Source organism: Acanthochromis polyacanthus, chromosome 1, assembly GCF_021347895.1.
Source record: "Acanthochromis polyacanthus isolate Apoly-LR-REF ecotype Palm Island chromosome 1, KAUST_Apoly_ChrSc, whole genome shotgun sequence".
Classification (NCBI taxonomy): Eukaryota; Metazoa; Chordata; class Actinopteri; family Pomacentridae; genus Acanthochromis; species Acanthochromis polyacanthus.
Window position 1 is genome coordinate 64355551 of NC_067113.1, and position 72089 is coordinate 64427639.

At 41.0% G+C, this 72089-nt stretch overlaps 1 protein-coding gene and 1 long non-coding RNA gene across 2 annotated transcripts; one reads left to right on the forward strand and one right to left on the reverse strand.

Annotated features, from left to right (window-relative positions):
- Positions 1-953: 953 nt before the first annotated feature.
- On the reverse strand, positions 954-1774 carry LOC127535867 (uncharacterized). The gene is made up of 2 exons (XR_007944750.1): positions 1545-1774; positions 954-1463 (listed from the first exon to the last, which is right to left on the reverse strand). It is a non-coding gene; the product is annotated as an uncharacterized LOC127535867 (long non-coding RNA).
- Positions 1775-9975: 8201 nt separating this feature from the next.
- Positions 9976-49584, forward strand: LOC110968197 (plexin-C1). Its single transcript, XM_022218038.2, is given in 32 exon segments — positions 9976-10827; positions 10830-11080; positions 15489-15611; positions 17680-17814; positions 17906-18006; positions 18075-18180; positions 18261-18423; positions 21642-21744; positions 21905-21980; positions 22800-22841; positions 22944-23077; positions 24511-24690; positions 25671-25779; positions 26758-26937; positions 27034-27201; positions 27320-27416; positions 27536-27637; positions 28614-28717; positions 28814-28855; positions 28940-29064; positions 29536-29734; positions 30073-30219; positions 35526-35694; positions 36032-36132; positions 38518-38593; positions 40433-40467; positions 40587-40682; positions 42313-42476; positions 42604-42751; positions 45315-45455; positions 45552-45626; positions 48815-49584. Coding segments are annotated over 32 exon segments (4548 nt in total). The 5' UTR covers positions 9976-10076; the 3' UTR covers positions 48920-49584.
- The last annotated feature ends 22505 nt before the right edge of the window (positions 49585-72089 follow it).

The window sequence follows — 72089 nt, forward strand, 5'->3', positions numbered from 1 at the left end:
CCCGGCTGTAAAAGACACAAGCAGAAACAAAAAATCAAGCCGTTTTTTCGTTTTTTCGTTTTGAACAAAAAACAAAAAAAGAGGAAACGGTTGGTTTTTCGTTTTTTCGTTTTCACCCCCAAAATGAAAATACGACTCCATATTTCGTTTCATTGGTGGGCGGGGTTTCAGAGCCCACCGGTGCACAATAAAGCTCCTGCCCATCACAATAAAGCTCCTGCGCTGGCATTCATAGACAGACTGACTTTCATTGTATTGCCTGCCCCCACTGCACTTCCCCTAACTCTAAATCAAAGCAAGTCGTGTACACAGTAATGACAGTCATAACCAGTGGTGTAGTCTAGTTTTTTCTAGTGGGTATACTCCAACCTCATAAACCAAAGCCAGGTCAGGTTCTCATATACGTGCGCGTGCACTCACACGTCCACACACACACACACACGTCCACACACACGTCCACACACACACACACACACACACACACACACACACACACACACACACACACACACACACACACACACACACACACACACACACACACACACACACACAGCAGCTCCTTTATTTCAAACTACCAATTAGATACTTATAGACATTATAGCGTCAGCAGCTCCTCCTCCTGCCATCAGGTAGACCTGATGTTTCCTCTTCATCAGGTAGAGCTGATGTTTCCTCTTCATCAGGTAGAGCTGATGTTTCCTCTTCATCAGGTAGACCTGATGTTTCCTCTTCATCAGGCTCCCTTTCCTAAACGTTAACCTTAGCTCCAGCTGTAGTGTTCCCTAAAGCGGCAGTATTCACAGGACAAGCAACAGGCTTATTAAAACACTGAAATAGTTTCATTTAGCTTTGCTTTCTTTTTCTCCACTGACTGATGTTGGGTCATTAAAAGATGTTGTCACGTGTTAGCTCGGCAGACCCGAGCCGAGAGCCACTATACCAGAACCGGAGAAGTTGAAAAAGGGTTTTATTGTACAGGGGTGGATATGGCTGGAGTGCAGAGACCGGGATGCAGGAACAGGGATGCTGGTGGAGGGAGGATGTGGCCGGGTGGGTCTGGGGACGGGGATCGGCGGTTGTCCAAGGTCCGGGCGGGACCGGAGCGTCGCAGATGGCTGTGGGGGATCCCTGGCGGCCAGACGTCAAAGGGCTCAGAGTTCGATGGAGGAGGAGGGGTTCGGAGGGAACGAGACGTAGCACTCTGACGATCCGGGGGGCCGAGGTGTTGGACTGGCCGGGCAGAGACGGCGTCTCGCAGGTGATGTTCCGGGAGGAGCTCCGGGAGGCAGGGAGCAGCCGGTTGACTGCTGCAGCTCCAGCGGCCGGGAAGGAAATGGGTCGGGGGTTCCAGGAGGGGGTCCGGGCGGAATGGGGGATCCGAGTGGGGAGGAGACTGGTGGCGAATGGGTTGGGGGGTTCAGGTGAGGGTTTCGGGTGGGTAAGTTCCCGGGCAGCTGGGTCTGGAAGAAGGCAGGAGAGAGATAAGCTAGAAAAACGTCAAATTTTCAACAAACTTTCTGGAGGCTAGAGAGTGAACTGACAGCAGTCTATTTCAACAATCTGGCAGGGTGTGGAGTGTTGAGCCGGTACTTATTGCTTGGTGAGTAATCAGGATGATTTCTTCCAGCTGCCCGGGACTCGTGGAGGAGGTTGATTACCTGAGTGGAGACGGCTGTGAAGCCGAACTCCACTCAGGTGCAGTGCTGTGAGGGAAAGCAGAGGAAAAGGAATGGATGGGAGACAGGAGGCAAGACAGGGAGGAAAAGGATAAGGGAGGGGTTTTGTTTGGGATGCCAGGTGGGGAGGGAATGAGGAGAGGACCCTGACAGTTGTAGACTCATGTCCCTCTTCTGCTAAGCCAGGGGTATTCAGCTAAAATTCAGAGAGGTCCAGTCAGCAAAGGTCCAGAACATCATAATGTCTAACTTGAGTTACTGTGATATATGCTGATGTAACCTGGTAGTTTTATTAGAGTCTGCCTGTTATCAAAAACTGACCGTCAAATAAATTCAGTACGGTTCAAAAACATTTAGACATTTATTATTAAATAACTTATATATAACAGTATATCTTAAAATAAACTGCAGAACTTAAAAAAGCATGACTGAACAACCTGAATCAACTTCTATACATCACCAATTATGTAGGAGTTCAGGCATCCCACGTGATGCTACTCAGCCAATGACGTCGCTGAATCGCATCGCAGTTCTGCCTTCAAAAAGCAGCTGAGAGATGAACGACAAAGAGGACAGTAGTGATGCAAGTTCGGCTCTTTTTTTTAGAGAGCTTTTGGCACTGCTTCCAAAGAAAAGCCGGTTCTTTCGGCTCCCAAATGGCTCCTAATTTATTATTCTTTGTAGCCTCATGTTTTTGCTTAACCTGGCAAATATGAATCATTTGTGTTTTGACAAACTCTTTTTCATTCAGTGTTTTTATGAGAAGCCTTATAATTGACTCATTTTGTACATTTGCTCTGTTACAAAAACAGGTATTCTTGCTTCTGTTTAATATTTCAATCAAAATTTTTTGCACAAAAATAAATGAACAAAACTCTGCACATGAACCCACAGAACCAGAACCAGACTCAGTATTCAAACAGTATAAATGTCCTCAGAGCAGGCTGACATTCAGAAAAATCAGATGGCTGAGCTTGGATGGGCTGATACATTTCTTCTTTCAGTGAATATCTGCCGTGTTTTTGAGAAGATTCTCTCAGATGGAAGAAGTTGTCTCTCCTCCATCACCTTCACCAGGTGGGGCAGACTGAGGCCTTGTCCTGCTCCAGCTCAGTGGGTCGTCTGCTGGTTGGATGAGGGCTTCCTCTAGATATGATCCTCCATCACCACATCAGCTGTAGGATTTCTCCTGAATCATCTCCTGTAGCTCTTCCATCAAAGAGGCTCCACACAGCAGAAGTTTGAGGTTCCTCGTCCACTTGGTCCTCTAATGGTGGAGGTGTCAGGCTGCTGCTCATATTCTCTGAAGTGTCTCATCAACAGCTCTGTTGTCACTGAAGGCAAGCTTCTTTAATCTAGGATCCAGTAACATGTTTTCTGTGAGGACAGTGTTAAACTCCATACTCCATTAAATAAGTTGGGTGTTGGCTCTTCAGATTCACTACAAAGCATCGACTCTGAGAGTCGTATCTTTTGTGCCTTATACATCTCTAGAGGACAGACTGTGGTCACATGCTGACCATGTTTGGCTCAGCAAACAGCTGTAAGGCAGCTTTCTCAACTATGAACATAATCAAAATATGTTTTGAGAACGGCTCAAACAAGCAGCAGCTCAGTTCTCCCATTAAGCTGCAGAGATATTAGGGGAGTGATATGAGACAGACAAAAATGTAAAAGTGTTCAAATGTTTACATTTATGAGATTTAATTATTGTTAAAGATGTATAGAAGTCGATTCAGGTTGTTCAGTCATGCTTTTTTAAGTTCTGCACTTTATTCTAAGATATACAGTTACATATAAGTTATTTATTAATAAATGTCAAAATGTTTTTGAACCGTACTGAATTTATTTGACGGTCAGTTTTTGATTACAGGCAGACTCTAATAAAACTACCAGGTTACATCAGCATATATCACAGTAACTCAAGTTAGACATTATGATGTTCTGGACCTTTGCTGACTGGACCTCTCTGAATTTTAGCTGAATACCCCTGGCTTAGAAGAAGAGGGACATGAGTCTAGAACTTCTAATGACCCAACATCAGTCAGTGGAGAAAAAATAAGAAAAAGAAAGCAAAGCTAAATGAAACTATTTCAGTGTTTTAATAAGCCTGTTGCTTGTCCTGTGAATACTGCCACTTTAGGGAACACTACAGCTGGAGCTAAGGTTAACGTTTAGGAAAGGGAGCCTGATGAAGAGGAAACATCAGCTCTACCTGATGGAGAGGAAACATCAGGTCTACCTGATGAAGAGGAAACATCAGCTCTACCTGATGAAGAGGAAACATCAGCTCTACCTGATGGAGAGGAAACATCAGCTCTACCTGATGAAGAGGAAACATCAGCTCTACCTGATGAAGAGGAAACATCAGCTCTACCTGATGAAGAGGAAACATCAGCTCTACCTGATGAAGAGGAAACATCAGCTCTACCTGATGAAGAGGAAACATCAGCTCTACCTGATGAAGAGGAAACATCAGCTCTACCTGATGAAGAGGAAACATCAGCTCTACCTGATGGAGAGGAAACATCAGCTCTACCTGATGAAGAGGAAACATCAGGTCTACCTGATGAAGAGGAAACATCAGGTCTACCTGATGAAGAGGAAACATCAGCTCTACCTGATGAAGAGGAAACATCAGCTCTACCTGATGAAGAGGAAACATCAGCTCTACCTGATGAAGAGGAAACATCAGCTCTACCTGATGAAGAGGAAACATCAGCTCTACCTGATGAAGAGGAAACATCAGCTCTACCTGATGAAGAGGAAACATCAGGTCTACCTGATGGCAGGAGGAGGAGCTGCTGACGCTATAATGTCTATAAGTATCTAATTGGTAGTTTGAAATAAAGGAGCTGCTGCTGTGTGTGTGTGTGTGTGTGTGTGTGTGTGTGTGTGTGTGTGTGTGTGTGTGTGTGTGTGTGTGTGTGTGTGTGCGCACGCGCACATATATGAGAACCTGACCTGGCTTTGGTTTATGAGGTTGGAGTATACCCAGTAGAAAAAACTAGACTACACCACTGGTTATGACTGTCATTACTGTGTACACGACTTGCTTTGATTTAGAGTTAGGGGAAGTGCAGTGGGGGCAGGCAATACAATGAAAGTCAGTCTGTCTATGAATGCCAGCGCAGGAGCTTTATTGTGATGGGCAGGAGCTTTATTGTGCACTGGCAGGCTCCGAAGCCCCGCCACCAATGAAACGAAATATGGAGTCGTATTTTCATTTTGGGGGTGAAAACGAAAAAACGAAAAAACCAACCGTTTCCTCTTTTATTGTTTTTTGTTCAAAACGAAAAAACGAAAAAACGAACCGTTTCCTGCTTTTTTTGTTTTTTGCTCAAAACGAAAAAACGAAAAAAACGGCTTGATTTTTTGTTTCTGCTTGTGTCTTTTATAGCCAGGAATCAAACGGATAAAACGTACCTTGTCCTGCCCATCACAATAAATCTCCCGAAATAATAACTCTAATTTAGCTATTATTGGTACCAATTTCCCAATGTGCTTTGCTCACGCAACGCTGCTGGGGGTGCTGCGCAGCGGGAAATACGGCCGCCGTCTTGGTCCGGTCAGCCGCTCCACTCAGCGCTGTTTGACAGCGCATTTAATCCATCTTAACTCTGAATGTTAAACTGATTTTCACGCGTTTTTTATTTTTTATTTTTATTTTTGCTACAAACGTCATACATGTAGCTATGATCAGTGGTGTAGTCTACGTGATATGCAGGTATACACCCCACCACTAGAAAATTTTCCAAATTTCTGTATACCCACTTAAAAATGCGCAAAGATACGTACCCAGGGGTGTAAACACGCAGGTATACGCCTTATACCCACTAGAAAAGGTCCCGAATTTCCATATAACCACTTAAAAATGCGCAAACACATGTATTAGTATGTTTTTTGACATAACGTTCACTTTTCTCTGTGTCAGGAAGCGGTGAAGCTGTATGGGACGGGGGAAGGTGTCTGGCTGAGAACAGGGCTCACTAAAAGGCGGCCCGCGGTCCGGATCCGGACCCAGACGCCGTCTATACGGGTGTAAATTTGACAGGTCGCTTCTATTTTACCGGGGCAGCTTTCCAGTGTTTATCATTGGTCTATCAGCTTAGAAACGCACAGACCAATTATGTACGAGTTCAGGCATCACGCGTGACGCTACTCAGCCAATGACGTCGCTGAATCGCACGTCATTCAGTGTTTTTATGAGAAGCCTTATAATTGACTCATTTTGTACATTTGCTCTGTTACAAAAACAGGTATTCTTGCTTTTGTTTATTATTTCAACCAAACTTTTTTGCACAAAAAATAAATGAACAAAACTCTGCACATGAACCCACAGAACCAGAACAGAAACAGAACCAGACTCAGTATTCAAACAGTATAAATGTCCTCAGTGCAGGCTGACATTTAGAAAAATCAGATGACTGAGCTTGGATGGGCTGATACATTTCTTCTTTCAGTTAATATCTGCCGTGTTTTTGAGAAGATTCTCTCAGATGGAAGAAGTTGTCTCTCCTCCATCACCTTCACCAGGTGGGGCAGACTGAGGCCTTGTCCTGCTCCAGCTCAGTGGGTCGTCTGCTGGTTGGATGAGGGGTTCCTCTAGATACGATCCTCCATTACCACATCAGCTGTAGGATTTCTCCTGAATCATCTCCTGTAGCTCTTCCATCAAAGAGCCTCCACACAGAAGTTTGAGGTTCCTCCTCCACTTGGTCCTCTAATGGTGGAGGTGTCAGGCTTCTGCTGCTGCTCATATTCTCTGAAGTGTCTCATCAACAGCTCTGTTGTCACTGAAGGCAAGTTTCTTTAATCTAGGATCCAGTAACATGTTTTCTGCTAGGACAGTGTTAAACTCCATACTCCATTAAATACGTTAGGAGTCGGTTCTTCAGATTCACTACAAAGCATCGGCTCTGAGAGTCGTATCTTTTGTGCCTTATACATCTCTAGAGGACAGACTGTGGTCACATGCTGACCATGTTTGGCTCAGCAAACAGCTGTAAGGCAGCTTTCTCAACTATGAACATAATCAAAATATGTTTTGAGAACGGCTCAAACAAGCAGCAGTTCAGTTCTCCCATTAAGCAGCAGAGATATTAGGGGAGTGATATGAGACAGACAAAAATGTAAAAGTGTTCACATGTTTACATTTATGAGATTTATGTATTGTTAAAGATGTATAGAAGTTGATTCAGGTTGTTCAGTCATGCTTTTTTAAGTTCTGCACTTTATTCTAAGATATACAGTTACATATAAGTTATTTATTAATAAATGTCAAAATGTTTTTGAACCGTACTGAATTTATTTGACGGTCAGTTTTTGATTACAGGCAGACTCTAATAAAACTACCAGGTTACATCAGCATATATCACAGTAACTCAAGTTAGACATTATGATGTTCTGGACCTTTGCTGACTGGACCTCTCTGAATTTTAGCTGAATACCCCTGACTTAGAAGAAGAGGGACTTGAGTCTAGAACTTCTAATGACCCAACATCAGTCAGTGGAGAAAACATAAGAAAAAGAAAGCAAAGCTAAATGAAACCATTTCCGTGTTTTAATAAGCCTGTTGCTTGTCCTGTGAATACTGCCACTTTAGGGAACACTACAGCTGGAGCAAAGGTTAACATTTAGGAAAGGGAGCCTGATGAAGAGGAAATATCAGCTCTACCTGATGAAGAGGAAACATCAGCTCTACCTGATGAAGAGGAAACATCAGCTCTACCTGATGAAGAGGAAACATCAGCTCTACCTGATGAAGAGGAAACATCAGGTCTACCTGATGGCAGGAGGAGGAGCTGCTGACGCTATAATGTCTATAAGTATCTAACTGGTAGTTTGAAATAAAGGAGCTGCTGCTGCGTGTGTGTGTGTGTGCGTGTGTGTGCGTGTGTGTGCGCGCGCGCACGCGTGGACATGTGAGTGCACGCGCACATATATGAGAACCTGACCTGGCTTTGGTTTATGAGGTTGGAGTATTCCCACTAGAAAAAACTAGACTACACCACTGGTTATGACTGTCATTACTGTGTACACGACTGGCTTTGATTTAGAGTTAGGGGAAGTGCAGTGGGGGCAGGCAATACAATGAAAGTCAGTCTGTCTATGAATACCAGCGCAAGAGCTTTATTCTGATGGGCAGGAGCTTTATTGTGCACTGGCAGGCTCCGAAGCCCCGCCCACCAATGAAACGGAATATGGAGTCGTATTTTCATTTTGGGGGTGAAAACGAAAAAACGAACCGTTTCCTGTTTTTTTGTTTTTTGTTCAAAACGAAAAAACGAACCGTTTCCTGTTTTTTTGTTTTTTGCTCAAAACGAAAAAATGAAAAAACGGCTTGATTTTTTTGTTTCTGCTTGTGTCTTTTATAGCCAGGAAACAAACGGATAAAACGTACCTTGTCCCCAAGGGCCTACTCATTTATTAAACGTTTAGTATTTTACTAGTCGGTTAAATGCTGCATTAAGCATCATGCACCTTGTTCTTCGTGCCTCTGCAATTGGCTTCTTTGTTAACAGGCTGAGCAGCCAGGGAAAGAATTGCTCCTCCTCCCCTCCCCTCACACTCACACGGAGCAGGGGGCGGTCGACCTACGGATGACATGTTCATTTCTCCAAACCTACACTGCCTGTCCATTCCCCATTTTTGCATGTTGTGCTGCTAATGTGTCTAATATTGTCATTAGTTTTGATTGTATGACGACAGATCAGGAATGTGTGAAACTGTAAAACTGAGGGACATTCAGAGATGGAGCCATTTAACAAGGACTGGGTTTTATTGTGTTTTCATTTCACTTGTTGTGCTTCAGTAAAACCTAAACTGAGCGACTGTTTACATCTGTTCACTTCTCTCTTGTAATCTGTGCTGCATTTTAATAAAGCTTTTCACAGTTAAATCATTTTCTTTTTCTGTTATCCGGACAATGAAATGGAGTGTGGAGCAATGGAACATTAAAATAGTGACTAAAACACAACCTATTCAGACTCCATGTTAACCAGCAGTCACATCAGAGGTATTCCTACGCTGCAGCTAAACTACAGCTTTTATAACCAGTGTTCTCTGACAGACCTACCAAACATGAGTTAAAAACAGCAGCTGAGCTTCTGAATTCTGTCATATGTTCATGGAAAGGGATTGGTCAGAGAAAAATTAGAACTGATAGAAAGTATTGGTCTCACACTCTGAGGTCTGTACTATGAAGCATAATTTGGGGTCAGTGAGGTAACTTCAGGTTTGAATCTGGGTTTTCAGGACTGTGATGATGGTTTACTTCTTACTGGGTAAAATTATCATGGTAATTATGGAGATCATGCTGAACACCTAACCTGTTCTGAAGCAGGTTTTGTTTCAGATAACAGATCACCACTAATACTGACCAATCAGTTCTCTTGGAAAAAGGCATCACCACTCCTAAAGATCCAGTTGACCTTGGTGCTCAGACATTAAGATCTCTGAGGAGTGAAGGAATTTTAAAGCTGCAAATTCAAAACATTGTTCTATAGACCTGTGTGTATCAATACACTTTGAAAAGAGAGACTGATAAAACACTAAAGCCTCATATGTCCTGACTTTCTCTGAAAACCAGTGAGCTGCTGTTGTCCCCACCTCCTTCAGGAAGAAAACTCTGTCTGTGACTGACAGCTCAGAGGAAAGCAGTAACCCCAGAGACCTGCACCACCAAGCAACTTAATCACAGGGTATCTTTTCATTACAACAACTGCAGTCTGGATGAGCAGTGTTATGAAGCTGCTAATCTATATCCACTCATTGAATATGAATCGATGTATGAGTGAGTTCACATGAGTGAGGTTTTTGTCACAAGGAGAAGAAACTATAATCCTAAACCAATGACAAGTTTAAAACTGTAAAATAGTACAGCTGTCAGGTTATGCAGCTGCAGCCAAAACTAGGAATTAAAGCTGACAAAAAAACACCTACTCCCGATCTTAATATCTGCCATTTGTTGAGGGAAGTGGAAGTCAAATAGACAACTATCAGTGTGGCTGTTAGTTCTTGTTGGGATAGATGTAAATGTGAATTACTGACAGCGGATTACTGATCAGCATTGGACTCATTGTATTGATTTTATTAGAGAGCGCACAATATCAGCAGCTTCTGTAGTGAAACTGTGTGGACTTCGTTTAAGAACATGGCTAAAGGAGAAAAATGTAATTGAGTGGAAACACTAATGCTGCTAGATCAGTAGAAGAAAGACTAAAAACGTCTCAGTTTTAGTTTCTGTGGGTGCGCTCCGTCCCTCCCACGTTCAGCACTTCTGCTTTCAGCGGAGGCGCTCTGCGCTTTTACGCATGACTGTGGAGTCAGTGCGTCGGAGAGCGGAGCGCCATGCAGACCTCCAGTGTGTGAGTGTCCTCTTAGAGCTGCTACAAAATGATCCTGCTGCTCGGTCTGCTTTGTGTCCTCTGGGGAGAACAGGGTCTCTGCCTGCAGCACCATGGAGGCTTCCTTATTGATGAAGACATCCGTCAGTTCGCGGTGGCCACCAGCGGGGTTTATGTGGCCACAGACACGAAGCTGTACCAGATGAGCCACGACCTGATTCTGATCCGCAGTCTGACCCTGGGAGGAATCTTGAAGAGCGCGGACGACCCGAATGATGAGCGGTTTTACCGGGATTCTGAGACGGCCGATTGGAACGCAACTTTCAGCGTCAGCACGCTGCTGCCGTTCGTGAAGAACAACTCTGTGTTCATCTGTGGGATGACCGACAACCAGTGCGGCTACTGCGAGGTTCTGGATCTGCACAACATCTCCAAGCTACTGTACCGGGAACACATCCAGGTGGGACCTCTGAGGCGCAGCAGCGGCTCCGTCAGCTTTCTGGTGGATCTGAAGAAGAATCCAACTCGGAGCGAAACTTACATCCTGACTGCGATCCAACAACCTGAGAGACGCAGGTGTATCTCCGATTCCCAAACTATCAACCTTCAAGATGCAGATCACGATCAGAACGGAGGAATATTTTCTTATACAGACAGCTCGGGCACAGCTGTGATCAGAAGTACAGGCGACGTGGAGTTTGTGGACGGATTTCAGATAAGCTCAGTCATATTTCTGTTCTCCAACGTGCTGCCAGAAGGTAACAGCAACAGAGTCCGTCTCCTTTGGCTTGATGGCATAAAGAGAAGTCTGACACTCTGAAGTCAGTGAAGGGTGTCATTCTGAGTGTGTCTGATGGTGGAGGCAGCAGGCTGCTGGCCTCCTCTGTCATCCCGGGGCCGCAACCGGTGCTGTGGAGCGGAGTGTTCAGTGTGGACGAAGGAGAAAGCAACACCGAGCTGGTGGTGTTTGACATCAGCCCTGATATGAGCGGACAGACCGATAAAGATCCAGACTTCCACACCTCTAAAGACAAGCCAGAAGGGACGGTGACGGTGAGTCCATGTAGGACAGACTGAAGTTCACAAAGATTTCACTTCTGCTACTAATTATAATGTTCTGTATTTTATATTGACAGCTGCAGAGTTCTTTAAATGGACAAGCAGGGTACAGCAAGATGGAACATTTCTACATAATGTTAAACAAAATTTAAACACAGAAAAGTAATCAGTAAAAGTTATTGAAAGTACTGTCTTGGCTGCTGGGGACTGTAAATGTAATGAGGTTCTGCTGAATGATGCTTTCCTAATTTAGAGCAAAAGTTGGGTTTATGATGTTTTAACTCTTTAAAAGATAAATCAGATCATCAGTCTTTTGTGGAAATGGTGATATTTCAACTGTCAGTTATACTCTCAAATGACCTATATTAACAGTACATTATTTGTCTGATGAAACACCGTTTATTATGTTTGTTAAACATTGATAAGGTTTATTTGTCTTAAGCAATGTGAATTTATAAAATGAAGTTGGTCATGCAGTATTTACATTAGTTGTCAGAAAACTCAAAGGATCTACTGTGAAGTGGTGTCAGGTGGTGAAGTATAAACAGCACAAACAATTGATAACTCTAAATTGCCCATAGGTGTGAGAGTGATTGTTTGTCTGTATATGTAGCCCTGCGACAGACTGGTGACCTGTCTAGGGTGTCCCCTGCCTTCGCCCGAGTCAGCTGGGATAGGCTCCAGTAACCACTGCAACCCTAGTGAGGATGAAGTGGTGTATAGAGAATGGATGTGTCACGCCCCTCTGGTTCCAATGAGCTGGCTCATCAGTTCAATGATGAGCAGCTGTGCTCCCTGCACAGTCGGCATGAATTTCCAATCAGCGCGGTGTGTAAGCCCGACTCCCCTCACAACTCACCGCCGGTTCATTGTTCCATCATCCATGCTCCATGCTCCGTTTCATCCAGTACTCCGTTCACCGTCTCCTGCACGTCGCCCCCAAGGACTGTCTTCCCTGTTGGATACCTTGCCTGTCTCCCCTGCCGCCGCCACCCTCCCTCCATCGGTCCTGTCAATTCTGCCCCTCTTCCGCCTTCCAAACTGGACAATCAGTAAGCCACCTTTCCTTTTGACTTAGTTTAGTTTATGTTCTGTTTTACCTCAGCCTTCGGGTCCGCCCTTTGTTTAGTTTAGTTAGTTCTTCTCCCCGTCACTTCCCTCCTGCTTCAGCTATCAGGAGTTTTCTGTTAATATATTTTTATTTTGTATTAAATCATTATTTAATTCACCCTCCTGTCTGTGCCTGCTGCTTGGGTTCTTCTCTGTGTTTCGTGACAGAATGAACCGCCCAAAGTTGAACCCAGCAGGCTCCAGGTCAGACTCACTTTGTTTTTCACCCACCGTGTCGAGCTCTGATTTTGACTCTCGTTTCTGGGGAACCCGACTGGCGATTAAGCCGCCTCCCAAGAAACAGCATTGCCCCCGGAGGAGAGGTATTCAGCCCCACCTCGTTCCATCCCCTCTCACAACCCTCCGTTTCTGGTCCTCCAGAGCCAGACCCAATCCTCTGATCCCCAGAATCATCCACCTCAGAACCCAGCCAACAAAACATTTTTTTCTAAATGGCCCTCCGCTGTCTCTGAGACACTCGCAGTCGCCTCTGCAAAAACAGAGAGGATGGCCGAGTGTCTCGGAACAATGGGGGCCGAAGCACCCCCAGTGGCAATTGCAGCCTTTCGGGCCGCCTTCGCTGGCCTAAAGTTCCTTAGGGCAGCCTGGGCCGACTCAGATGGACCCCAGGTACTCTCCCGAGATCCTGGGGTAGCGATAGAATTTTTAAGGGGCTGGAGGCCGCCTCCTCAGCCCTGGAGAGGCTCGCCGCTCCCCACTTCATTAGCTCCCCAGATAACCAACAGGGACCAATTTCCCCACCATCTGCAGCACCCTCAGCGCAGAAGCCTGGCTGCCGTAGGCGTGGTGCCAGGAAGCGCTCCTCGAGTCCTGCTCCAGAAGAGTTTCGCACCTCCGCAACTCCTGAGCAGGTCATCGTCCCTCCGGCCTTTATGGAGCAAAATGCTCCTCCCGCCGCGGCTCTGAAGGAGCGAAAGGCTCCCGCTGCGGCTCTGAAGGAGCAAAAGGCTCCCGCTGCGGCTCTGAAGGAGTGAAAGGCTCCCTCTGCAGCATCCAGAGAACAAGCAGCTCTCCATGCTGTGTCTAAGGAGCTAAAGGCTCCTTCTGCAGTCTTAAGGAGGTGTCCCACCTCCCCCGCGGTCTTGGTGAGGCTTTCCGCATATCCCGCGACCTTAGTGGGGCTTTCCGCCTCCTCCGCCTCCTTGTCGAGACGCTCTGCCTCCTCCGCGTCCTTGATGAGGCATTCTGCCTCCTCCGCGTCCTTGATGAGGCATTCTGCCTCCTCCGCGTCCTTGTTGAGGCATTCTGCCTTCCCAGCACCTTTAGAGGAGCTTGACGCTCCCCCCGCGGTCTTAAGGAAGCCAAGAGCTTCCCCCGCGGCGCCTAAGGAGCCAAAGGCTCCGCCTGCACCCTTTAGGAGGCGTTCCGCATCCTCTGCAGTTTTAGGGAGGCATTCCACTTCCTCTGCAGTCTTTAGGAGGTGTTCAGCCCCCTCTGCTGCCCTAGGGAGATGACCCGCCTCCCTGGCAGCCTCGAGGAGGTGTCTCGCCTCCTCTGCGACCTTGGTGAGGCGCTCCACCTCCCCTGAGCCCTTGAAGAGGCGTAGCGCCTCCTCGGTAGCTTTGAGGTGGCATAGCCCCTCCTCAGCCGCCTTGAGGAGACGTAGCGTCTCCCCCCTAGCCCTGAAGAGGCATACCGCCTCCCCTGAACCCTTGAAGGGGCGTGACACCTCCTCGGCAGCCATGTGGGAGCATAGCTCCTTCCCGGCAGCCTTGAGGAGGAGTAACGCCTCCCCCAAACCCAGAAGAGTGCCGTCCCTCCTGTCATATCTGTCCCTCCAGACCTTTCAGTCCCTTCAGTCCCCCCAGTCCCCCCTGTCCCTCTTGTCCTTCCTGTCCCTCCATTCCTTTCACTCCCGTCCCAGTCCAGTCCAGCCCTGTTCCAGGAGGAGCCTTCAGTTACGTCCCTCCCCTGGGAGGAACCTCCGGCTTCAGTCCTGCCCCTGGAGGGGGCCCCGGCTCCACCCCTGGAGGGGCTGCCGGTCCCAGCTCCGCCCGCGGCATTGGTGGGGCTTTCCACCTCTCCCGCGACATTGGTGGGGCTTTCCGCCTCCTCTGCCTCCTTGTCGAGGTGCTCCGCCTCCTCCAGTCTGGCCTCTGCCCCCGGAGGGGTCCCACCGTCGCCGGTTTCCAGTTCGACCCCTGGAGGGGTCCCACCGTCGCCGGTTTCCAGCCCGGCCTCCGGAGGGTTCCCGTCGATCCCGCTGCCGGTTCCCAGCCCAGCCTCCAGAAAGTTCCCGTTGGGCCCGCTGCCGGTTCCCAGTCCAGCCGCCGGAGGACTTCCGTCGGCCTGGCTATTAGTTCCCGGTCCAGCCCCGGCCTGTCCTCCGGAGAGGTCCCTTCAGACTGTCCGGCTCCAACCTGTCCAAGGAGTGGACAGGCTCCCAGCCTGTCCACTCCTTGGACCATTCCCCGATGTTGTCCCTCCCACCCGCCCGGTCCCAGCCCACCCGTCCGGTCCCAGCCCACCCGTCCCTCAGGCCGCCCCAGGAGCGGTCCCTCCTGCCGGTCCTAGTGTCATCCGCTGGCACCCCAACCAGTCTAGTGTGCGCCAGGAGGCGCACCTTGTGGTGGTGGGGGGGTACTGTCACGCCCCTCTGGTTCCAATGAGCTGACTCATCAGTTCAATGATGAGCGGCTGTGCTCCCTGCACAGTCGGCATGAATTTCCAATCAGCGCGGCGTATAAGCCCGACTCCCCTCACAACTCACCGCCGGTTCATTGTTCCATCATCCATGCTCCATGACGCACTCCGTTTCATCCAGTACTCCATTCACCATCTCCTGCACGTCGCCCCCAAGGACTGTCTTCCCTGTTGGATACCTTGCCTGTCTCCCTTGCCGCCGCCACCCTCCCTCCATCGGTCCTGTCAATTCTGCCCCTCTTCCGCCTTCCAAACTGGACAATCAGTAAGCCACCTTTCCTTTTGACTTAGTTTAGTTTATGTTCTGTTTTACCTCGGCCTTCGGGTCCGCCCTTTGTTTAGTTTAGTTAGTTCTTCTCCCCGTCACTTCCCTCCTGCTTCAGCTATAAGGAGTTTTCTGTTAATATATTTTTATTTTGTATTAAATCATTATTTAATTCACCCTCCTGTCTGTGCCTGCTGCTTGGGTTCTTCTCTGTGTTTCGTGACTGGATGGACTTGGTACCAGCAGTTAATTGAGCTATGAGTAGTAATTGATTACATTTATGTGGAATATTCTTTTTTTAGTTTGAATTGTCAGGCATCTATAAATCCTACATTTGATGATCAGTGTGTTTCCGCTTCTCAGCCAAAGACCCTGAGACCGAAGGTGGTGCTCTTCAGGCGGAACAACATGACCTCTGTCCTGGCAGTGAGACAGAAAGCCTGGATGGTTTTCTTTATTGGGACGGCAGATGGACTGCTCATCAAGGTGTGTAAAAAGTAAAATGCATCAATGCTAGTCAAAGAAACGGTGCTTAGAAATGGTGCTTTATGCATGCTCACTCACATGATTAAGGAATTGAGCAGAAGTCTGGGAACACTCCACAGTAACTCTCTGCTAGACACAATGGGCTCTTTCATGCTGAGTTTACGTTCATGTGTTCATAAAACTCCTGACTGTATTTCATACAGTTTTAGAGCAGCCACACAGAAGAAGGCTTTTCTATTGATTCACTGACAAATGCAGCCTGTGGTGGATGACAGTCCACCACAGAGAAAAAATATTGCGAGGCGGCCCAACTATGTGTTGGATTTTCTTGCTAAAGATGATGGTAAGATGCTGCAGCTGTGGCTACAGTGCAAGCTAATGACTGATTGACCCACACATAGGTTTGGAGCATTTGAATTGGTCAAAAATTAGACTTGTTTTAAAGCTAATGTGGTGCCAGAGATTCTCTCACACTGAAAAACAGCATTAAATAAGAAAATGGACAGCTCAGAGTTTGCCATGAGCATGATCTATGAAATAGTGCTTTCTGTCACCTACTTGTTAAATCACATGTCTGTTTTCATGAGATCACATCTGATGTGAATCATCACATGGTGGGAGAGTCTGAATTCATTCTCAGAGCAGTTTGCAGAGTTGATCTGTGGAAGCAGACTGAACTGATTTAAACCAAGTTGTGAGCATGATAGGCAACTAAAAGCAGAAGCTCAGTGCAGACACTCAGAGTAATAAGGGTCAAGTAACACCCGTGTTTTAGTCTCTGTGTTGGCACAGATTGAGAAAGTGAGCTTCAGGTGACAGGTGAGTGATCAGGTGATTCCTAGAGGAGGAAACTCAGGCAGAAAAGGAGAAAAGGAGCTGCGACAGACTCTGAAAAACTCCACAAGCTGGTGACTTTTCAGCTCAAGAGGGACACAGTGCAGGGCATCACCATGACGTTTCTGCTTCTCCATTTACACTGAGCAGCACACACATAGTTACATCACATCCTGCATGTTGGTAAATGGTAAAGTGAGGCAACACAGTGGACGTGACAAAAAGCATGTGGTGATTTTGACACAGTGTTTTTCCTATGCTGCTGTGAGCTTAAAGTGGTGTCTGAAGACAAAATAACATCTTCATTAGAAGTGAAAGGCATCAGTGGATCAGTCTTTCCTCAGCAGTCTTAACGGTTGCAGTCATTAGCTAGTAGTCAGACCTAAGAAATAAAGCTCTACTACTATTTTTTTAACCACAGTCATTGATTGCAGCAAAAAAATTTAACCCTAATATTATAGATCATGTAGTGCTGCTCCTAAAAGTCTCATGAAATGTGTATTACTCTAATATGCATCAAATTCCCCGTTTACTCCTAATAAAAACACCAGTGCCAGGTGTTTCATATATTATTAAGCCACTGAATAATATTGCTGAACAAGTTCTCAATTTTAAATCCAAATTTCAGTTTTAGGAGATGCTATTAAATGTGTCTAACTCAGGGTTTAATCAGGATTTTTTTCTGCAGTGAAGTGGTTTTACAAATTCATGTTGTTCTCCATGTGTTACAGTCATTCTTTTAATGGCATCTCATGTGGTAGTGCTTTATCATATGGTTTAAATCTATTACATAGTCAGGATTGAACTGAAGCAGAACTTTGAACAGTTTTATCACAAATCAAATGGCATTGTGCATGCATAACTGCATGTGGTCACTGGCACAGGCAGCTCAGGGAAAGTTAGAAGAGACAACACATGATTATTTTTAGTCTATCACAGGATCTGATGACAATAAACATTTAGAAACCTTTTCAGCAATATTATGAAGCCTAACATAAAGTCAGTGAAAGTGTCTCGGTTACCCAGTTAGTGGAGTCAACCATGTTCAACACATCCTGGTCAGCCTGAGGTCCCAACTTGGTCAAATTATGGTCTGCTGACTGTCAGTCAAACATAAATACTTTTTAAAAATGTAATTACACAGAATTCACAACTTTCTATTCAACATTTAGTGTTTAATACCACAGTAGCACAGTTTGTCAGAAAGTTAACAGAGCTCCATTGTTGTTGTCAGCTTGCTGTGGACAGGAACTTTCACCCCGCCTGTCCCACGTTGCTCTACAGCGTGGATGACGACCGGAAAGTGTTTCCCAGAATCCTTCTGGATCCAGTGGATCAGAAACACGTGTATGTGCCATTTAGAAACCAGGTATTTCTACTCATCTCGCTGACTTCATATTGTCTCAGTGTCACTGGTAGTGGTGCTGCATTTGAAAGTGTTTCTGAATGTTCTGCTGTAGATGGAGCGTGTAGCTGTGGCAAAGTGCAGCACGTTCAGCAACACTGAAGAGTGTTTGTCTGCTCAGGATCCACACTGTGTCTGGTGTGCCTCGAACAAAAGGTTGGTAAAACAACGTCTGCATCTTGAAAGAATTCTAAACTTGATCTTAACGTGTTTTCTTTTCCCAGTTGCACCTTTGAAGATGACTGCAAAGATTCAGACTGGTTGTCCATTCCTGATGATTCCCAGCAGAAAATGGTTTCCCACAAAGTTGTGAAGGACTCCAGTGGACAGGTGCAGCTCACACACACACTTATGACGGGAATCACTTCTTATTATCAGGTATTGATCACTCGTGTCTCTTTCTTCCTAAGATCGCAGTAATAGTCCTGACACACCTGACTGTGGGTCAGAACCCGTCCAACTTCGCCTGTCAGTTCTCTGCAACTTCCAGTGAGCTTTGTAGTCGGAATAACCCTCCTCCACAGTTCCCACAATGCACCTGCAACCTGTCTAATGGCATGCTTCCTGCTGACGGTCAGTGACGTGATAATTAATCCATGCATTAATATACTTCACAATTAAAGACCTTAAAGGCATTATGGAGAATGTTTTTGTTGTTTAATTTGTCTGATTCACATAAAATGAATATACTGACTTTTAGTGGACTTGTATGTATGGTTTCTAAAATAATAATAAAAAAATAAAAAAAACTGTGGACATGGCAGGACCTGAAAAACATCAGCCAATCAACGCGCTCGGACCGAGGCGTTTGCTTTGCTCCCTTTCTTGTCAATCAAAAATCTTCCGGCTCAGGCCTAGTTACGTAGATTACGTACGCCTTGGACTTACATGTTTTCTGTATGTGTTGCTTTGGTATACACACGTGGACAAAATTGTTGGTACCCCTCAGTTAAAGAAGGAAAAACCCACAATTCTCACTGAAATCACTTGAAACTCACAAAAGTAACAATAAATAAAAATTTATTGAAGATTAAAAAATCAAAAACAGCCATTACTTTTGAATTGTTGATTAACATAATTATTTAAAAAAACAAACTAATGAAACAGGCCTGGACAAAAATGATGGTACCTCTATAAAAGATTGAAAACTATTTGACCAGAGTGACATGATTAACTCAGGTGTGTCATTTAATTGACATCACAGGTGTTTCCAAACTCATAATCAGTCAGTCTGCCTATTTAAAGGGAGACAAGTAGTCACCCTGCTGTTTGGTGAAACGGTGTGTACCGCACTGAACATGGACAACAGAAAGCGAAGGAGAGAATTGTCCCAGGACATCCGAAAAAAAATTATAGACAAACATCTTAAAGGTAAAGGCTATAAGACCATCTCTAAACAGCTTGAAGTTCCTGTGACAACAGTGGCTCATATTATTCAGAAGTTCAAGACCCACGGGACAGTAGCCAACCTCCCTGGACGTGGCCGCAAGAGGAAAATTGATGACAAATTGAAGAGACGGATCGTTGGAATTGTATCCAAAGAGCCCAGAGCAACCTCCAAAGAAATTAAAGGTGAACTCCAAGGCCAAGGTACATCAGTGTCAGATCGCACCATTCGTCGTTGTTTGAGCCAAAGTGGACTTCATGGGAGACGACCGAGGAGGACACCACTGCTGAAAAAAACTCATAAAAAAGCGAGACTGGAATTTGCAAAAATGCATGTTGACAAGCCACAAAGCTTCTGGGAGAATGTCCTTTGGACAGATGAGACCAAACTGGAGCTTTTTGGTAAGGCACATCAACTCTATGTTCATAGACTCAAAAACCAAGCATACGAAGAAAAGAACACTGTCCCTACGGTGAAACATGGAGGAGGCTCAGTAATGTTTTGGGGCTGCTTTGCTGCATCTGGCACAGGGTGTCTTGAAAGTATGCAAGGTACGATGAAATCTGAAGACTATCAAGGCATTCTGGAGAGAAATGTGCTGCCTAGTGTCAGAAAGCTTGGTCTCAGTCGCAGGTCATGGGTCTTCCAACAGGACAACGATCCAAAACACACAGCCAAAAACACCCAAGAATGACTGAGAGAAAAGCGTTGGACTATTCTAAAGTGGCCTTCTATGAGCCCAGATCTGAATCCCATTGAACATATGTGGAAGGAGCTGAAACATGCCATTTGGAGAAGACACCCATCAAACCTGGGACAACTGGAGCTGTTTGCTCATGAGGAGTGGGCCAAAATACCTGTTGACAGCTGCAGAACGCTCATTGACAAATACAGAAATCGTTTAATTGCAGTGATTGCCTCAAAAGGTTGTGCAACAAAATATTAAGTTATGGGTACCATCATTTTTGTCCAGCCCTATTTCATTAGTTTGTTTTTTTAAATAATTATGTTAGTCAACAATTCAAAAGTGATGGCTGATTTTGATTATTTAATTTTCAATAAATTTTTATTTATTGTTACTTTTGTGAGTTTCAAGTGATTTCAGTGAGAATTGTGGGTTTTTCCTTCTTTAACTGAGGGGTACCAACAATTTTGTCCACGTGTGTAGCTTCGTAGTTAGCTGGCGACTTGTTTTGCTCATCTTTTTTTACATAATGGCAGATAAAGATCCAGGGGGACCCAGCCGTAAAAGAAAGGCTTTTTTTTTTTTTTGAGGTCAGAGAAAATAAAAGACAACTGGATCGCGAGAATGCAAAAGCAAAAGTGATTATTGATGAGTCATTTGGGCGATGGCATCAGCTCAAGCAACAAATGTACCTAACGACAGATGCCTTGGTTGCTAAATTCCTTCTGGACAGGTAAAATGTATTATTGTATTATACTGCGGCTGCAGGCAGCTTCACGAGTCCTACGCAAGTTTCTGGAGGGGGGCGTTTCTTCGTAAATGTTAAGAGGGGGGAGGCTAGAGGGGCGTGAGGGAGAGGTTGTATGTGCGCATTCGCATGCTACGTTCAAAGTCGTAGGAAATTAAATCTCCTCTAATGCCTTTAAACTATCCCAAGAATCTTAAACACAATATATATGTTATACAGTTCCCCCAGATTCTTTCTCACTGATCAGACTTTTACCTTCAGTGTTGACTTTGTGGTTACAGTGTCCATAGGATCCATCATTTCAACATTTTCCATTTGGTGTCTGTGTCAGCAGGTTAGGATAAATATGAGCTTCAGGCTTTTGCAAATCAGGTTCATCTAGATGTCATTCAAGGCTTCTGGAAACTCTGGAAAAGCTTTAAAACTAACTGTTTTTCTAAAGTGAAGATATATTCAGCAACTCCATGTCTTATTTCTCACCTCAAGAGTTTTCAGAAACAAGTTTTGGTGAAGTGGTGTTGTAATTTACGTTTTAGAGCTGCCAAAAACAAGCTGCTATGTTGGTCCAGTGGAAAGTCCAGAGTCAGGGTTTCAGACTCCAGTCAAAATGGTTTTCAGTAGGGTTTTCTTGAGTGTGTTTTTAAAATTTTCACATGGTTGCATATGTGTGAGTGTAAGATGATTATCAGATTAATTTGGAGACAGTCCAGCAGCTACTGTGTTGTCTGCTGAAAGTATGACTTGTTCTTCTACATTGACTCAGTTTGGCTCTCCCAGCCTCATGTGTGAAACGATCCATTTTGCTGTTCAATGATCTAAAGTGGATCATTTTAAAAAAATCAAACCTAAACATATCTGTTGATCAGAATGCAGGAACAGGCAGAGAAATCTCAACTAAGTCAATTAAACAGAAAAAATAGCTCATTGCAACATGCAGGACTCTGACGTTCTTCATTTATTGCTCCTTACAGGTCTGAGTGTCACAGTAAAGATCAGACTTGGGATGGAGCAACTGTCAGAACAACTAAAAGTAACCAACTGCTCTGGCATCAGTGGACCACCAAGTTCTGTTCTGTAAGTCCTTTAATAACACTGAGACTGTTAACCACCTAAAAGGATAAATTACTGTTTGGTGGTGTCTTTGTTGTCTGCTGTACTTGAAGACATTGATATCTGTATGACAGGTTTCTTTATGGTCCTGGTCACCTCCAGTTTGTGCTTGTTGTCTCCTCAGGTGTCTGCAGTGCATCAAGGCTGGATGTGGATGGGGCAGAAGTGGCTGTTCCTGGGCTAATGAAGGAGTGGGAAATGTAATAATGCATGTCTTATATGTCCATTAAATGCAGACTTTCTACTCTTCATACATGTTGTGCATGTACAGCATCAAGCTCGCTATCAAATGAATTCTGAGACATTTGAATAATGTGAAAGATATTCTAAAATTCAGATATTATCTGCTATAAACTACTGCTTTGTGTTCAATAAAATACAAGTAGTACATGTGTTAGCAAAAAAGTTATGAAATATCAGACAATTTGATTGCAGAGAGAATTACAAGATTATTTCATCAGGATTATTTTCATTTCAAGTCATTCCGTTCTTAAACGTGTTGTTCAGGGTAAGGTTTCCTTTGTTTAGATTTATTGTAAAATTAATATTTTTTAATCTTATGCGTAGAATTTACTTATCCGCTCAGCCTTTCCTCAGGGATCTTAGAGTTTTATCTAGCTAGGAAATAAGAAACAGCTTCCAAAAAAATTTAAAATCAAGAAATTGCTTCCAGCAACACAAAGACTTTACAGATTAGTAAATTTCACCGTCCCACTTGTTATCTCCTTGAGTATCTCTAATAGTTCCTTTACAGTCACTGAATTTATTCCCTTATTTCCTTCCATTTTTTATGACTAACTCTGCAATGCAACTTTTAAGATGCCCTTGCTTTCTGACTTCTGTTTTTGATATTTTTACTGTTCTGACCTTTTTTTTTAATGATTTTATAAATGTTTTCATTTGCTTTGCTTTTAATAATTGTGTTGTTATCGTCTGTCTTAATGTCTTTGTAAAGCACTTTGAATCACCTCGTTGTTGAAATGTGCGATATAAATAAATTTGTCTTGCCTTGCCTGCAGGACAGCATTTGCCAGAAGATGGATTCTGGGAGGAACTTTTCTGTGAGTCTGAATCCCACCTTATCCACATTCACTGGAGGTTATAACACCAGCATATGGTATTATTGTATTAAAGCTGATTATTTCTGTGTGCTTTGCTGTCAGAGGCCAGAGATCTCCTCCATCACTCCCAGCACCGTGTCGTTCTATGGCAGAAACCATGCCATGCTGTCAGGTCGTAACCTCAGAGAAGTGACCAGAGTGAGGATCCAGGGTGACCTGGACTGTACTCCACAAGAGTGAGGCATTTTACAGACAGCCAGTATAACTGTACCTGCTTCACTATAAAACCTCTTTCAGATATGTACTCATTTCCATTGATGTGGCCTCTGAACATTCTAGCATCATGTCTAAACAGACTTCTGCTCACTTCCATGTAAAAGTGGTGACAGCAGCTGTAATTGGTTGGACCTCATACAGAGCACTTTGAACTAAAGTCTAAACAGCATGTTGTCACATTAACAGATTGGGACATACAAGCAACATACCTGAGAGTTTCATGAAGCGATGTGGAGAACGTGTTTCCATGTTTTAGGACCAAAATTTGCCCAAAAACATCAGAGGGCCAAAGACAGCGTTAGTGTGCTGTACTCACAAAACACCTTTCACATTTACATTTTCACTTTTTAACCCTATAATTACGTCTATTAAATCTGAAATGAACAAAAATAAATTGTACTGAGCTAACCAGATCAGAATAATTAGACTAACTAATAATGAAGGAAATTCAGGTTCTGACTAAATGTAAACAGGACCTGAAGTTTAGTTTGTTGCTTCTGGTTGTTTGTGAGAGTTTTTACTCTGAATTTATTAAATATCCACAGCATCAGACAGCAGCAGCAGCTGATTTCTCTGCTGCCTTGTTTTTAGTTTCAAGAAATCCTAAAATGTTTAGTGTATGGTATTTCCCTTTAAAGTAAACATGGCACATTTGTTTCTCAGAATTGTAAATTTAAAACTTAAGCTGAGGTTCTTCTGCTTTTGTGTTTGAGAAATTTAAAGTTAAATATATTTTGAATGATTGGACTAAATAGTCTTTCTTTTGAGTTATTGACCATTATCCCAACTCTTCTGACATGAACGCTTTGCTGTTTTTCTTAAAGCCTTTTTTTTTTTTATCTGTTCTGCTGTTTAGAAATGTTGTAACAGGAATCATCTTTTAGATGTGTAAACTCTTTCTTACAACAATGAAACATTGTGTTGAGAAGGAGTTTATGGTTTATGTGACTTATTACCTCCACCAGGAGGTTATCTAATCATTGGAGTTTGTCTGTCTGTCTGTCTGTTTGTCTGTTAACAGCATAACTCAAAAAGTCATGGATGGATTTTCACCAAATTTTTACAGGATGTCTGGAAGAGCAAAAGTAAGAATCGATTCGATTTTGGAGGTGATCCGGATCACTGTCTGGATCCAGGATTTTTTTGAAGGACTCTGTAAAATTGAGAGATGGCCTGGCGGTCTGTAAAAATTTGGTGAAAATCCGTCCATGACTTTTTGAGTTATGCTGTTAACAGACAGACAGACAGATGGCCTGGTGGAGGTCTGCGCTCTCCGAGTGCTTTTCTAGTTTATGCTTTTTATGTTTTAGGTTTTCTGAATATTATTACTGATATGATGTTGTAGAGTCTTGATCTCAGAGTTTCTCTGTGTCATCCTGTGTGCTCTGCTCAGATCTCCTGTATGGAACAACACCGGCGTGAATCTGACTTTCCACATTCCGAGGACAGACGGTAAAGGTGTGGTCAAAGTCTGTGTTGTCCTCCCAGATGGTAGTTGCCATGGCAACAGTACAATCACTTACCGATCATCACCAGCCTGCACCAATATTGCACCAAACAGCAGCTGGATCAGGTATGTTTGGATTTGGTGATATTTATTTTGTGCTTTAGTACCAGCCGGCACGGCTCAGTGGGTAGAGTGGCCATCTTGTAACTAGAAGGTTGCCAGTTCGATCCTCGGCCCGTCGTGCTCATGTCGAGGTGTCCCTGAACAAGACACCGAACCCCTCATTGCTCCTGGTGGGTCATGGTTAGCGCCTTGCATGGCAGCTTCCACCATCAGTGTGTGAATGTGACGTATCATGTAAAGCGCTATATAAATGCGACCATTTACCAAAATACTGAGAGGAAGAACTTTAAAATATTAAAACTAAGCTCAGTTTGAGCTGCAACAATCTGAAATGACACATGTAGGATACTGCCATCAATTAATTATCACCATATCAGTATCATTGTGTCATTTATTGATGAAATTGTAACAACTCTCTGTACAACTTAGTTGACAATTTAGTACTTTGACGTTACAGATGGCCGTTACAGTACATTCAAAGCTGACGACAACTAAAAAGAGGAGTGAAAACTTCAGACTCTGTTTGGATCAAGCAGCAATGTTTCTGTAGAATTCACTGAAACTTATTCTAGAAAACAATGTCAGTAACTGATGAACATTTACAGGTTGAGGGTCATCTGGTGGGGAAATAAGAACCACTTCCCCAAAGTAGTTTTTTCAACATAAGACCACTTCCCTTTTTAGATGCAGCATCTAAAAGGACAATTTTGTACTGCCCTGTTTTTGCATCTCAGAATCAGCAGTTTTAAAAGACATGACACTTTAGTTTAGAGTTTTACTGTAATTTATGTCCTTGAGGTACAACAGTTAGCGTGTTATCTCTGCTCAGCTCCCTGAAAGATTATTGTTGTTTCACATTCCATCAGAACATTTGTTGTAGATATTTGTGATCCTATTAGGGAGTCATCATAAGAAAATTCTTTCAAATCAAATCTGTGTTAAATTTCATTTTCTTTGTTTGACTGCTGCTTCCTGCCCAACAGTGGAAAGAGGAACATCACACTCATGGGGTCCCACCTGGAGTTTGTGGAAGAGGTGGTCCACAGCCACGCCCTGCAGGAAGGCAGACTTCCATTAAACAGCAGCTATCAGGTGAATCTGTAGTCACACTCAGGGTCCCATTGAACTGTTATATCACATTAATTATGCCATGTTACATCACACCATGCTGCAACACAGTACATTGTCACTTTATATAGAAACCCTTTAAACTGCATTTTAGACATCAAGTCATGGTTGGCAGTGAACTTCCTACAGCTCAACCAGGACAAACTGAGGTTTTAGTTATAGGTCCTGAAGGCCAGAGAGAGAAACTTTTATCAAACCTCAAGATTTTAAATGCACAATCTGTAAAAAAAAAAAAAAAAAAAACTTTTCGTGGTTTTTGACTCTGAGCTGAATTTCATCATAACTATCAAAAATATAACAGTTGGTTTTTACCAGGGTGTCCCCTGCCTTCGCCCGAGTCAGCTGGTATAGGCTCCAGCACCCCCCACGACCCTCGTGAGGATAATGCAGTGTATAGAGAATGGACGGATGGATGGTTTTTAAGAATACATCCAGAGTCCACTCGTTTCTTTCTCAGGCCAGCACAGAGATGCTAATACATGCTTTTATCTCCTGTTGTTTAGATTATTATAATGCCCTGCTCTCTGGTCTTCCCAAAAAGAGTATTTTGAATCTTCATTTATTGCAAAACTCAACTGCATGCGTGCTGACGAGGACCACATTACACCAGGAAAATATAGACAAGAAATTCCTCAAATGAACCTTGACACCTGTGGAGTGAAAACCATTTCAGGTTCTACCTCATGAAGCTCATCCAGAGAAGGCCACGAAAAGGGTGGCTTCTTTGAAGAATCTAAAATATAAAACATGTTTTGACTTATTTCACACTTTTTTGTTTACTACATAATTCCAGATGTGTTCATTTATAGTTTTGATGCCTTCAGTGACAATCTACAATGTAAACTGACATGAAAATACAGAAAAACCATTAAATGAAAATGTGTGTCCAAACTTTTGACTGATAGTGTATATATAACACAAAATATATTTAAATCATTGCAGAAACTCACCTATGGCTCACCTGCTGCTGAAAACAATCCAGGGATTTCCAACAGCACTGTGTTTTTGAAAGTAGCCAATCAAAGCTTGGCCTGCTCCACAAACATAACCTACTATCCAGACCCCGAGTTTACCAAATTCAAATCTACAAGGACGGGGGATGATGTCCAAATCATTATACAGGTAATGGACTTTTTTTTTTTTTTTTTAATCACACATGCACAAAGTAGTAGCATCGGTTCATAAAAAGTCAACATTTGGTTTGTGTGTTGATTTCAGAAAAAGGCAGACAAACTGGAGGTGACAGAGGCAGAGCTGTCAGTGTGGGGTGTTCAAGATGGAGTTAAATACCCCTGCAATGTGATAATCAAAGACACCAGTGATGGGACAGACTTTTTCACCTGTGAGATAACGGGCACCTCCAATGATAAATTTCAGCAGTTACTGGTAAATCTTGCAGTCATGCTCAACCACAATACACTGTATAGAGATGTACAAAATATTTTGCTAATAGATACAACATAACCATGTAGCACCAGATGAGAGTTATTATTGCATTTTACAGATAAAATATGGAGACAAAACAGTGACACTGACGTCTGCATCTCCATCATTGTACTTTCTGCTGCTTGTTCTTCTCCTCATACCCTGCATTATTGTTGGTAAGTATACAAAGTCAGTTTGAGTGAATCCATTTTAGTGCACTACCAGTCTAAAATTACATACATGTCAAACTTTTAGCAGACCATTTCACATTTTATGTGCAAAATTTATCTTCCAGTGGTGGTGATCGTCTACCGAAGCCAACAGAAGAAACTCACTGCAAAGATGAACAAGGTTATAAATGACCTGGAGCTTAACATCAGGAATGACATCAGACAGGGTCAGTCCTAAATTCTCACCGTTGTGTCATTCTGTAGGAGAACAGTGAAATAAAAGCTTAGCATGAGCTCCCCGTAGATCTCAGTGTCATTTCAGGACAACAGTGGCTGTGGATAATGGTGACGTAAAAGATGAGTCTTTCTTCAAATGTTAAACCTCACAAGAATTATGATGAATACTTGTCAGCTGCAGAAGGTTTTAGCTGACATAAGAGTGATGGTGAACTGTTCTGCTGTTGTGTAATATAGAAGAGCAAACAAGATCTACAGAAAGAGTCATCAGAAGCAGAAACATTGCTTCTGATGACTCTTTCTGTAGATCTTGTTTGCTTTTCAATTTGTTCATGTCGGAGGCATTTATTGAACACTGGTCCTTTTTCAGTGACTTTACAGATGTATTGTTCCAAACAAAAAATTGGTGCTATGAATAATTTTGCATTGTTAGTTTTGGTCTTATACACAGATTTCCCACATTAAATACCATCTACTGTGATCTGTTGAACATCAGTGTTTCCTCTGCTTAGTTTTCTGCAACATGCTACCACTCTGCTACTAGGAATTGTGGAAACAGAATGTGAACATGTTTGATAAACACATTGGCACCTGGTTAACCACTTCATCGTCTGTACTGTCTCACACACATGCACTTCCTGTTTTTGATACGTAATGTCCAGAACTTGTTCCTTTTTTACATATTAAACTAGTTACACAAATAACAGTTGATGGTTAACAGAAAAGTGCTGCAAATACATACTCTCCTCACATGTTGCATTTGTTCTAATCTGAATTAGGCCCGCTGAGTGGCAAGAATGCAGTGAGTTGCAGAACAAGTGCATATATTCAGACATTTTCACTACCTCTTTTTGTTTGTGAACTGCAAACTGATGCTTGCTTTTCACCCAATTCTAAATGTGTAATCTGCTTGGTACATGCAGTCTATAGTTGGTAAAAGCAGCTTCATTAAATTGTCCTCCACAGGTTTTGTGGATCTGCAGACAGAGAAAGCTGATCTAATGGAAAACGTTGGGACAATCCCTTTCCTGGACTACAAGCACTTTGCTTCCAGAATCTTTTTCCCTGAGGTAACATGAAACTGGAAGAAAGCTGAAGTTTAGATCTAGAAAGCTCATGCTATGCCATCACTGACAGATTAACTGAGCTCTCTTTTTGGTTTGTAGAGTGAATCTTTGATGACCTCGTGTATTACAGACATCGGTCAGGTAAGGTTTTACCCCACCTATCGATGATGTTTGTTCGGTTTTGTGACTGTGAGTGATGTATATTTGTGTCTGACCTGGAATCAGGATGTGGTGAAGGTCCAGCTGGACGAGTGTTGCCAGAATTTGTCCAGCCTGATCCAGGACCAGCTCTTCCTCACCTCCATGGTGCACTGTCTGGAGGAGCAGAAGAGTTTCACCATTAAAGACAAGTCAGTTTGTGATCATGTGACTGTCTCTTAGATGCACCATAATAAAAAAAAGATAGATAACGTGCTGGTAACAGTGCAGCTGGAACTGGGATCAATTTTGTGTTTGCTCCTGCTGATCTTCTGCCTGTTTGTGCCTGTCTCCAGTTTTAGCAGTAATAGTCTTTAGTAGCAATATTTTATTAGTACTTTAATTAATAGTCATTCTTTTCCTTCCATTTTTTTCTTGCATGTTGTGGTCTTTATTGTTTTTTAAATTATTTTTTTATTTTTTTATCTTTTTCACTTTGATTCTTTGGTGCTACTTACCTACCTATCATGTCACTTCTGTTCCCCTTTTCACCTGTTTTGTCTGCTAAACTTCTTTACTTTTTTGTTACCATATTTGTGCATCCATGTGCTTAGTATTGTGCTTCCATTTATGCATTATATCCTGTTTGTAAACAGTCTTTCATTTCATCTATTCTCTTCTAGGTGTTCATTGGCATCTCTCCTCACTGTAGCCCTTCACAGCAACTTGTCGTACTTAACAGAGGTGATGGAGGTTCTCCTGAAGGATCTGATGCAGCAGAAGAGTAACGCTCAGCCCAAACTGCTGCTACGACGCACTGAGTCCATCGTGGAGAAGCTGCTGACCAACTGGATGTCAATCTGTCTCTACGGCTTCCTCCGGGTCTGTTGTCAGGCTGATACATGCCACTTCATCATATTTGTTCACAGCTCATTATTGCTACTTAACTCTGTCACAATGTGTGCGTGCTGTGTAGACATCCACTCTCACTTATAAATGTGTGTGTGACAGCACTAATTCTAGCAGCGTCTGCACAGCCCATATGATGTTGTTTAAAAGTTTCACCTTGTTTGTCACAGGCCAGTATAAACCAGAATAAACCCTGAGGAAAAACAGGCTCGAGCTAAACTTTCCTGCTCTGATCAACCACTGAAATATTTTGCACAAAGTTACCACAGTCTCTGTGCCTCTTCTGAGTTCCTGTTTCTGATTTTGTGCAGGAGACTGTTGGCCAGCATCTCTTCCTGATGGTGAGCGTTCTCACACAGCAGATCGCCAAAGGGCCGGTGGACTGTGTGACAGAGAAAGCTTTGTACACACTGAGTGAGGACTGGCTGCTGTGGCAGGCTCAGGACTTCAGCTCCCTGGTATACACACACACACACACACACACACACACACACACACACACACACACACACACACACACACACACACACACACACGTCTGGTTCTGATATCCCCGTGGGGACTTACCATTGACTCCCATTCATACCTAACCCCTAACCCTTACCCTAACCTTAACCAACACCAAAACAATGCCTAACCCTAAAGAAACGTTTTTGCACTTTTACTTTTTTCAGTAACAACAACATGGCCAAGAAAACACTGTTTCCCCCATGGAGACCTCATTTTTGGTCCCCACCGTGACACGAGTCCCAACCGAGATAGCGTGGGGACTCTTGGTGGTCAAAGTCCCCACCGGTATAGATAAACACACACACAAACACACACACACACACACACACACACACACACACACACACACACACACACACACACACACACACACACACACACACACACACACACACATGTTTGTACTTCTATCTTAGTGAGGACATCCATAAGCGTAATGCATTTCCTAGAGCCTTACCCTAACCTTAACCATCACAACTGATTGCCTAAACTTAATCCTTACCCTAACCCTAACCAAACCTCAATTCATACCTGTTCTCTAAAAGCAAGTGTTCACCCTCAAACAATGGTTGTTTCAAAGTGAGGACCGGCCAAAATGTCCTCACTTTGTAAAAATGTCCTCACTTTGATATTTAAAAGCAGAAAATGGTACTCACCATGTAGCAAGTACAAGAACACACACACACACACACACACACACACACACACACACACACACACACACACACACACACACACACACACACACACACACACATGTTTGTACTTCTATCTTAGTGAGGACATCCATAGGCGTAATGCATTTCCTAGAGCCTTACCCTAACCTTAACCATCACAACTGATTGCCTAAACTTAATCCTTACCCTAACCAAACCTCAATTCATACCTGTTCTCTAAAAGCAAGTCTTCACCCTCAAACATGGCTGTTTCAAAGTGAGGACCGGCCAAAATGTCCTCACTTTGTAAAAATGTCCTCACTTTGATAGTTAAATGCAGAAAATGGTACTCACCATGTAGCAAGTACAAGAACACACACACACACACACACACACACACACTTTTACATCTCAGAGCATTTGCACTTTTAAGCGGATTACTTGAGCCTAAACAAAAGGTCTTTCTGTGTTTGAAGGTTTACTTACTTCATACATGTGGAATAACTACCACACAATGCGTGGTACATTTATGTGCTGCTCTGTCACTACATGAAGAGTTTAGTCAGTTGTGCTTATACGTGTAGAAACAATCATCACCACTTCCTAGTTTGTAGTTCTGTTTTTAGTCAGCTGGTTTGAGAAGTACAAAACTGTGCTTACCTAGTGCTCAGTCACACACACACACACACACACACACACACACACACACACACACACACACACACACACACACACACACACACGTACATACAATCCTAAATCACTGGAATTTTTGTGTCAACACTTGTTTTTGTCACATTGAGAATATGGAGAAAAGCGGTAGCGAACAAGAAATTTATGATGTACCTGCACTGTCCTGTACCTGGGCAAAAGGTAAATAAATGATTGTCGTCGACACTGGAAAAAGAAGGAACTTTTACCTTGCAATAAGTGAAAACAATCTGCCAGTAGAACGAGGGAAAAATGTCTTGGTAAGATTTCTTGAAATAAGATGTGATATTTAGAATATTGAGATCTTAAAATTAGCTGGGGAAACTTATTTTAAGCTATATTTCATCAGGATTGTCAAGCTTAGGTGTCTTAAAATAAGCCAGACATGCTAAAAAAATAGTATTTTTTTCACTCAAAAATAGATTTTTGCTTTCATGTAACCTCCTAATTTGAGATGTATTAACCCTCCATAACCCTCCGTCTTCATTTACAGGCACCAAAAAATATTGTTTATTTGTCTGAAAAAAAATCCAAAAAAACAGCAAAAAAATTCCCCAAATTTCTGAAAATTTGCAAAACCTTTAGGAAGAAAATTCCAGTAATTCCTTAAAAGTTTCCCTTCAAAGTTTTATTTAAAAAAAATCCCCAAAATTTAGCAAGAAAATTCTTGTAAATATTTTTTAAAAATGAGTAAAAAATCTTCCAAAAAACTCAAAACAATATCTAAAGTGATTCCATATATATCAGTAAAACTTATTTTGAGTTTTCTTGTAAAATTCAACTCAAAACAAGATAATTTCAAGATTGTTTGACTTAACAAAATATTTAAGATTCATTGTCTTAAATCAAGTCCCTCCATCTTGCTGAAATGTCACTTGTTAAGTGAATTTATCTTAAATCAAGTGGGATGAGACATTTTGACTAAAAGTAAGACAAATAAACTTGGTACAATTTAGAGTTTTTGCAGTGTGAAGTTATTGCTCTGTTAAACTAAATGAGATGTATTCTGCCTTATTCTATGTAGAAAACAGTTTCATGGAAATTGGTGAATCAAGTGAAACTGAAAATATTAAACGGCTGAAAATAAGACTGAAAGGTTTCTTAACAGCTGAGAGTCTACTCTGAGGATAGGAAATGACTACAGACTTGAGGTGGTGAACAGCCTATGACTGTTAGGATAATTAGATGTTGTAATTGTGGAACCACGCCTTGCATTAAATGCTTGCTCAACTACAGCAGCTGTTCAGTTGATTTCCGTAAGAAACTAAATTGGACCAAAAACTCTTGTTCTCCAGATTTGAAAGCAAATGGGCAAAGTTTACACACTGCCAAAACTCAAAATCTTACCAAGTCTGTCTTATTTTTAGCCAAAATTCTCTTAACAAGTGACATTTCAACAAAATGGAGGGACTTGTTTTAAGACAATGCATCTTAAATATCTTGTTAAGTCAAACAATCTTGAAATTATCTTGTTTTGAGTTGTATTTTACAATTCAGTCACAGTGAAAACTTCTGATGTCCACATTATCAACATTTTTGGGAAATATTTGAACATTTTTGGTGGAAAAAAGAAATGTTGAAAATGTTTCTTAAGAACATTAAAAAAATATTTTTTGTGATTGTTCTTAAAGAAGTTTTAGAGGTTTTACTGATACATATTTAGTCATTTTAGATACTTTTAGGATTTTTTTGGAAGATTTTTACTCCTTTTTTAAAAAAATTTTTTTTTACAAGTTTTCTTGCCAAATTTGGAGGATTTTTTAAAAATACAACCTTTAATGGAAACTTTTAAGGAATTGTTGGAGTTTTCTCCAATGAATTTTTATTTTCGCCTGTAAGTAGGAGGGTTAATACGTCTCAAATTAGGAGGTCACATATGAAAGCGAAAATCTATTTTTGAGTGAAAACCTTAAAGCTCAAAATAAGTTTCCCAGCTAATTTTAAGATCTCAGTATTCTAATTACCACATCTTATTTCAAGAAATCTTACCAAGCCATTTTTCACTTGTTCTATTAGCAGATTGTTTCACTTATTTCAAGGTAAAAGTTCCTTGAAATAAGTTTTTTTTTTCTTGTTTTGAGAGGGGCATTTTTTTCCAGTGCAACTATGAAGAAATGCAGGTAGTGTGTTGTACCAAGTCTTAAAACGGCACATTTGAGTTCAGAAAACCTGTTAAAGGAAGCAGCTACTCACACTTCTGACAAAAACTTGCAATTCAAGGAAGTTTAACCTTTGAACATTTCTCAGATTAAATATAGCAATGAACCTGCTTACTGTCACATCCTTTTATAGTCACATATGTTTGAAGAAGACATGAGCTTTGGGCTTGGCCTGAAATAAAGTGTCATTTTGGTTAATTTAGCATTAAAATGAAGTGGAAATGATACCTTTAAAAAAATCACATGTACTTTCTCTGGATGGGATTAGCAACAATGTTAAAACCACTGAAAACAAGAACACAAGGGGCACCTACATACTTGGACATGGACATAAAATTAATATTTCAAAAACACTGGAAGCTGGATTATTTATAAGGGTCTGGTTATGAGTCGATGCAGAGCAACCTGAAAATGAAACAGAGCTTCATCTTGTTGGCAAGTTCTTTTTGGTTCTGTGGGCATGGCAGTTCAAATGTGGGTTAAAGGTGCTTTCAGTGATGTGTGTCAAGTTTTGTTACCTTCTTACTGTGAGTGTTCATGTGCTGCATTCTCTACAACACCTTCTTTTACTCATGTATCAAATTTCCTGTTTGTGCTGTTCAGTTTGAAGCAAGGTTTTTCACTGGGTTTTTCCTGACAGATATTGCGATCACGATTTGAAATCAATGAATTGTTCATCCCATGTCCTACATTTCTGTACTCTTATCAGAATAAAAATGAAACATCACACTACTGATGCAAATTAGAAGATTTTTTTTTCTGTTAACAGACAATAAACTTTGATTGTTGCTCATTAAGTCATAAATATTTAAGTTTAAAAGAAATGCTATTTCAATTCACATTTTCAGGTGTTTTAATATTTTAGGAATCACAGTACGTACATAAGAAGTCCTGCCAGTTACTTGTTTTTCCTGTTCACAATCATGTTTGACAGTAACAGGCTGTAGCTGCATGCATTTTTAATTTGACAGGACTAATGCACAACCTTGTATTTATGAGATGAATACACTTAAAATACACATTTGCAATATTGTGACACAAACTGCAAATGCAGATCAACAAGATGCATAAACTGAATAATCTTCTGTTATATCTCCTAACCTTACCTCAACCCTTATCTGGTACATTTCCTTCTCACTGCTACTACACTGACTCCACCATGAGCATATAATCTAATCTAATAAACCACTATCTCACATCAGTGCTCATTTCCATCCATTAGGTAGCGTGTACATTAGCCACCAAAGTGTGGAAGGAAATCGGATGGAGATTGATGGCACTAGCTTTCATTAACCACACCTCCCTGCAAAGATCCCTGCAGCTGCATCTTCACTGTCAGCACAGAATGACAGATAATGCCACTAATATGTGAAAGCATGAAAGCTGCTTTTGTTTCACTGAGGCTTTTTTTCCAGTTGCTGTGTGTGTAATGACAATATTGAGGTTAACGCTGTGGTTATTTCAGTAGGTTTTGAGGATCGTGAAAGCATGCAGCTGCAGGTGCACATGCATTCACACGGGCATTCGTGCAGAGAAAGAGTTCATAGTTTGTGTGTTTGTATTTTCTGAGTCTTGGGGAAGCTCATGAATGAAAGAATGACGACATATGGACACAAACTCCAGGGTGGTTTCAATTCTCACTGATGTCTTGCATGCATCACTAAAGCTGGTAGATTAGAACTGCAGTGGCATATTAACAGTGTGCACGTGGCTCTATGCTGTTGACAGAAGCTGAAGGTGCAGTTTGCAGTGGGCAGTGATGGGGGGGTCAGCGATCCTCTGGAGGTCAATGCCCTCAGCTGTGACACGGTGGAGCAGGTCAAAGAGAAAATCCTGTCCACCTTCAAGGCCAAGTTTGGATTCCCCTTCAGCACTGCCCTTGGGGACGTTAGTATTCGTAAGTAACAGACAAGTTTTTTTTAATCTATTCTGTCTGACCTGTTCCAATACCGAATTCTACTTTTTTTTTTAGATTGGTTTCATGTGATACACAGTGATGAGAAGTTGGAAAATCCAATGACTGTTTCTTTTTAACACTTTCTGGCTCTGATAAACGGTGTCATTTATTTAAAAGAAAACAGATTTTTCACTCCTGCCGACAGTTTTTTCTCATTTTACTGAGCATGTAAATGTACTAATAGTGGGCTCATTTGATGCTCATAAATTCCTCTTTAACGTCCAAGAAAGCTGTTTCAAGTTGTTTAACAGCTAACTTTTTTTCCTTTTCCTATTAGAGTATGAAAGGCATGGAACATTTATTCCTCTGGAGGAAGTGGATTCAAGCTCTGAGGTTATTGGGGAAGTGACAATGCTCAACACACTGAAGCACTACAAGGTAATAAACTTTAGTATTAAAAAAAGCTGTATAAAACTTGTGTAGACACATTCATGCTCTGAAGGTGTTGTGCTGACTTGTGCATGTATAACTTAACAGAAACCAAGATACACCCACTACAGCTGCACATTTTGCTAACGGCACTATTCACAGTCTTAGTCAACATGAGGGTGGAGATGTAGAGTTCAATCTGTGTCAGTTGGCAAAGATCAGACAGCCAACAAATATCCTCCCCTCACTTTCACTGTCTTTGTTGCTGTTTCTTTCTGTGGGTCTACAAGCATGCGTGTGTTTTTGTAGTGGAAGACTTTTCATTGTCAGCTTGAAAAAATGTTCATTCGAAATGTATTCATCCTTACTTTGAATATCGACAAGAGTTCATCTCACAGGAAAAGGCTGCAAGGATGCACATCTTAGAGGACCCAAATAGAAGTGACAAGTAGCTTTGTAAAAGCATGTACAAGTTTTCACATCATGCACGCCTCTGCTGTCTGTTACAGCAAAAAATATGTGTGAAGGCTTTCAGCACAGAAATAGCTGGACTGACATTTAGACCCTCCAGAAAAATGCGTGCAAAAATCCTTGATTCCACGGGCTAAAATCCTTGATTATGCGAATAAATATGCGGGGTTTTAATGCCATTTTATGCGGGGGAAATTGCGGAAAGTTGCAAAGTATGTGAATAGTTGTGAAATATGGAAAAAGATACGAAATATGTAAGAACTGGGGAAAAAAAGGTGATTCTTCTCCTACATCCTGTTACTAGGCTATCCTTTTCCCTTCCATTTTTCCTCGCTTCTGAAGTGCTGCAACACGGTTGATTTTCTTCGGTGCTCCAGAACGATGTTGCACAGGGTGCAAAAAAGTCGCTAAATGACGTCATCGCCGAATTTGCATATTTCCCAGTTTGCATGTAATTGTAATCAACGTTGTGGAAAAGACCAAAAAGTGAGTATAAAACACCCAAAATATGTTTTTGTACTAGAGGCTAAATGCTGTGGTTTATTTTAGTATGACAGTGAAGAAACATTTTCATTTATATCCCGCCCCGTAAGTCTGGATGAGATCTGTAGTGACTTTGCGCATGTGCGATTCACCTGCCGTCTGGCCGCGGAGTGATGTGTCCTCTAATCAGACACTGGGACTGCTGCGGGGTTACTGGACTGACAGCCTGTGCTTTGGGAGGGGGAGAAGCTCACAGCAGCACCTGCTGCTCGTTGAAAACAGTAACTGCAGAATGATCCGAGTTTTCCTGTCAGTCTCCAAAACGGCAGAAAAAGTCGCTAGATTTGTCGCTGGTCGCTTTTGACAAAAACAGTCACTAGGACGCTTTGGAAAGTTGCTAGATTTAGCGAGAAAGTCGCTAAGTTGGCAACACTGGCCGTGCTCCGCATCAGCTCATGCTTCTAGTGTGTGTGAAATCGCAAACTGATGATGTCAGGCCGGGCGTCACATAAAAACTCACTCACAACTCCATTTATATTGGTTATAGTTTTCTCATTTTATGCGGAAATTGTGAAATCAAGCAGGCCCCGCATATTTTTTTTTCGTGGAAATGCGAGATTCTTGCTGGAATTATGCGCTGTTTTGCGGGGATTATGCGGCCTTTTGGGAAATAATTGACCCCCGCATAATCAGCGGCATTTTGGTGATTAATGCGGGAATTCATGCGATCGCATAATTGCGTTTTTCTGGAGGGTCTAGACATTCATCACACTGTTGTTTGTTTCCTCAGATATTTACTTTCACTTTAAGATTTTCTGTTGAGTTTGAACTTGCCTGTAGACATCAGCAGAATTACATTTTGAACTTGCTGTGACGGTCTACAGTGTGTCAGTGAGAGGAAATGGAAAGCTTTTGTCTCACTTTGTCATTACATCTAATAGGAGCAGAGGATTTTTACACTAAGACAAAAAACTCATGCTGGAAAAGTGGTTTGTAATGGCTTCATAATGTAATCATACCCTTTCTGTACAACGTCTATCATCCATCAGTACCATCACCAGCTTGAAAAAACACTCCTATATGAACTGTGTCATAGCCTGGTGACCTGGACTTTATTACCTAATTACAAAACCATATCACAACTTAAATGACTCTGCTTTAATTCTGGGGAGATTTTATGTGTTTTAGCTAAAGTAGAACTAAGCAACTTAAGTTGACTGTTTCTGTGTTATTGCAACAGCAACAAAAAGGTCACCAGTTTAATCTTACTAATCAGATTTCACACTTGATTGTGGTTTCTTTTCACATACACAGAAGCAAAAATAAAAGTCCCGAAAGCCTGCATGATCTAAATTGTAGATTTTATTTTGTGATCTTTGCATAGGAATGTTTGAAATGTAAGGCTTTAAATTAATCCTTGTCCTGTTTGTTCTCCTTTAGGTTAATGATGGCGCGACAATCAAGATGCTTTCTAGGAAATGTCAGCCTCCTCTGAGCCCACAGGGAAGTCTGAAGGGTGAGAGCTGGGAAGCAAAACACCGTTTACTGAACACAGAATGAAAAGCTTTGAGAAATCTTAGTATATACACTGCCCTGCCAAAAGAAGATGCACATTCTAATATTTTGTTGGACCACCTTTAGCTTTGAGTATGACACTTATTTTCTGTGGCATCGTTTCTATAAGCTTCTGCACTGTCACAGCATTTATTTCTGTCCAGAGATGCATATGTTTTTCACCAAGATCTTATAGTGGTGATGGGAGAGTTGGACAAAGTCTTCTCCAGAACATCCCAGAGATTCTCAGTGGGGCTGAGGTCTGGACTCTGTGGAGGTCAATTCATCTCATGCTCCCTGATCAACTCATTCTCAATGTGACCCCATGAATCCTATCATCGTCATCTTGGAACATGCCCATACCATCAGGGAAGAAAAACTCCACTTATGAAGACCTGGTCATTCAGTAGGATCAGGTAGTCAGCTGACCTCCTTCTTTGGGAACATAACGTTGCTGAACCTGACCAACCCCAGATCATAACCCTAACCCCCACGGTAGACACTAGACATGATGAGTTCATCACTTCATCTGCTTTTCTTCTGACCCTGATGCCCCCATCACTTTGAAACAGGGTAAATCTTGACTCATCAGACCACATTTGTTCCTCAAAGGTGATGGTTCTTCACTATCCTTCAGGTTTTGATTTTAGTAGTTTCATCTCCTTAGTTATTTTCTTTGCTTGATGCAGACCAATAATTTGACTCTTCTGAGGCAGATTAACATCCTTTCCATGACCACAGGACATGTCTTCCAACATGGTTGTTTAAGAAATGAGAAGCTCCTCACTGCATCAGCTAGGGTTAAATAAGTTGTTGCAGCTGAAACGTATTCATCACTGCAGTAATTATCCAATGGAAGGCTCTTACCTATTTGTTTAGTTAAATCCAAGCGGTGACTTTTTTTGGTCAGGCAGTGCAGTTTCACTTCATAAAGAGAGTCATAACACTACGTTGTCTTTGCACTAATTATTGGTATGGAACTGTGTAATGCTGGAAGACTGAAAATGGGGAAAAACGTTACTCCAGAGGTCCTGTTCATACCAAACATTAGCATGTGTCTTGGATGATCTAATCACAAGTAGACAGCACTCAGTACATCAGCTCACATCTAACTTTAGAATGTGTTTCTACGTGCATCTCAGGTGATCACTTGTGATTAGATCTTTGTTCTCCACCAGTGGAAGGGCCTGGTAAGTATCAGCTAAGACTACTGTAGACATGTAGAGCCTTGAGATGGATATGTGACAAAAGTAGCTCCAGTTTAGAACCATATTTCACAGTATTCATCAGCAAATGGAACCAGCTCAGTGGAGAAAGTGGCATTAGTGTGGAACAATTATGTCTGACACCCACATAACAACCATCTTTGTTCAGAAACGGGGTTCTTGATCCTCTCCTCGCTGTGCTCCATCATGTTATCATGTTCTCTACAGAAGTCACATGATGGCATGTGGGCCTGTTCCATCTGAGGAGTAAGAAGAGACTGAGCTTGATGTATTGATTGTACTGGTTGCAATATGACTGAGTGCTCAGTGTGAGGATCACTTGTGGGTTTGCCATATTTTGTGCCACACCCATTTGATAAACTGACAAATATCCCAGCTGTAAAGTGCAAAGCAAGTAGATCTCCACTTTTAGTCACATAAACAGCTTTTTTTTTCTCTTCCTGCTCTGATAAAAGGATGTTGCACTACTCTGTCTTTTTTTGCTTATTGTGGGTGTTGATTACAACCATCAAGGGAATAACAGAAGCCAAACATTTCTATGTATTCTGCTAATTCCTCTCCATTTTTGCCTCTAGATGATGAGAACTTTTCTGGAAAGTACTTTCATTTGGTAAGAGAGCTTGTGTTCTATGCTTGCAATCATCAAATCACTTTGAGTCAAGACACTCCCTTACACAGATGACTGAGTATTAAAGTACTGTGACTGATTTGACTGGTGTCCTGATGTAGATTGATCCTGACGTAGAGGAGGACCTAACAAAGAACCCGGAGAGGAAGAAGTTAAAACTGAAGGAAGTGCACCTCACCAAGCTGCTCTCCACCAAGGCAAGAGGAAGCTGTCACCCTCCTCGTTTTGCTTAAACCACCGCCAGCGCTAGCAGAACTGATACCAGAGTCTGTCATTTGAGTATTTTTGTCAGCAGCAGCAGTGTTTTAATGACGTAAAGGGAAGTGGTCCGTTTTCAGCTTTACAAAATTTGAATTACTTTCTGTTTTCAGTAGAGAAAAAAAGAACAGACGGCACTTTGATCTTCCCTTTCTCAGGCAGGAAATGAATTACTGACAGTACGGAGTTCTGGTGAGAGGAGGGATGTACATTATTATTATTATTATTATTATTATTATTACATGAGGAGGAAATTCAGATTTTAAATTTAAAGGTCTCAGATGATGAAAATCCACCAATTCAACAAATGTGTGGTTGTTATAAATTTGAAGGTATGCAGTAAAAGCTGTTAAGATAAGAAGATGCTTACTTCTACAACACACAACTTTACACTATGCTACAGAGCTCCAGCTGAGGAGCCAGCAGATGTTGTGCTCCTACTTTGTATAATCCTTCTCCTCTCTGCCCTCAGTGAGCAGTTCAGGAAGGGCAGCTGCCTCACAGTCTGCCGGGTTTATTTACTTTCTAGAGCTGCTCTAAAGTGTTTCAGTCATGAGCCAATCTCACCAAATGTTCTGCTGTTGGCTGCAGAAGTGAAGACAAGAGTCTGCATGCACTTCCAGCATCTGAGGAACTGATGACCTTGTGGATTACTTTCTCTTATTTAAAGTTTTTTGGCCTTTTAGACCTTTTTAATCTAGGACAGTGGAGAGAGAAAGACAGGAAACATGAGGAGAAGAACGGGGGAAGGATTCAAATCCATGACCACTGTGTCGGAGACTTTAGCCCTGATTATGGGTTGCCGGCTCAACCAGATGAGCTGGCGGGGCGCCTCTAGTGGACTACTTTTTTATCATTGATGGCAATGTTCTCACAACTATAGGAAAATCCTTAGTGTTTGTACATCATGTGCTAATGTGGTTAGCATTACCATTAGCTTTGATCATGTGCCCACAGATCAGAGCTCTGTGGAAACTGTAATGTTGAGGGACATTCAGAGATGACGGAAATTTTGGAGACATTTGAAACCAACAAACACTTCGTTCCTGCTCACAGGGCTCATATATACTGCATTTGAATCCAGTTGAATTTCCATCAAAGATGTTCTCATTTACGTATTTTTCAGTTTCTTTTTTCAGAGAACAGAACAAGTATGAATTAGTGGCAGAAACAGCCCATCAGCACTACATGTTGACCAGCAGTCCATTCAAAGTCATTTCTAAGATTCGACTCTGCATCACTAAACCACTGATTTTATAACTGCATCACTGCCTGACAAACTCACCGTACACATACGTTAAGAATAACAAATGTGCAACTTTTTTAGTGATATTTTCATGTAAAATAATCACTCAGACACAAAGTTAAAAGTGATAGAAAGTCCTGGCGTCATGAACAGTCGATAGTTTTTCTCTGTGCTGCCCTTTAGAGCTGAGAAGTTGAAAAACACATCCTGGGGATATGTGAGGCTTTGACTAATTTTCTGCAAAGGGAGACAATATGAAACCTTTAAATAATTTTTTGCAGCTCTTTGCAGAAATTAACTCCCTTGTTTTTTCTCTCTTTTAGGTGGCAGTGCATTCGTTTGTGGAGATCCTTTTCAAGTCTATCTGGGGGATGCCACAAAACAAAGCTCCACATGCTGTCAAATACTTCTTTGACTTCTTGGACACTCAAGCAGAGAACATGAAGATCACCGACCCAGATGTCCTGCACATTTGGAAGACCAACAGGTACGTCTGAGTAATCCAAAGCTGTGTGGACAGTGTGGAAAAACCTTTACTGTAAAAGCTGATATACAAGCAAGAGCAGTGGTGGACCTTAACCTGTTCTTCTCGGTGACTGTCCTCTCGTTACCAGTTTGCCGTTGCGCTTCTGGGTGAACATTCTGAAAAACCCTCAGTTTGTTTTTGACATGGAGAAGACTCCGCATTTGGACGGCTGCCTGTCTGTCATCGCTCAGGCCTTCATGGACTCCTTCTCTCTGAGTGAGACCCAGCTGGGGAAGGTAAAGTGTCTTACTGTTACAGGAAGAAGTTGAGGAAGTGCGATTTTCCTTTATAATTGAGGCAGGAGGCAGAAATTTAATCAGTGCCGGATTCCCCTCTGAACCCCAAAGCCCACTGTTTCAAAAACATGTTTGATAAATGGTATAATTTATTAGGACCCTGTCACACTCTAGCGTATAGAGCCAGCGTCTGAGGAACGTATCGAATATTTCGAAAAATTGTTTATACGCACAACTTTTCAGCATATGCAGTCGATTTTCGGTTAATGACCGTTAAAGTAACGTGAGCCGAGCGTACCGTCAGCGTATGAGAAGCGTATGCATAGCGTATGTCAATGTATGTCAGCGTATCTGATGTGATGTGTATTTGAGTTGGACGTATACCGACGTATGAGTAACGTATGCGGAACGTCAGCCACACGTATGATGAGCGTACACAGCTGGTGATGTTGGGACCAACCCTGTCCAGCAGTTTATCATACATTTCTGGAGGCATGCGTAGGAAGTTCCTGAAGGCTCTCTGATCTTCATTTCTCAATTCAACCATAAGCTGGTCATAATGGCCAAATTGACGCCGCCTTCCAATCCAAGGTTTCACCCAGATTGCACATCTCATTCTACGCCTTCTTCTTCTGTGTCTAGCATACTCAACTGCCAACTGTAACAAATCTTGGTGATGTTGCAGCACAGCAACCTCCATCTCTGAACTGCTGGTACAAACTGATACAGATTTGGAAATGTGAGACTTTATACGTATTTCCATACGCTGGAAATGCGCATGTAATACGCATGGGATAAGTTGGCTGTACGCTCAGAACACGTTAGGCATAAGTTGAGTACGTTAGACTGTCGTTAGAACTACCATCATAACGTTAGCCATTCGTCAGACACACGTTCATTATACGCTCTTCTAACGCTAGGTTTCCTGACCCACTGAATTTCAATGTATGAGAAGCATACTCGACGTATGTGTAACGTACCTTCAGCGTACCTCTAGCGTGTTCAGCGTATGAGAAACGTATGAGAAGCGTAAAATTCATACGCTGAAAATTTTTGTGCATGTTCAAAAGATTTTTTGGCCATCAGCGTACACCGACGTACCCCGGCGTACTAGAAACGTATTCCAGCGTACCCCTAGCGTGTTTCAGCGTATGTCAGCGTATTCCCAAAAAGTCCATACGTTCCTCAGATGCTGGCTCTATACGCTAGAGTGTGACAGGGCCTTTAAAGCTGCTGTCCGGAGTTTCCGTTTGTTTTCAATTTATGTATCATTTTTTAACAAAGCTTAAATGTGTTAGTCTAGTTCGATACTATAATATAAAGTTAGTATAACGCGATATGAAAATTTATTCCTGAGCTCCGCCTTCCTCTCATAGACCCCCATGTTATTCCAAAAAGCGCCGGTCGCTGCCGACCAATCAAGTTCGAGCTTCAGCTTTGTCATGCTGTCAATCAACGGTTACGCGCACAGCAAGCAAGCCCATGCAGAGGTGGGCGAGCTACGCACTACACAACCGCGCGCACATTTGTTTTGCTTGTGGAGGAGAGAGCATGAGGGCTCAGCAACTTCTAGAAAAGTTACCAATCCCACGGCTTGTCAGGCCAAGAGACTGCAGGACGTTTTTTGGCTCGGGGTGCTCGCGTCGCTCCCCGACCACGGCCTCCATAGCCCGCCTGACGGCTTCGTTTAGATGCCCGACCTCTGGAGGAAGATGTTGGGGCGTCTGAGACATACTCTTCGTCAGAGGAGTCATGCAATTCTGAACTCTAGATAGAAATAAATAAACAATGTAACACATATACACGCGTAAATGCACTAAGTTTGATAAACAACGTCATCGAGAGGGATACACGAGTGTAATCACATATTGAAACTTTACCCGTTTGTCCTAGCAGATTCATGTTATTTTGGTATTAGGACAAGTTAGACTCAATACAGCATTCTAACGTAATTCCCTTATTATTTACTAAATGTACTAAATGTAGAAGAGTGGAAAACAGCAAAACAGGCGAGATGCTGCAGCACTCCGGGCACTCCTGTCAGGTACTGCGCGCGTGCACAAATAAAGGGACGAAATCAGACGGAGGGAGGGTGGGACCAACAGCGTTTTGGGAAACGCTGCGATTCAAACTCCGGACAGCAGCTTTAAGGGTCAGACTGGGTTGTTAACTTTCAACAGTCCTTGAACTAATCATGTGTGATGTGCAGTTCCATTAGAGCGATTATGATCTAAAATCTAAGCTAAAGAGGATATTCATTCAAAATTCAAAAATGTGCCCTGCTGTTTGTAACTACCACATTCTTTAACCATTTGATGCACAACATGGGTCAAAAGTGATCCAAATCCAATGGAAAATGTGTCTCCTGACCCACACTGCACATCAAAGAGTTAAAAAAACAAAAAAAATATGTGAGCCCACAGTAAATAAAAATTTGCCTGGAGCAAAAAAAAAAAAACACCAATAAACAATAAAAAAATCATGCATCTGCACACAGAAGATATGCAACTTACAATGCACAGGAGCTCATAATATGGCTTATAATATTGTTCCTGTGTTCCAGCATGCACCAACCAACAAGCTCCTCTATGCCAAAGACATTCCTCAGTTTAAACTTGAAGTGAAGGCTTACTACAAACAGATCAGAGAGCAGTCACCAATCACAGGCAGAGAATTCAAGGCGTTCCTACAGGAAGAGTCAAAGGTAAGTTCATTTTAGCTAAAATCTAAAAAAAAAAAAAAAAAAAGATAAATGCCGCTGGGAAATCCAGCAGTGAATGGATGTTTGTTTTTATTCCAGAAACATGAAAATGAGTTCAATGAAGCTGCAGCCCTCAGAGAACTCTACAAATTTATACAGCGATACTTCACAGAGGTCAGTTCTTTTTATGAAGTCTCCTAAAGGCTTTCTTTGTTTTCATGGTGCTGCTTGGCCTGGGTTTCCTGTTTAGTTCTCAATGACACTGGATGTTCTAAGTGGATGTTTCACGTTGACTGAAACTCTAAGATGATACAAACACCTCAAACAAGTGATGTTGGAGATAGCTCTGTTTAAATGCATGCTTGTTGCAGCTTATATGAGGGGCCGTACAAGACTTCATTCATTCTCGTCCTCTCACACACATATATTTTCTCTCATACTCACATACATTCTCCTGTGACACACATACATTCTCCTTTCACATACATACATTCTCCTTTCACACACATATATTTTCACTCTCTTACACGCATACATTCTCCTCTCACACACATACATTCTCCTTTCACACACATATATTTTCCTTGCACACACATACATTCTTCTTTCACATACATATATTTTAATATTCACGTACACACACATTCTGCTTTCACATACATACATTTTCACTCATGCACACACATACATTCTCCTCTCACATGCATATATTGTCACACTTGCACGTACATACATTCTCCTAAATAAATAGACATATATGTATATGTACAAAGAAAATATATGCATGAAAGAGAAGAATGTATGTATGTAAGAGGAGAATGTAGGTGTGTGAGAGGAGAATGTATGTATGTGCGAGAGAGAATAGTGGAAAAGGAAGTAAGTATAGTGGAAAAGGAAGTCCATCTTTTTTTGCGCTGTGATTGGCTGAAAAGCTCAAGTGGGCGGTGATGTTCAGGTAACGGTTACCATGGCAGGTGGAGAGGAGTCCCGAGCGCTTCAGCAAGCCATTGGGGTTTTAAGAAACATTTTGTCATCCCCAGAAACGGTCACATATTATCGTCATCGCTTGAGCAGCAGGCGACAGGTTTATCTGCACCAAACTTTACTCACAGCACTGTGGAAAGTGAGATGAGACAACTTTTCAGACCTGCAAACTTCCAAGTCGCTGCAGCGGGACAAGCAGCTAACGCTAACGCTACACAAGGCCGAACTGGAGGATTACATGTAGCAATGGCTTGCTGAAGCGCTCGGGACTCCTCTCCACCTGCCATGGTAACCATTACCTGAACATCACCGCCCACTTGAGCTTTTCAGCCAATCACAGCGCAAAAAAAGATGGACTTCCTTTTCCACTATACTTACTTCCTTTTCCACTATTCTCTCTCGCACATACATACATTCTCCTCTCACACACCTACATTCTCCTCTTACATACATACATTCTTCTCTTTCATGCATATATTTTCTTTGTACATATACATATATGTCTATTTATTTAGGAGAATGTATGTACGTGCAAGTGTGACAATATATGCATGTGAGAGGAGAATGTATGTGTGTGCATGAGTGAAAATGTATGTATGTGAAAGCAGAATGTGTGTGTGCATGAATATTAAAATATATGTATGTGAAAGAAGAATGTATGTGTGTGCAAGGAAAATATATGTGTGTGAAAGGAGAATGTATGTATGTGAAAGGAGAATGTATGTGTGTCACAGGAGAATGTATGTGAGTATGAGAGAAAATATGTGTGTGAGAGGACGAGAATGAATTAAGTCTTGTACGGCCCCTCATAAGCTTACACAGTCAGCTTTGTGTCATTGTTGATGCTCTTCAGTGAAGTCAGCTGAAGGTGACAAACTGATGACAGCTTCAGATTGACAAATGTCAGGTTTTACGGGATTTTATCATCCATGATCCACACTGCAATCTGGGGAAGAAGCAACCCAGAGTTTTTTCTCTGGTCCTCACTTATCCACATCTTATTAGATTGAGCTGAATCTTAGATAGTTACAGCAGCAGTGACTTCAGTTGTCAAACGGCGGTCACATGAGGCACCGCATGCAGAGGAAATGTGTTTTAACCTCTCAGTTCCCTCTGCTGATATTTGCGCTGCTGTTTCCTGTTTGTGTATGCAGTGTGACATTTTTTCATAACTCAGTTTCGCATTTGGACTTGCTGCCTCCCTAACATAAAATATGCTACAAACACACAGTGTGATCCAACAAGGTATTAGAATGAACTGAAACATTTCACAGTGCATTACTATGCAGCCTCCTACTGTCCTCCTTTTGTGTTCCCTCATAATATTTTTTTCTTACCCTCTGAACCATGTGTGACAGCTGGTGTTATAGTCCAGTCGTAATACACTGCCAGTGCAGAGAAGCACACTATATGCTATGGAAAGTGGCACACTGCATGTATTTGTTGCTCATTATTCATTTTTAAAGGTCAGTCCAGTTACAGCTGCTCTGCCTGGTAAGGCTGTGGTTGTTGTTTGGACTTGAGCTGCTGCTGTGGTTTAGATTATAGTGCTATGGATGTGTTCAGCTACGCTTCTATGACAAGTGTTTATTCATTTCAAAGTTAAGGATTATAGTAACTTCAATGCAACAACCCTCTGCCAGCAAAACTAGAACTGCACAAGCACAACCTCTGCACGTAGTCAACATTAAGAGCATCACGGCCATTAAAAGCAAAAGTGCACTGACTCTCTCTGTGACCACAGCTGTACAAGATGCACTGTAGTACAGAATAAGCTGGTTGTGACCACAGGGAGTCAATGCACCATCAGCTGTGGTTGCTGAGATACAAATCTGCACTTCTGCATCGAGAAAGAACAGTAGATGATCTGGTTTACTGCAGCTGAGACACAGCATCTGACAGCTGTCACTGTAGGGATTAAGATTGAAAACAATCACATCATCACATCCACATACTGTAGCTAGATGTTGTTTGAGATGAGCCATATAAAATGAGAAATGAACAATAAATACATCAAGTATCGCATCATCTCTCCTTTATATAGTTTCTGCAGAGTGTTTTCCCTAAACTGGACCAACACCCCGACTGTTTGCTGGCAATATACTGTGTATTCCTTGTGATCCATGCAAACACAAATCTAAATTCTCTTACTACAGAGCCCCCCTCAAGGGTCACACAAAAGGCTTATTAAGCTGCCTGCCCGAGTCTGTTGTTTAGCCTTAAATGAGCCTTTTCATGACACATCAAATGGAAAAAGTGTGGTGAAATATGTTCAAGACACTAACACAATCTTGAGTAGATTCCAGAAAGCTTTGGTTTTCAAAATTACCGTACCTGAAATTTTGTTACAGTTGCTTCTTTTGGATACTTTTCTCCAGATCAAAGAGAAGCTGGACCAGAACGGAGTCCCTGCTGAGCTGACGGAGCAACTACAGCATGTTAAAGACTCGTTTGACGGACTCAAAAGCTGCTCCTGGAACTGAGCCACCTGAACTTTAACTGAGACAAACGGCACGATGAGAGGAAACCTCTAAGAAAACTGTCATGAGGAGGACTGATGAGACTTCTGGCCAGTGTCTGTCATCCTGTTGTTACCATGGAGACGAGGTACTGACTTAAACTGAGTTGGAGGAGCTCCACCGAGCTGCTAACCATGTTGCTAATTTCATTAGTCAGTGGGGAGTTTTGCATCTAAAATAAAATGCCCTCTCTGGGTTTTCCGGCCTGACGTAACAAGAAGTCTGCTCAAAACTTAAACTCCATTTCAATTCCAAAACTTCACAGGAGTCAAATATGCTAAATGAGATGCACTTCAGCTGGCTGTGGCTTATATAACTTTCTTTCTTTGAAAGCAGCTTTGTGTCTGATGGACTTCGCAGTTGCACTCTGAAAAACAACTCCATTACCGTAATGAGTTTCGCTGTCAAATGAGAATGTTATGAACTCAACCTCTCAAATGCACAAAGTCAAAACGACAAATGTGTCTGAAGAAAAGCTAATCTGTAAACTGTTTCAACAGACTTTCATCACTTTACAATTTACAGTCTGTAGTGGCTTTTTATTGACTCCATATAAATCCTTTGTTTTTTTACAGAATGGCTTAAGAGCAAATGTAAACAAGTGTCTCAATACAAAAATCAAACCCTGAGGTTGTCACAATTCATTTTTAAAAAAGGTGCCAAGGCATCACAACATTAAGACACATGTAAACTGTGGGGAAAGAACAATCCATTCTCATCTGTCCATTTTTGTGGAAATATGCTAATAAATAATATTTCTAGTTTTCTAAAAACACTGTTGATGTCCATGATTTGGAAACGGGACACCGTCTCATTCTGTAGTTGCATTGGAAGTCCAGTGGGATGTAGGATGGGGGTCAGAGGTCAGGCTGAGGTGTGGCCTCCCGATCCCTTTGAACCAGAGATCCCAGTTCCTCCAGCTGCTGCTGCTGGGCACTTTCCAGATTCTCCAGCCTCCGACGCAGCAGAGAGAACTCTCCCTGATGCTGCTCCTCCTGCAGCAGAGGAATAAAGTAAGGAAATGTTAAAGAGTCGTTAATCAGCCCTCTGCTGCTGCACATACAGTCACAAAAGAGATGATGAATTTACACTTCATACATGCAAACCGTTTCCTGTGTTCAGTCACACTTGGCTAAAAAAATCAAACGGATGCTTTGACTGGTGATTTCTTATGATTTTCCATCACTATATGATCTTCATTTTCATTTCAATGTTCAGACAGTTGTTTTTCCCGTCAAATGCTCTGCACAGTGGCTAACACATCCTATTCTGCTGCATGTGAGTTGCAGCATGTGAGTAAAAGGCATGTGAGTTGGTCGCTTCCTGGTGGCTGGAGCGTACAATCAAATAGATCTTCACATAGAGTATGACAATAGAGAGCAGTATCAGGCTGAAAATGGTGACAACAAAGAGGAGGTATTTCTTTGAGTAGGTGATCATTTTAATGACTTTAAGTGCAATAATCACATCGTAAGTATGTTGCTTTATATCCTGCTGATAATGTTCTTGTTTACATTTGAATCACATCTTTAAGTTGAACTTATCTCTTCATATTCGTTTGATTGATTGGTACAGCCTCTACTGATTGTCCGACCTTCATCTCCTTTAAATACAGTCTGTATTAATGGTACCTAGGTGCACGTCAGTATATGCTGAACAAAATTATTTATAAGTGTTTCATAGCTCATTGACATGACTATTATTTTTAATGTATTTCTAAAAGCACTACTGTATCCTGGTACCCCCTCCCCAAGCAGCTGTTTTACTATACAGATATACAAAACAACTCAGTATTCATCTAATTTATATTCTAGTCACAGATTAATTGTGTGTTGTGCTTCAGTATATTCCAGCATGTCTTTATTTGTTTTTTTGTTTCTGAACAGTCCAAATACTGACATAAGATATGAGAACATCTTAGCACTTCACTGATTACCAATGATAATCCACTGATGACTGTTTGAGGTAAACGACCAGCGGATGTCATTTAGGTCACAAATATCTATGTCAGCTCATGTCAGAACTGTCCTCATTTTACTGTTTTGCCATCACTTAAGTTGCCTCAGTCTTATGATGCTAATGTCAAAACAACATATGTTTCCACGTTCAACAATGCTCCTTAATTGTGTTAATTGATCAGTTTCTACTGAGGAAATGCTAAATGGGGCGTCTGGTTGATCTCACCACTGGTACCAAAATTAACTTTAAGTGTCAAATAGAGGCCTAGGGTCACACATACATGTGCTTGTGCAGTAGCATAGTCACTAAATGATGGTTAGGTTTACATTTTTACTAGTTGGCCTCGGTTGCCTTGGTTGGTGATTTGACATTTTAAGGATTGCCTTTTAACATCCCACAGAAAACATGTGTGAACTTTCTGTTTTCAGCTGTGGGTTTTGAGTGTTCAACCTGCACTGCCATGTGGCCCATTTACTGCTGTGTGCAAACTTTTCTGTGTGCTTTGACTAAGAGTTTCTTCCTGCATGATTGCAGTACTTTTCACTCTGATGAATGTTCACTGCAACACTCACTCAGGGACAGTTTCCCAATAACCCAATTGGGAAACTGTCCCTCAGACCCGAGGAAGAGGAAGGGGGCGGGTGAGGAAGTCAGGAATGCAGGACCAGCACTGAAGGAACCCTGACCAGGAGGCGTCGAAACTCGTTGTGTCGTCGCTGCAGTCTGTTGAGTTGAGCTTGCTCCTCTGAGAAAGATGAACGCCTGGGCAAAGGAAACAAGGTGTTTAACGTTTTAAATTTGTTGGCTTCAAGGAACTTGAAAGAGTTAGGAGTCATATGTCTGTCAGAAAGAAGTAGCTCTGACCAGTGCCACTCATTCTGGACTATTTCACTTATAAGACATGACAGGTGACTTTTACTTTTTGGCTGCAGCAGCTTCCAGTTCCAGCTCTTCAATTCTGGCCTCCAGCAACTGGATCTTATCCTGCAGTCTCATCTCTTTGTCCTCCGTCAGCGATTTTCTCTAAAACAACAAACACATTCTCTGCAGATCCCACAACCGATCAAGCCTCTGATTACTAGTTGGGAGTTATCATGTTAAAGTTGCATGAATGCATGAGAAAGAATTGTTGAAATGAGCAGAAATGGGTTATAGTTTTCTTGTAAACATAGCCACGAAAACCTTTAATTTAAGAATGAATACTATATCTACTCTATACTACATATGAATATTCACTAGGAGCATGTAGCACAAACAAATCTGAGTACCTCTGAAGATCTAACACATGTGGAAATGAAAGCATGTGAAAGAGGAGCAGTACCTTCTTCTGGGCTGCTGCTGCCCTCTGCAGCTTCTCTGACCTGAGAGTATTTCTGCTGCAGCTCAGCCTCTCGCTCCTGCAGCTTGTGTTTCTCCTCCAACCACTCGACCCGACGTTCCTCCACCAACCTGAAACAGGAACAACAATGCAAAAACTCCAAATCTTACTAAGTCTATTTGTCTTATTTTTAGTCAAAATGTCTCATCTCACTTGATTTAAGATAAATTCACTGAACAAGTGACATTTCAGCAAGATGGAGGGACTTGTTTTAAGACAATGCACCGTAAATATCTTAAGTCATACAATCTTGAAATGATCTTGTTTTAACCCTCCTGTTGTTAAGTTTGAAAATGTGGAAAATAATATATATTTTCACAGTGAAAACTTCCAATTTTTGCGGAATTTTTATTTTTATTTTTTTTGGCTGAAAAAAAGAAATGTAAAAAAAAAGTTTCTTTAAGAACATTCAGACAAAAAATTCAACCCAAGTCCAGTGAATTTCGCTGGATTTTGGTTCATTTCTTTTACCAATTCTGGTAAAAGACCTTTCATGTGAGTTGAAGTTGCGGGGTCCTCTCAACTTATAACATGATGCTGAAAATGTCTTTTGCCAGAAGCGGGATTCAAACCCAAGCCTCCACGTTTTACACATGGAGGCTTGGGTTTGAATCCCGTGGTGTAATGGTTAGCACTCTGGACTTTGAATCTAGTGATCTGAGTTCAACTCTCGGTGGGACCTGATTTTAGGCAAAACTATGTGTACTAACACTGATGTTGTCAGAATCAGTCATTTGTGTGCAGAAACCAAGTGACGTGCACCGATCAGTACCCACAAACATGAGGAATCCCATTGCAAACAGGTCCTGTGCTTTAAGGATGGGAACATTCTCATGCTGGTATTCTTTGATATTTTTAGACAAACCGCACAGCAGGGAGAAATATCCAGGTGTGAACTAACTGTGACGTCACCCGTTGGTTTCAACGCCGAGAAAATGAAGCCTGGATTTTGCTACTTCCTGGTCGCCATTTTGGATTTTTGGGGGCCAGTGACGTAAAAAGCATCATCAAACAGGCTGGACCGGAGAGCACTAGGGGCAGGACCAGTCTTTGGGGGGGCCAGACTGAGAGCTGAAGAGTCTCTTCCCCCGCCCACATTTTACCGCAGAGGCTTCTGTTTCTGTCAATCATTCCAGACAAGACTGTCCATCAAGTATAGCCACGCTCCCTGGCTCCGCCAGGTCGGCCACCTGATCTCTCATTTTGACCATGAAAACTAACGGGAAAATAATCCTGAGCTGTAGAAAATCAGTCTATCAAATTTTATTTTTTCCTGTGATGAATTGGGGTCTATGGAGCAAAAGCTTTTTGGAGCCAACCCTAGCGGACGGCGTGATATTGCAAGTTTTTGACACTTCCGGGTGGGCTTCATTTTTGGAGCCAGATGCTACGTCCATCTTTATATACAGTCTATGGAAATATCTTGGCTAATCTAAGTGTGTTATTGCTATAAACAGTTGATGTTCAATCCTTCAGCTGTAACGAGACTGATCTTGAGGTTATAGTAAGGATGACCGAGTGATCCAAGTTTAATTCCAATCCCACTTCTGACAAACATTTTCTCTGACTGGTGACTGATAACATGTACTGGCATCTGTCAGACAACCAAAGGCAGGAGTTTGAATCCAACTTGTGAATCTCTACAGGTTGTTTTTTCGTTCCAGCTTGTATCACTATCATATTAAGAGATCTAAGTGAGTTTTCCCTTGTTTTGAACTACAAATTATGACCTCACAATCAGGATGGCCAAGCAGTCACCGAGATTAGACATCCATCTCTGGACAATTTTTCTCATGTGGCATTATTTCCACCTGCATGTCCAGCAGATTTTTCATAAACATTGCATGGTGTTAAAAGCAACAAAGGTATTGAACTTGGATTGCTGGATTGCAGCGATCCAAAGATTGATACTTTTGGTGGCGTCTGGATTGCAGACGTGACTAAAATAAAATGTCAAACTGCTTTGACTACTCCAAAAAACCACATCAAAACAGTTTGCTGCTCATAAATTCAAAGTATGACAAAGGTAACAACATTTTAGCTCAATACATCCATATTTAATAGCAAGTTATTCATATCAGATAGTATGACCAATTACCCAACTTGCCATTTTAAAGTAAAGTCTTCGAAAAGCCTGTTCTTATTGAACTCAATGATTTTATTACGACAAACAATGTCCTGGAGAAATTTCAGTCTGGTTTTAGGGTAAACCACAACACCGAGATGGCCCTTTTAAAGATTTTAAATGATTTTAGGCTAAATTATGATTTTCAGAAATTGACAGTGTTGGTTCTACTAGATCTGAGCGCTCCCTTCGATACAGTAGACCACACTATGCTTTTAGCTTGCTTAAAACACATCGGCCTCTCTGGTGCTGTTCATAAATGGTTTACATCCCACCTCACAGACAGGACTTTTATGGTAAGTTTGGACACTTGTTCCTCTAGGGTCCATAAGGTCACATGTGATGTGACCTTATGGACCTTCTAAATTCACAACAATGAATTTAGAAGTGTGCATAATGATTATTATGTGCATTAAACATACTGTATGTTACATGCACTGTATATAAAATCTAACATGATGCTGAAAATGTCTTTTGCCAGAAGCGGGATTCAAACCCAAGCCTCCAACCATGACTTACGTGATGGTTCCATGGTGTAATGGTTAGCGCTCTGTACTCTGAATCCAGCAATCTGAGTACAAATCTTGTTGGGACCTGACTTTAGGAGAAAGTATGTGTTGGAATTACTCTTGCCAGAATTGAATTTGAACCCATCAAAACTCATCACATAATAAAAATGACCGGAAAATTATGCTGACTTGCAAATTGTAAAATCAGCCGAGCTCCTATTTTATATTAATGTGCATCCACCGTCTGACCACCAGACGGTGGATAGATCTATTGTTACAAGTGGAATTCAAACCCACCTCTTCAGAGGTGGACTGTGTGGTGGTTCCATGAAGAAGAGGAGCAGCCCAGCAACTCTAATATTGAAAGTGCAGAATGGAAATCCAAATCACTCCTCTAAATATCTATATGGATTCATCTGAGCGTGAATGTGATGCATTTGTGTGTGTGTGGTTTCTCTCAACATGTATGTACTCGTTTGCTAACATATACAGTGTATTCCTGGAGTCAATTTGAGTTTAAGTGTGGGTTTGTTTGCGGATGCTCTGGCTCCGTGTTGCTGCTAATGGTTAGCACTCTGGACTCTTAATCTGACGATTTGAGTTCAAATCTTGGTGGGACCTGGTTTTGAGAGTAAGTACTTGAAAGAGTACTTACTCTCAAGTTACTTGAGAGTAACTTGAAAGAGAGAATATAAGGAATCATATGTCACATTTGTTAATCACAAACTCAATCAGCCAAATGTAAATAAGTGAAAGACCATGTTCAACAACGTTGTGTAGATTCCAGGTCATAGTAATGCCAGGATCTTCAGTAAAAAGCGACTGAACTTCTGTTCTAGGTTCTTCTTGAAAATGTACCATCTTCAGCCAAGAGACCTCTTCAGTTCTAAGGAACTGAAGGACAGTTTCAGATGTAACACCTCTCACACCCACACTTCTCTCCCCCAAAGGCAGCATCTCAGAGGAAACTAAACAAAGGCTTAAGAACGTCATCCTGTCGTCTCAGGATCCATTAAAGAACCAGGACTCAAGGTGTGAAAGGTTGTGATACCAGGCAGTCCAACAGTAATTATCATTATGGAACTGCCAATTTCACCAGTAGGTAAGGTTTTTGCTAGAAGTTTAATTCGAACCCATTGAAATTCATGATAATAATAATAATGTCAAATCAGAAAGGGCAGAACATGATGCTGACTTGCAAATTTTTCTCAGTTGAATTAATGAATTTAATTAACAAATATACCAATACTTATCGATACTAAGGATCTGTTGATATTTGGCACAGCAACGCAATATCGGCATTGAGACAAATCTGGTGTGTCTCAAAATATGAGAAAAATATCTGCATCGACCAGAGAATCCTCCTTTCATGTCTTTCTGCTCCACATGAAGCTACAGCAGAAAGATTATTATCATAAAGGCTGCAAACTGTGAGAAATCTCATCTTTCTTAACGTAGAATATCATTTTCAAACAACTCTAAAGCTCACAAATTGACATTTTATTTAATTAACTGAAGTTGTACCAGACAAATGGTAATTAAAGCTGCAAGCAGCGTTGGTTGGGTCCTCGCATGTCCACCAGGTGCTGCTAAAACTGAGAGTGAAAAGTTTCGGCCAGACTGGACTACGTACAGGCTAGGTACACAGCACTTCCCAATGACGTATATATATAGCTAGACCGCTCACTGCTTGGCGGACAACAGTGGCGCCACGGCAAATCGGCGCTGACTTCCGGTAGTGGCAAGAAGCTATGGCGCGCTGTTTGATCCTATGTGAATACACCAACTTCAAGCCCTGCTTGTCATCACTGATGGGACAATATGTTATGGCTTTTACTGTTAGCAGACAATAAAATCTCTGTCCGAGGCACATTTTCATGGCAATCACAGCGTTGTTTAGCCCTCACAGACAAGAAAAAACAAAGCACAAGGCATGTTTCTACAGCAATCACACTCATATAATAGCACAACACAGAGCCTCCATTCCAATATCCTTCATATTTAGCCTCTTCACACGTTCTGCCTACAACAAACAGAGACCACCACACAATGATAATGATTGCTGAATGCTGATACAGTGATTGTGTCAATAAAAAATGTGTCATACTTTCTGCAGCATTAGTGTTTCACTTGCATGGGCTCTAGAAAGTATTCGAACCAATGCCAAATAAGAAAATTAGTGTTTTAAACTATTTTTCTCCAATTCAAATTATTCAGTTGGACTTTGAAAAGCAGCACATGCAGTAGTCAAAAATTCCAAATTATGTTTTAGTGTAAAGAAGGATGGAAAATTCACAGGCCAGACAGCCTTGAGTTCTGCAAACAGAGGTTGAAGTTACAGTCAATCTGGAGATTTTTAAGTAGTTTGAGCCCAGCCATGACTTTCTAGACCAAATACTTCCAGAGATACAGCAAAACACTGTTACAAACAGGCACTATATAACGAAGGAAATCATTGAAAGTATTTATTTATTTTTACAATGGAATACTGCTCCAACTTGTTACCAAAAAATATAAAATACACCACCTAGACAAAAGTTTGTGTTGCTAAATTGCATTACAATAGCTACACCACTTGTAGGTTCAGTTGCAAAAATCAAGTGCACTTGACAGATAGAAATATGACAATATAAAAGTCTTCTCTGAGAAAATATAGGAGTATTGTAGGAAATATATATTTCACAATAAATTTCCATGAACAATTTGCTATAAAACGTCAGCTTTAGGGCAAAAACAAAATGTTTCAGTTTGAAACTTATGAAGTAGCCTATTTTTCTAGAAATAGCGAGCCAAAATTGTTTCGAGAAAAGCAATTTGATGATATGAAATGCATGGCTTTTAAAAAATCTCACCAAAAGTGTACTTTTCTACATAATTTTCACAAAGTGAACAAATTACTAATTTTCAGTGCGTCAAAAGGCTTCAAAATTTACAGGAGTTTTTGCACAAAATACAGGAATTTATAGGCATTGCTGGAAATAATAAGGATATTGGGAAGTCACTGATTTGAAAATAGAACTGTTTTAGTAAAGGACTCTATGTCGATGTGCTGGTCGAATGCCACTGCTTCCTGGCTGGTTTGGGTTGTCCTCACTGCGATCTAAAACATTTGATAAAAGAATTAACATGGCAAAATCCCAAAAGATTTGTTTCTGTTTCACCAATACCTGAAAGAAAACATTATCACAATGAATGGCTGCAAATCACTATGAAAGCCAAAAACCGATCTTGAATCATTTTCAGAGCCACACAAATTGACAAGAAAAGAAAAGTACTAAATTGAAATAATGAGCAACCATTAACAATTAAGGAACATAACCTTTTTCTCTGGTTTCCCCAAATTGAGGGATGGTACAGCCCCTGGCCTGAGAAGCTTGTGTTGCGCATGTTTTGAGAGGATGAAGTCCTCCTCCCTGAAATGGTTGCTGCATACATAATTATGATCCATCTCCTCTTGGTCCCCACCGTTTCTCTACTGATGGCCTGTATCCATTGATCTCTCAGTGTGCTGTCCTTGGACTGCTTGGGAAACCTGAAATTTGTTCAGGTTTCATCCATAGACATTGATGCATCATTGTCATCCATAGACAATGATGCACTGTGACTGTCATTGAATACTGATAGTCACACCAGCTTACACTGTACAGTTAGTGATTCAGCTAAACTGGCTGAGTGCGGCACTCAAGCCAAGGTCAGAAGGAGTTTCTGCTTGCAAACAAAGAAGCAGAGCAAATTTGAGGCAGGATGTCCCAAATAAAAGAGCCACTTACTTATGAAAGGAAATATTACAGCCACGCACAAATCAATTGGTGCAGGAGATGACAGCACACGATTTCACCATGGTCAGATATTAGCCACATCCACCTGAAACCAATAACAACAGAGACACTTAAATTAACAGGTTCATGATGTGATGATTGCAAGGTGAGTGTCAGCACATTTCCTTTCACTTACATTCCAGAGAAGGAATCACAAAACTGGTGGCATTGAAGGAGCTATCAGAAGTGGTAACTGGTAAGTGCTATGCAGTGACGTATGCACTTGTCAGTGTCAGATATGATCATGCCGTGCTGTTCACCTTCTCAAACAGATTTCTAGCTCATTAACACATATTTTCTAATGACAAAAATAGCCTTGTCACCTGTCACCAGGTCAGAGTGAGACCACAGGCACAGGGGGAATGGCGAGCCATGAGCATGGCAGCGAACTGGGCGCTCTCCTGAGGAGAGTCTGCTCAGCTGCAGTCACTGAAAAACCCTGCCAGTGCTGTTCTAGGGCCTCCTGGCCTGGTGTTCTCAACATATTTCAAGCATTGTGACTTGATTCCAACACAGAAGTTTACTGTACCTTGGTAAATCACGAAACACAAAGTCACATTCCGTGCTGACGTTCCAATCTGTAATCCCCGTCTTGCCACTTCCGGAAGTCAGCTCCTATTTGCCGTCTCTCAGCAGCCAGTGAGCGGTCTAGCTATATATATATATATATATATATATATATATATATATATACGCCATTGGCACTTCCTGTTTCATGGCGATAATTCCAAAATGGCCACCAGGTGTCACATGGATGTGATTAGGGTCGAAAAAGAAAAAAGCCCGTGGGGTGGAGGTGAGCCCTTCTCTTTTGAATGAACTGTATGAACAATTTGCAGCTGTTAAAGCGCTGATAAACAACAGATGTGACTCTCTTGAAAATAAAATAACTACACTTGAAGATAAAATTGCACATATTTCCACTGAACTTAATGCAGCCAACACAAAAGTGACTCGCTTGGAACAGAAGGTTTTGCAGGTGGAGCAACCAGTTAAACAAGTTCAAAGGAAAATTGAGGAGTTGGAATCATACTCAAGAAGAATGAGACTTTATGGCTTACCTGAGACGGTGCAGGAGGACGTTCATGCCCAAGCGATGAAGATCTGTCAAATAGTACTACCGGATGCGAATAAGGATAAATTAGCTGACAAAATTGATATTGTTCATCGCTTGGGAAGGAGGAGGCCATCGGCGTAGGGTTCTGGACCGATTTGTGACACGCACCTGGAGAGGTGCGGTGTGGAAGGCTGTGTGGAAGGTTAGGGTTATGCTGTCCATGCAATTCCTTCAAACCTTCACCTTCACCTTAAACATCATTTGACCGAATATTCATCAAATTTCAAGTCATTCTGAAGAAGAAATTTGTGTGTCAACATTATGTTCACGTTAATGCAGCCTTCATGATTTTTCTGCTCTTAAAATGCTAGTCCAGAGCTTAAATGCAGAATTTGGTGAAATATGCTGTCCATGCAATTCCTTCAAACCAGAACACCTTAAACATCATTGACCTTCATATTCATCACATTTCAAGTCATTCTGAAGAAGAAATTTGTGTGTGAACATGAGCTTCACGCTAATGCAGCCGTCATGATTCTTGTGCTCTTAAAATGCTGGTCCTGAGCTGAAATGCACAGGTCGGTCAAATATGCTGTCCATGCAATCCCTTCAAACCAAACCAACTCAAACATCACTTGTTTCACTTCTCAAATCATGTTGAAGAAGAAATGTGTTTGAAAACATAAAGTGTAGAATCCTGCAGGCTTAATGATTTCTATACGCTTCAAATGCTGTTCCTGAGCTGAAATGCACAGTTTGGTCACATATGCTGTCCATGCAATTCCTTCAATCCAGAACACCTTAAACATCATTAGCCTTCATATTTATCACTTCTCAAATCATTCTGAAGAAGAAATTTGTGTGTCAACATTATGTTCATGTCAATACAGCTGTCATGATTTTTTGGCTCTTAAAATGCTGGTCTGGAGCTGAAATGCACAATTTGGTCAAATATGCTGTCCATGAAATCCCTTCAAACCAAACCAACTCAAACATCATTTGTTTTCATATTGATCACTTCTCAAATCAATTTGAAGAAGAAATTTGTTTGAAAACATAAAGTGTAAAATCATGCAGCCTTAATGATTTCTATACGCCTCAAATGCTGTTCCTGAGCTGAAATGCACAGTTTGGTCAAATATGTTGTCCGTGCAATTCCTTCAATCCAGAACACCTTAAACATCATTGGCCTTCATATTTATCACTTCTCAAATCATTCTGAGGAAGACATTTGTGTGTCAACATTGTGTTCATGTTAATACAGCTGTCATGATTTTTCTGCTCTGAAAATGCTGTTCCTGAGCTGAAATGCACAGTTTGGTAAAATATGCTGTCCATGCAATTCCTTCAAACCAAACCAACTCAAACATCACTTGTTTCACTTCTTAAATCGTTTTGAAGAAGAAATGTGTATGAAAACATAAAGTGTAGAATTGCGCAGCCTTAATGATTTCTATACGCCTCAAATGCTGTTCCTGAGCTGAAATGCACAGTTTGGTCAAATATGCTGTCCGTGCAATTCCTTCAATCCAGAAGGAATTGAAGTGGTCAACAAAGTGGTCAACAAATTATGTTGACCACATAATTTGTGGTCAACATTATGTTCATGTTAATACAGCTGCCATGATTTTTCTGCTCTTAAAATGCTCTTCCTTAGCTGAAATGCAGAGTTTGGTAAAATATGCTGTTCATGCTATTCCTTCAACACAGAACACCTTAAACATCATTGGCCTACATATTTATCACTTCTCAAATCATTCTGAAGAAGAAATTTGTGGTCAACATTATGTTCATGTTAATACAGCTGTCATGATTTTTCTGCTCTTAAAATGCTGTTCCTGAGCTGAAATGCACAATTTGGTCAAATATGTTGTCCATTCAAACCAAACCAACTCAAACATAATTTGTTTTCATATTTATCACTTCTCAAATCAATTTGAAGAAGAAATGTGTTTGAAAACATAAACTGTAGAATCGTGCAGCCTTCAGGATTTCTATACGCTTCAAATGCTCTTCCTTAGCTGAAATGCAGAGTTTGGTAAAATATGCTGTTCATGCTATTCCTTCAACACAGAACACCTTAAACATCATTGGTCTTCATATTTATCACTTCTCAAATCATTCTGAAGAAGAAATGTGATTAAAATCATAAAGTGTAGAATCGTGCAGCCTTAATGATTTCTATAGGCTTCAAATGCTGGTCCTGAGCTGAAATGCACAGTTCGGTCAAACATGCTGTCTATGCAATCCCTTCAAACCAATCCAACTCAAACATCACTTGTTTCACTGCTCAAATCATTTTGAAGAAGAAATTTGTTAAAAATCATAAAGTGTAGAATCGTGCAGCTTCAATGATTTCTATACGCTTCAAAAGCTCTTCCTGAGCTGAAATGCAGAGTTTGGTGAAATATGCTGTCCATGCAATTCCTTCAAACCAGAACACCTTAAACATCATTGGCCTTCATATTCATCACATTTCAAGTCATTCTGAAGAAGAAACTTGTGTGTGAACATGAGCTTCACGCTAATGCAGCCGTCATGATTCTTGTGCTCTTAAAATGCTGGTCCTGAGCTGAAATGCACAGTTTGGTCAAATATGCTGTCCGTGCAATTCCTTCAATCCAGAACACCTGAAATATCATTGGCCTTCATGTTTATCACTTCTCAAATCATTCTGAAGAAGAAATGTGTTTGAAAACATAAAGTGTAGAATCTTGCAGCCTTAATGATTTCTATACGCCTCAAATGCTGTTCCTGAGCTGAAATGCACAGTTTGGTCAAATATGCTGTCCATGCAATCCTTTCAAACCAAACCAACTCAAACATCATTTGTTTTCATATTCATCACTTCTCAAATCATTTTGACGAAGAAATTTGTTTGAAAACATAAAATGTAGAATCTTGCAGCCTTAATGATTTCTATACGCCTCAAATGCTGTTGTAGCGGTACTACGTTATGATTTATAGCTCTCGTTATTAATAATTGGGGCACCACCCTAGATCTCTAGGGAAAAAATTAATTTTAATAAAAAAAATTAATATTCATAAAAATTTTGATCAATCTCATATCAAAAAGTCTTGAATCCTCGGTTAAATTGACCACATTCTACACAAAGAAACACAAGACTGTAATTTGGTCTATAATGAGGTATTTATTAACTATTCTATGAAAATAATGACAAGTGAACTATGTACAATGTAGATATGGTGTGTGTGTGTGCGTGCAGGACTACATGTGTGTGTGGAATGTGGGAGTGTGTGTGTGATGTGTGCATGTGTGAGGGATGTGGAAGTAGGTGTGAGAGAGAAGGAAATATGGTGAGGATTAGCCAGAGCTAACCTGACGAGGTAACCGGTAATTTGGATTAAGAATTCTAATGATTTGTAAAAGAATCAATTGATTAAATGAATTAATTGACCAAGCGGTTAATACATCACCCATAGAATGGAATCAGAGCAAACTCAGCTGGAGTTAAAGTGAACCGTCATGGGGCTGGGACTTGCGAGGCCTTCAGATTATGCACACGGTCTGGACCTGCAGGTTCGGAGCGGTGCGTCGTCGTTGTGGCCGCGCCGAGATGTCCTGCCGCGGGTTGATCGGTTCTATGCAAAGACCTGATCCAGCAGGTCTCCGGAGTTCTCAGCTGAGTGCTTAAAAATGACGGTTCTCAGGCTTTAGCCAAGAAAAATGGGTGTTGATGAAAAACGGTCAAAATTAAGAAAAATAAATGCTGGTTCTGAATCTGTTCTTCAGATTAAACAAATAAAATTCGGCTTAACGTGAGCAAAATGTCTCCTTAAGTTACAAAAATATTAAAAGATAAATAGTTAACAAACTTAGATGGTGAGGGAATTTCAAAGATAGGAAAAACGCGCTTTAGGTAAGAAAATAATGGGAATCTCTGTCATTGATTCCTCAGGTAATAGAGAGTAAGAGCGAAGAAGAGAATAGAGATGATGTGGGCTACGGCTGACTTTATCTGTGGGTCCAGCTAAGGGGAGGACCTGGGCGGAGAGAGAGAACTTTTAGGCGCGAGTCTGGTGGAATTTGGAATCTCTTTGTTCTCACAGAGTAGAGAAGAAAGAGGAATCCAGAATGGATTAAAATATGATATTACACGCGCAAAACACGATCTGTCTATCCCACCATATTCAGTTGTGTGAAAGTGAAATGTGTAGATTAATACATATGTTCATATGATGTGAATCATTTCATTCATAACTATATGTTTATGACATTAAAAATATGTATCACAGTGAGAATATAACAACAAGTCAGAGATTTGGTAACAGGTAAATACAATGGTCATCATTCAACCTAAATGGAGAGGAAATTCAGAGGTTAATTCTGGAATTCATTCCAAAATCATAGTATCCTGGGGAAGAAATGATTAAACATCACAAATTAATAAATCGACTTCTATCAGACATGCAAATATGATCTTCAAATATGACATAGATGAAACACTGTGAGTAACTGTGGTAAATCTGGAAAAACCAAATGCATATAGAAATATTAATTTGGCAAGTGTTTTTGTTTAAGTTCAGTTCCAGTCTCTTTGTTTCAGTCAAAGAGAGTGAGAGGGTGACTCCAGCCTTCAGCCATAAAGTTTTACGACTTGTTATCTGATCTGTGGAATACAGAGACGTCTCCGGCTGAGGGTCTCCTGAAGCTGAAAAGGGATTTTAGCATGAAAGTTCATTAAACAAACATCAATAGCATATAATTGAAAGTCATTGTCTTTTAAAAAGACGAAGTTATTCCAGGGGTTTAAATGTTCACAGGAGTTCCATCCTTCTGTGAATGAAAACCTACAGAAATACAAATGTCTCAATCCTCCTATAGAGATGGGTGTTGGTCAGTGCTGGAGAGGGTCAGCTTATCTGAGTTTTGATCAGCTCAGTAATTCCAGGGCCTTTGCAGTCTTGCTACACTGTTCCTGAGCTGAAATGCACAGTTCGGACAAATATGCAGTCCTTGCAATTCCGTCAAGCCGTAGCACGTTAAACATCATTAGCCTTCATATTTATCACTTCTCAAATCATTCTGAAGAAGAAATTTGTGTGTCAACATTATGTTCATGTTAATACAGCTCTCATGATTTTACTGCTCTGAAAATGCTGGTCCGGAGCTGAAATCCACAGTTTGGTAAAATATGCTTTCCATGCAATTCCTTCTAACCAGAACACCTGAAATATCATTGGCCTTCATGTTTATCACTTCTAAAATCATTTTGAAGAAGAAATGTGTTTGAAAACATAAAGTGTAGAATCGTGCAGCCTTAATGATTTCTATACGCTTCAAATGCTGTTCCTGAGCTGAAATGCACAGTTTGGTCACATATGCTGTCCGTGCACTTCCTTCAATCCAGAACACCTTAAACATCATTGGCCTTCATATTTATCCCTTCTCAAATCATTCTGAAGAAGAAATTTGTGTGTCAACATTATGTTCATGTTAATACAGCTGTCATGATTTTTCTGCTCTGAAAATGCTGTTCCTGAGCTGAAATGCACAGGTCGGTCAAATATGCTGTCCATGCAATCCTGTCAAGCCAAACCAACTCAAACATCATTTGTTTTCATTTTTATCACTTCTTAAATCATTTTGAAGAATAAATTTGTTTGAAAACATAAAGTGTAGAATCATGCAGGCTCAATGATCTCTATACGCTTCAAATTCCCCTCCTGAGCTGAAATGCACAGATTGGTCAAATATGCTGTCCATGCAATTCCTTCAAGCCGCAGCACGTTAAACATCATTAGCCTTCATGTTTATCACTTCTCAAATCATTCTGAAGAAGAAATTTGTGTGTCAACATTATGTTCATGTTAATACAGCTCTCATGATTTTTCTGCTCTGAAAATGCTGGTCCGGAGCTGAAATCCACAGTTTGGTCACATATGCTGTCCATGCTATTCCTTCAAACCAGAACACCTTAAACATCATTGGCCTTCATATTTATCACTTCTCAAATCATTCTGAAGAAGAAATTTGTGTGTCAACATGATGTTCATGTTAATACAGCTGTCATGATTTTTCTGGTCTAAAAATGCTGGTCTGGAGCTGAAATGTACAATTTGGTCAAAAATGCGGTCCATGCAATTCTGTCAAACCAGAACAAGTTAAATATCATTGGTCGTCATGTTTATCAGTTCTCAAATCATTTTGAAGAAAAAATGTGTTTAAAATCATAAAGTGTAGAATCGTGCAGCCTTAATGATTTCTGTAGGCTTCAAAAGCTGGTCCAGAGCTGAAATGCACAGATCGGTCAAATATGCTGTCCGTGCAATTCCTTCAATCCAGAACACCTTAAAAATCATTGGCCTTCATATTTATCATTTCTCAAATCATTCTGAAGAAATTTGTGTGTCAACATTATGTTCATGTTAATACAGCTGTCATGATATTTCTGCTTTGAAAATGCTGGTCCGGAGCTGAAATGCAGAGTTTGGTCAAATATGCTGTCCATTCAAACCAAACCAACTCAAACATCATTTGTTTTCATATTTATCAGTTCTCAAGTTATTCTGAAGAAGAAATGTGTTTAAAATCCTAAAATGTAGAATCGTGCAGCCTTAATGATTTCCATACGCTTCAAATGCTGGTCCTGAGCTGAAATGCACACTTCGGTCAAATATGCTGTCCATGCAATCCCTTCAAACCAATCCAACTCAAACATCATTTGTTTTCATATTTTTCACTTCTCAAATCATTTTGAAGAAGAAATGTGTTTGAAAACATAAAGTGTAGAATCGTGCAGCTTTAATGATTTCGATAAGCTTCAAATGCCGGTCCTGACCTGAAATGCAGAGTTTGGAAAAATATGCTGTCCATGCTATTCCTTCAACACAGAACACAGAACACAGAACAATATGAAGGCATCATTTGCCTTCATATTCATCACATTTCAAGTCGTTCTGAAGAAGAAATTTGTGTGTGAACATGAGCTTCACGCTAATGCAGCTGTCATGATTCTTGTGCTCTTAAAATGCTGTTCCTGATCTGAAATGCACAGTTTGGTCACATATGCTGTCAGTGCAATTCCTTCATCCCAGAACACCTTAAACATCATTGGCCTTCATATTCATCACATTTCAAGTCATTCTGAAGAAGAAATTTGTGTGTGAACATGAGCTTCACGCTAATGCAGCTGTCATGATTCTTGTGCTCTTAAAATGCTGTTCCTGATCTGAAATGCACAGTTTGGTCACATATGCTTGTCAGTGCAATTCCTTCATCCCAGAACACCTTAAACATCATTGGCCTTCATATTTATCATTTCTCAAATCATTCTGAAGAAGAAATTTGTGTGTCAACATTATGTTCATGTTAATACAGCTGTCATGATATTTCTGCTTTGAAAATGCTGGTCGGGAGCTGAAATGCACAGTTTGGTCAAATATGCTGTCCATTCAAACCAAACCAACTCAAACATCATTTGTTTTCATATTTATCAGTTCTCAAGTTATTCTGAAGAAGAAATGTGTTTAAAATCCTAAAGTGTAGAATCGTGCAGCCTTAATGATTTCCATACGCTTCAAATGCTGGTCCTGACCTGAAATGCACACTTCGGTCAAATATGCTGTCCACGCAATCCCTTCAAACCAATCCAACTCAAACATCATTTGTTTTCATATTTTTCACTTTTCAAATCATTTTGAAGAAGAAATGTGTTTGAAAACATAAACTGTAGAATCGTGCAGCTTTAATGATTTCTATAAGCTTCAAATGCCGGTCCTGATCTGAAATGCACAGTTTGGAAAAATATGCTGTCCATGCTATTCCTTCAACACAGAACACCTTAAACATCATTTGCCTTCATATTCATCACATTTCAAGTCATTCTGAAGAAGAAATTTGTGTGTGAACATGAGCTTCACGCTAATGCAGCTGTCATGATTCTTGTGCTCTTAAAATGCTGTTCCTGATCTGAAATGCTCAGTTTGGTCACATATGCTGTCAGTGCAATTCCTTCATCCCAGAACACCTTAAACATCATTGGCCTTCATATTCATCACATTTCAAGTCATTCTGAAGAAGAAATTTGTTTGTGAACATGAGCTTCACGCTAATGCAGCTGTCATGATTCTTGTGCTCTTAAAATGCTGTTCCTGATCTGAAATGCACAATTTGGTCACATATGCTTGTAAGTGCAATTCCTTCATCCCAGAACACCTTAAACATCATTGGCCTTCATATTTATCATTTCTCAAATCATTCTGAAGAAGAAATTTGTGTGTCAACATTATGTTCATGTTAATACAGCTGTCATGATATTTCTGCTTTGAAAATGCTGGTCCGGAGCTGAAATGCAGAGTTTGGTCAAATATGCTGTCCATTCAAACCAAACCAACTCAAACATCATTTGTTTTCATATTTATCAGATCTCAAGTTATTCTGAAGAAGAAATGTGTTTAAAATCCTAAAGTGTAGAATCGTGCAGCCTTAATGATTTCCATACGCTTCAAATGCTGGTCCTGACCTGAAATGCACACTTCGGTCAAATATGCTGTCCATGCAATCCTTTCAAACTAAACCAACTCAAACATCATTTGTTTTCATATTTTTCACTTCTCAAATCATTCTGAAGAAGAAATGTGTTTGAAAACATAAAGTGTAGAATCGTGCAGCTTTAATGATTTCTATAAGCTTCAAATGCCGGTCCTGACCTGAAATGCAGAGTTTGGAAAAATATGCTGTCCATGCTATTCCTTCAACACAGAACACCTTAAACATCATTTGCCTTCATATTCATCACATTTCAAGTCATTCTGAAGAAGAAATTTGTTTGTGAACATGAGCTTCACGCTAATGCAGCTGTCATGATTCTTGTGCTCTTAAAATGCTGTTCCTGATCTGAAATGCACAGTTTGGTCACATATGCTGTCAGTGCAATTCCTTCATCCCAGAACACCTTAAACATCATTGGCCTTCATATTCATCACATTTCAAGTCATTCTGAAGAAGAAATTTGTGTGTGAACATGAGCTTCACGCTAATGCAGCTGTCATGATTCTTGTGCTCTTAAAATGCTGTTCCTGATCTGAAATGCACAGTTTGGTCACATATGCTGTCAGTGCAATTCCTTCATCCCAGAACACCTTAAACATCATTGGCCTTCATATTCATCACATTTCAAGTCATTCTGAAGAAGAAATTTGTGTGTGAACATGAGCTTCACGCTAATGCAGCTGTCATGATTCTTGTGCTCTTAAAATGCTGTTCCTGATCTGAAATGCACAGTTTGGTCACATATGCTTGTCAGTGCAATTCCTTCATCCCAGAACACCTTAAACATCATTGGCCTTCATATTTATCATTTCTCAAATCATTCTGAAGAAGAAATTTGTGTGTCAACATTATGTTCATGTTAATACAGCTGTCATGATATTTCTGCTTTGAAAATGCTGGTCCGGAGCTGAAATGCAGAGTTTGGTCAAATATGCTGTCCATTCAAACCAAACCAACTCAAACATCATTTGTTTTCATATTTATCAGTTCTCAAGTTATTCTGAAGAAGAAATGTGTTTAAAATCCTAAAGTGTAGAATCGTGCAGCCTTAATGATTTCCATACGCTTCAAATGCTGGTCCTGACCTGAAATGCACACTTCGGTCAAATATGCTGTCCATGCAATCCCTTCAAACCAATCCAACTCAAACATCATTTGTTTTCATATTTTTCACTTCTCAAATCATTTTGAAGAAGAAATGTGTTTGAAAACATAAAGTGTAGAATCGTGCAGCTTTAATGATTTCTATAAGCTTCAAATGCCGGTCCTGACCTGAAATGCAGAGTTTGGAAAAATATGCTGTCCATGCTATTCCTTCAACACAGAACACCTTAAACATCATTTGCCTTCATATTCATCACATTTCAAGTCATTCTGAAGAAGAAATTTGTTTGTGAACATGAGCTTCACGCTAATGCAGCTGTCATGATTCTTGTGCTCTTAAAATGCTGTTCCTGATCTGAAATGCACAGTTTGGAAAAATATGCTGTCCATGCTATTCCTTCAACACAGAACACCTTAAACATCATTGCCTTCATATTCATCACATTTCAAGTCATTCTGAAGAAGAAATTTGTGTGTGAACATGAGCTTCACGCTAATGCAGCTGTCATGATTCTTGTGCTCTTAAAATGCTGTTCCTGATCTGAAATGCACAGTTTGGTCACATATGCTGTCAGTGCAATTCCTTCATCCCAGAACACCTTAAACATCATTGGCCTTCATATTCATCACATTTCAAGTCATTCTGAAGAAGAAATTTGTTGTGAACATGAGCTTCACGCTAATGCAGCTGTCATGATTCTTGTGCTCTTAAAATGCTGTTCCTGATCTGAAATGCACAGTTTGGTCACATATGCTGTCAGTGCAATTCCTTCATCCCAGAACACCTTAAACATCATTGGCCTTCATATTTATCATTTCTCAAATCATTCTGAAGAAGAAATTTGTGTGTCAACATTATGTTCATGTTAATACAGCTGTCATGATATTTTTGCTTTGAAAATGCTGGTCCGGAGCTGAAATGCAGAGTTTGGTCAAATATGCTGTCCATTCAAACCAAACCAACTCAAACATCATTTGTTTTCATATTTATCAGGTCTCAAGTTATTCTGCAGAAGAAATGTGTTTAAAATCCTAAAGTGTAGAATCGTGCAGCCTTAATGATTTCCATACGCTTCAAATGCTGGTCCTGTCCTGAAATGCACACTTCGGTCAAATATGCTGTCCATGCAATCCCTTCAAACCAATCCAACTCAAACATCATTTGTTTTCATATTTTTCACTTCTCAAATCATTTTGAAGAAGAAATGTGTTTGAAAACATAAAGTGTAGAATCGTGCAGCTTTAATGATTTCTATAAGCTTCAAATGCCGGTCCTGACCTGAAATGCAGAGTTTGGAAAAATATGCTGTCCATGCTATTCCTTCAACACAGAACACCTTAAACATCATTTGCCTTCATATTCATCACATTTCAAGTCATTCTGAAGAAGAAATTTGTGTGTGAACATGAGCTTCACGCTAATGCAGCTGTCATGATTCTTGTGCTCTTAAAATGCTGTTCCTGATCTGAAATGCACAGTTTGGAAAATATGCTGTCCATGCTATTCCTTCAACACAGAACACCTTAAACATAATTTACCTTCATATTCATCACATTTCAAGTCATTCTGAAGAAGAAATTTGTTTGTGAACATGAGCTTCACGCTAATGCAGCTGTCATGATTCTTGTGCTCTTCAAATGCTGTTCCTGATCTGAAATGCATAGTTTGGTCACATATGCTTGTCAGTGCAATTCCTTCATCCCAGAACACCTTAAACATCATTGGTCTTCATATTTATCATTTCTCAAATCATTCTGAAGGAGAAATTTGTGTGTCAACATTATGTTCATGTTAATACAGCTGTCATGATATTTCTGCTTTGAAAATGCTGGTCCGGAGCTGAAATGCAGAGTTTGGTCAAATATGCTGTCCATTCAAACCAAACCAACTCAAACATCATTTGTTTTCATATTTATCAGGTCTCAAGTTATTCTGAAGAAGAAATGTGTTTAAAATCCTAAAGTGTAGAATCGTGCAGCCTTAATGATTTCCATACGCTTCAAATGCTGGTCCTGTCCTGAAATGCACACTTCGGTCAAATATGCTGTCCATGCAATCCCTTCAAACCAATCCAACTCAAACATCATTTGTTTTCATATTTTTCACTTCTCAAATCATTTTGAAGAAGAAATGTGTTTGAAAACATAAAGTGTAGAATCGTGCAGCTTTAATGATTTCTATAAGCTTCAAATGCCGGTCCTGACCTGAAATGCAGAGTTTGGAAAAATATGCTGTCCATGCTATTCCTTCAACACAGAACACCTTAAACATCATTTGCCTTCATATTCATCACATTTCAAGTCATTCTGAAGAAGAAATTTGTGTGTGAACATGAGCTTCACGCTAATGCAGCTGTCATGATTCTTGTGCTCTTAAAATGCTGTTCCTGATCTGAAATGCACAGTTTGGAAAAATATGCTGTCCATGCTATTCCTTCAACACAGAACACCTTAAACATAATTTACCTTCATATTCATCACATTTCAAGTCATTCTGAAGAAGAAATTTGTTTGTGAACATGAGCTTCACGCTAATGCAGCTGTCATGATTCTTGTGCTCTTAAAATGCTGTTCCTGATCTGAAATGCATAGTTTGGTCACATATGCTTGTCAGTGCAATTCCTTCATCCCAGAACACCTTAAACATCATTGGTCTTCATATTTATCAT